The sequence below is a fragment of the Pongo abelii genome, chromosome 9 (genome assembly GCF_028885655.2).
Source record: "Pongo abelii isolate AG06213 chromosome 9, NHGRI_mPonAbe1-v2.0_pri, whole genome shotgun sequence".
NCBI lineage: Eukaryota > Metazoa > Chordata > Mammalia > Primates > Hominidae > Pongo > Pongo abelii.
Window position 1 is genome coordinate 32,547,355 of NC_071994.2, and position 72,089 is coordinate 32,619,443.

The following is a 72,089-nucleotide window of genomic DNA, read 5'->3' on the forward strand; positions in this document are numbered from 1 at the left end:
ATAGTCTATTTGGCTTTAATGTTTGAGAAATATTTTTTCTGGATATAGAATCTTAAGTTGGACTTTTTTCAGCAGTTCAAAGAAGTTATTCGATTATTTCCTGGATTCTGTTGCTTCATAAGAAAATTTATATTATTATCTTTTTTTCCTCTGCCTATTTTAAAGATGTTCTCTTTGTCTTTGCTTTTCAGCAGTTTTACAAGGAAAGCCTGAGTATGGTTTTCTTCTGATGTTTTCTTCTCAGAGTTTGCAACAATGATTAAACCTGTGGGATTTATTCATTTTGGAACATTGTATCCCATCAGCTCTTCAAATTTTGCTTCATCACATTCTCTCTTCTCATACTGGAACTCAAATTATACCATTTTTAGAAATATTTACTGTGCCTCATATATCTATTATATTCTTCAGTGCTTTTTTAAATTCTTTTTTTAATCCTTTGTTTCATAGGCGTTCTATTGGCCTATTTTTTCAGATTATTACTTCTGCTTTCTTTTGTATCTAATCTTCTGTCAAATCCATCTATTGAGCTTTTCATTTTAGTTATTACATTTTTAGTTCTAAAATTTTAATTTGATTGTTGCTTTTAAAATCTAAGTAACTGCTAAAATTCTGTATCTTTTAATACATTTTCTTTTTTTTTTTTGTATTTTTCTCAAACATGTTAATCCTAACTATTTTAAAGTTCACATCTGATCAATTCAACACTTGGCTCTCCCATGGGTCTTTCTATCGGCTAATTTTTCTCTTGAATTTGATCACTTGGTCCTAGTAATTTTTGATTGAATTGTGTATGAGAAAGACTCTGAATAATGTTATCTTCCTCCTGAAATGGTTCACCCTTTCCTTTGCCGAACAGATAGATTGGGGACTATCAACTTTCACCAATCAAGGACAAAGCTGATTTGAACTAGATTTTCAATTACAACTAGGATAATCTTTGATTTATCTCCTCTTCCTGGAATTCTCAATAAGAGCTTGAGGTGTTAACTGGAGATTTTTCTGCACAGTTGGTCCTGAATTCTAATCCTCATCCCTTTGGTATTCTGAGACTACCAAAATTTCATTCTGTTTTTCAGAGTCTAAGTTTGTTCGTCCCCTGCCCCAGGAAATTTCAAATTGACAAATATTAATGGTAGGGAAGCCGATATGATGTTGGAATCAGTTATCCAGCCCTTTCTTCTCACTGACATTCTGACCCTTCAAATTTTTTTTTGTCTCTTCAGCCTTACGAGACTATCAAAATCTCAGTGGGTTTCTCTGCCCTCTTAGTAGCTACCCCTTGCTTGGGCCCTCTTTCCAAATCCCAAACTAAAAAATTCCCAGAGACAAAAAGTCACAATGTCCTTTCACATTTCTGCATGACTCCCTCTTCTTTGGAATTTTGTCCCCTTGAATCCTGGTTGCCATAGTAGCTGTCAATGCCTTCTTGGCTTCCTTAAGTTTTTCCAGCTCCAGATAAAAGTTCCTATAAGGAAATAGCTTATGCTCTAAGAGGCAAGCCATCACAATTATGTTCTATTCCTCCTTAACAAGAATAAGTCCCCTTGTAGCAGCATTAGAAAAAGCTAAACTCACAAATATTGGGCCATATGCCCTCTGTTCTTTGACCTCTGAAGCTTTGTTGCTGTCATTTTCTCTACAGAACTGTTTTCCATAAGTCTGTCACCAGCTACCTTCACAATTTTATGAACTAGAGCTCTTCATTTTGTAATCAACAGAAAACTTACACTATCTAAAATAAGAACTTATTGGCTGCTGTAACTGAAAAGTTCAAAAATAGGGGTTACTTCAGGTCTAACCTGATCCAGGAGTTCATGATATCATCAGGGACCCAGCAAAAGTCCTCTGAAATTTGGTTTGTTCTAACCCTTCTCAATGTATTGACTTCATCCTCAGGCTAACTTCTTTCATGGAAGTAAGCAAACAGATAGTTGCAGCAGTTCTGGGATTCGCATCCTCATATTATTCGGTCTTGAAGAAGAGAGTTCTATGTTCCAACATTTCCAGCCAAAAGTCCTGAGATTCACTCTAATTGTTCCATCTGAGGTCACACCATCTGAGGTCACATAGATAACCCTCACCAAGGATGCAGAATGCTGTGATTTGCTCAGCCTGGGTAATGGTTCCATGTCTGGAGTTGAAGAAAGAGCTAGTTTCCTCAGAATCACATAGTTCCCCATATAAACTGAGAACTCGCAGAAAGAGAGAAGAGAAGAATGTAAACTCAGGAGGAACCAAGAAGAATTCATTACATTATGAAATCTGGCCAACCAAGAGGTGAATCCAAATAAAGAAGTACAAGATGAGTAATAAATGTGAAAGAACAGGTAGCAAATATTTGACACACCTAGATTTAGATCTAACAATAAACAACTTTGGGATTTTGGTCCTGATTTTGTCAAAAAGAATAAAAGTATTTAAACCTCAGTAACGTAAAAATAAAAATAGACTAACCCAAATCAGTAAGTAGGGAAAGGAAAATATGAAAAACAACACAAGAGTTAATTTTATCATCTTTTACAGCAAGGAGCTACACAATCCTATCTAAAAAGAATGGATTTTGTAAAAGCATAATTACTCCAATGTCCATCTTTTCATAATTTTATTTTTATAAACATACACATATCTTTTGAAGATACCGTATATTAAAAGAACATTTATTTGAATTGACTCCATCTCTTTTTCTTCAAGTTGAGTTCAAGTCAAATTGGCTAATTTTTAATTCTTAAATAGCATGTCAGGTTGTATTATTATAAAATTATTTGTCTGTACAATTATTCTTTTTAATGAATAACTAATGTATTAATATGACTCAGATACAAAATTTTGCAAATCTTGATTCACTGCACCCTCTCAGTTTCCACCCCTCAATCATCTATCTTTTTATTATTCTAGAAGCCTGGGAAGGTGTCTACCAAATGTATACAATGATTCTTTTAGTTGTGAGATTTGTAGTATATATTTTTTAACTTCCTTTGTATTTTCTATATTTCTTCATTTTTTATAATGATCAGACATCAGGTTTTTTTAAGTTATAATATTAGAAATGAAAATGATTACTGCCTTTTAATGGAAATTAAATTCCATGCTTTGGGGGAGGATTTCCTGGCTGCCAGAACCAGAGATCGCCTTTCTTTTTTCTGCCATCCTGTATCCTAATTTTGCATCACTCACACACCAAACATACTCCCTGAGACCAACACTCTTAATAGACATGTAGCGTATTCCTGTTGCAGGAGATCCCTGAGAGTCCAATCTGTGATTCCATCATTAGCATTGCTGGGACCAACCAGACTCAAGAAAAGGCAACATCTCTCAAGAGTTTTGAATTTCAAATTACACGTGGTGCCCCAGGGACCTGTTTATTTTTGTGTTTTTGGCAAAAGTCTACTTCCTGTTTCTAAGAAAGCAGACTCAAAGAAAGAAGGGACTTCACTTAGCTGTTCAAACCTCAGGCAGTTCTTCCTTTAGCAGTTTAGGAGTTTCACTGAAAGAAATGCCATTGCTTGGGAGCTGGGTTCAAATCCTAATTCTGCCACTTGGGAAATTTACATAATCATTCTGAATCTCAGTATCTTCCTCCCAAGGAAAAGATGATAATAATGACAGCACCTCGCTCATAGAGTTAAGTGAAATCATACAGGTAAAGTGCAATACTTTGTCTGACACAGAGTAAACACTTAATCAGTATCAGCCTTCACTGTTACCTGTGAGCCATGTCCCCAAGAAGCAGTGTTAGCAGATGGGGATACAATTCTTAGATCCAAAAGGACAGCATCCTTCGGAATTGGCTAAGTATGTCCAGGGATCCAGGCTCTGCTGATTTTTTCTCCCCTCCCCTCCCACCTACTCAACCCTAAAACTTCACTAGAGATGGCTCAGCATTCACTTTAGCTCCCAACCCATTCTAGGGGGATAAGGGAAGCCATTTTTAAATAGTGTGGCTGAGACACAAACATTTAAAGAACTGTTGGACTTGATTCAAACTTATTTTCATAAATCCCTGGAACTTTCTGTTTGGAATGGCCTGAGATGATCTAGTCCAATCTATTGATTTACAGTGATTTACAGGCAAAGAAACTAAGGCAATAGAGTTTTTAAAACTTGCATAAGGTCCATGGCTACTTAGAGTTACAGCCGTGCCTGGAAACCAGGCATCCTGTCTCCCTGCAGTTCCCTGTTATTGATCATACTGCAATGTAATACCCTGGTTATTTGGTTCTCTTCCCCATAAGTATAAGCTCCCACTTAGAACCTCTGCTTTTTCATGAGGAAGCTGAGGCTTAGAGAGGTTAAGCCACTTGTCCAAGGTCACCCACCTTGTAAGTGAAGGTATGTGAATTAAAACAAGAGTTGTTCCAACTCAAAAGCCTGTGCTTTTTACTCTGTTAGCCTGTATTCCAGTTTCCTTACTAAAGAAAGAATGGAGCCAGGCACAGTGGCTCATGACTGTAATCCCAGCACTTTAGAGGCCAAGGTGGGAGGGTTGCTTGAGTCCAAGAGTTCAAGACTAGCCTGGGCAACATAGCAAGCCCTTGTCTCTAAAAAAGAATTTTTAAAATTAGCCAGTCGTGGTGATGTGTACCTGTAGTCCCAGCCACTTGGGAAGCTGAGGATGGAGAGCTGCTTGAATCCAGGAGGTGCAGTGAGTCCTGATTATGCCACTGCCTTCCAGCCTGGGTGACAAAGTGAGATCCTGTCTTTAAAAAAAAAAAAAGAGAGAGAGAGAAGAATGTGCATCAATGGAGGCAGCGTGGTGAAGTAAAACTGGAAGTAAGATGGGCTCTCATGCTGACCTACTGTGTGAACTTGGACCACTCACAACCTTGTCTTCAGTCTGTCTGGTACAATATGGCAGCACCTAGTGCAGTGAACCTTGACTGGCATCAATTCATAGTTGAAAGTGTGGAATAAGTAAAGCACTTATTTCTTGCACCATGAAGCCATGTCCTTCACTTCTCCTTGCTTTCTCTCTCATAGGAAACCTTCGTGGAGAGTCCAGCATAGGCCCAGAATCTTGCAATCCACATCCAGGTGAGACGTGTCCTCAGGTCAAACCTAAGAGATGCCCTCTGTTTTCACAGCTTCAGCAGGGATCACCGATTCTATCTAGTGTGAATACACTGTTTGTTTTCCTTCTTCTCTTTCTGTTTGCCATTGGAAAAGTCCATTAGTGCTGAGTGACATGACTAAACAGTAAAGGAGAGAACAGTTGATGTGTTAATAACTCTTAGGTAAATACCATTTGTTATTGTCACCGCTGAGGCTTTCAGAGAGATGGCACCATTCCTGGTCCTGGACTGTCCTCTTGTTGGCTCTGTCTTTCAGCAACCTGGAAAGACAGGTTTGGAGAGGGAAGGAGTCTGAAAGGGATTGGTGAGCAAGAGGAAGGAAGGGTATGGGAAACGAACAAGGACTCTGAAAGAGACACAGAGAGCAAGAGAGAGAAGGGCAGGCAGACATACAAACATACAACACATACACACACACACACATACACACAGTGAAGCCGAGGAGAGAAGACAGAAGTGATGATTAATGGATCTTTTACCAGATTCCAGGAGCACTCTGTGTCCCTTCCTCAGAAGTGCTGGGACTTTTGCATCCATCATTTCTTAGCAGCGCTGACATGGTCCCTCCGGTTCCATACATCTGCCCTTCCACCAATGTCTAGGATGTGCAGTTCTTCCTGCCTGACTTGGCTGTGGCCCAGAGGGAAGATGATGTTGGCTGGATTTGAGGAATCAGCACAAGAAAGTTGGGTGGTATCACCATGGAGGCCAGGAGGAAAAAGGAGCTTCCCTGAAGATGTCTCTGCTTTGAGGATGGAAGAGCCCTGTGAATATGGGAGGACCATGGCCAAGAAGATTCACATTGGGTGGGATTTTTGAAGAGGAAGGTGGGAAGCTCCCCTTCTAGCCAAGAGCCTGGGTGACCTTGAGTTTGCTCTTTAAGCTCTCTAAACTCTTATGAGAAGAGTTTGTACCAAATAATCTTCCAGCTCTGGGACTATGATTTTAAGGCAGATCAGATATCAAATCCTCTTTGAATCTTAGTCCTTACCCAGGGATGGTCAGGTATGCCATTTAACACAGGGTAAAATGACTTGAAGACACCATGTTGACTAGTTATCATTGCATTCCCATGCTAGACACTCTAAATATTAATACCTCTCTTTGGGTCATCATAAATTCAAAAATAAGTTTCTTACTTGATTTAGTGCTTAATTATTTTCGTAATGCTTTCAAAGGAAGACAATACAGCATTATGTTTAAGACCTAAATTCTGGTTTCAGCCAGGCAGAGGTTCAAATATCAGCTCTTCCACATCAGCAGAATGAACTCAGGTACAATTCTTCACCTCTCTGAACCTCAATTTCCCAAACTTGTCTCGTGAGGTTAGAGTGAGGTTACAAGAAAAAATAAAATCAAAGTGCTTTGCACAATGCCTGAACATATAAACCCTTTAAAGTTATGAAATGGGCTGGGTGTGGTGGCTCACACCTGTAATCCCAGCACTTTGGGAAGCTGAGGTGGGCGGATCACCTGAGGTCGAGAGTTTGAGACCAGCCTGACCAACATGGAGAAACCTCGTCTCTACTAAAAAAAAAAAATACAAAATTAGCAGGGCGTGGTGGTGCATGCCTGTAATCCCAGCTACTCAGGGGACTTAGGGAGGAAAATCGCTCCAACCCGGGAGGCGGAGGTTGCGGTGAGCCGAGATTGCACCATTGCACTCCAGCCTGAGCAACAAGAACGAAACTCCATCTCAAAAAAAAAAAATTATGAAATGAACAGGGGCTAGAATCTGTTTGCTTGATTCCCATAACAACACTGGGAAGAAGGTATGTCCCCATTTCATAGAAGAAACTAAGGAATGGAGAAGTGACAGGTTCATAGTCTCCAGCCAGTTAGAGTTGAAGTCAGGACCAGGAAGAAAACAGCCTGTACCTCCCTTATATCATTATGAAGTTTCTTGAGGCTGACCTTTCAAGAGGCTAAACTTTGAGGCAAAGAATGGGAAGAAAGAAGGGGGCTGAGGATTTAATATTGGGGAACACAGACAGTTAGAAGAATGGGAAGAAAAAGAACCGAAGAACGAATACTCAGGAAAGCAGAGGGCAAGAATTTCACTGGTGCAGAAAACAAGGGCTTAGATTATTTTCCAAAATTAAAGGGAGTAGGATGTCACCAGTGTCAAAAATCATAAAGTCAAGAGAAAGGACTTGGAATTTGAAAATAAGCATGTCCTTTATTTATTTATTTATTTATTTATTCCACAAATATTGATGGGGTCAGGGGGACATGTCAGGCACATTCTCACTCTAGGAACACATTGGCCAACATGGAAGTTTCTGGCTCCTGCTCTCCGAGAGCTTATGTTCTAGCAGGGATAAGAAATACTATAAAAGTAATGAATTTTGGGGGGTGGGAGACCAGAGTTTTATTATTACTCAAATCAGATTCCCCAAGCATTCAGTGAGCAGAGTTTTTAAGGATAACTTGGTGGGTGGAGGGAAGCCAGTGAGCCAGGAATGCTGATTGGTCAGAGATAAAATCATAAGGACATGGTAAACTAATGAATTTTTAAAAATAATTTCAGATACTGTAAGTTCTGTGAAGATTAAATGTGGACAACATAATAGGAAGCAACGCAAGGTAGGTGGGCAGCTAAAGCAAGTACAATCAGGAAAGCAACATTTTGAACTGAGACTGCATGACTAGAAGGAACCAGCCACATGAAGATCGAAAGTGCATTGGGGGGAGGGGGGAGGGATAGCATTGGGAGATATACCTAATGCTAGATGACGAGTTGGTGGGTGCAGCGCACCAGCATGGCACATGTATACATATGTAACTTACCTGCACATTGCGCACATGTACCATAAAACCTAAAGTATAATAATAATAATAATAATAATAATAAAAGAAAAAAAAAAAAAGAAAGTGCATTGTCAATAGAGGGAACGGCTACAGCAAAGTTTCTGAGGCAGGAATGAGTTTGACTATGACCTCCAGTAGAGCATTGTCAGTGACTTGACGTGAATAGAGGCCAGATCATGATAGTAATGAAGGAGAATTGATTTATAAGGAAACAGCGCCTAAGGGCAGATGACTTACGCAAGAAGTTGTTCTTCAAAAGAAGGAAGAAAGTGGTATTAGTGCCATTTATAGCGGAGTGGGCAGTGGCAACCATTTCTGCTTAGGGACCTTTCATTTCACTTCCCATTTTGGTCATCTCCCCTTAATGCCAATATTCTCCACCAAAAAGCCACATCCTTGGAACATTCATGTTAATGACTGTAGGGTATTTTTGGGGTTTGGAGATAAGAATAATCAAATCCTCCCACACCAAGGCTCCACTGACAACATCAAACCTGTTTGTACTGGCAGATACTGTCATCACTCCAGCAAACACAGTTATTTGCTTTGGATCTTTATTTTTTGTTCTCTACAATTCAGGGTCACCTTTGGTTTCTAAGACTCCCGGGAATCTTATTTCACTGTTGGTTAGCTTTGATCACTATCCTTTCCACCCTTACCCGACCCTCCCAGGTCAGATTTTAGAGCAGTATTATCCTATAGAATTTTCTCTGATGATGGAAATGTTCTGTATCTGCACTGTCCAGTAAAGTAACCATTAGCCATATGCGACTATTCAGCACTGGAAAAGTGGATAGTGTGATTAGAAACTTTAATTTTAATTTATATAATTGTAAGTAATTTAAACTTAAATTGTCACCTGGGGCTACAGCCTATAGTTTTGAGTAGATAATTCTAATGAGTTAAAATTGAGGAGGGTTCATAGTTTTCAAAGAGTCACTTTGCAAGATCTTTGTGATTACTAAGAAATGCATCAATGCAAATAAATAATGCCCAGGTCAGTAAGTGAGGGATTTCTTCTCAAGGAGGAAAAAATGGAATATATTCAAAGCTGGCCAAGTTTGATGTGCAGAAATATTATCAGAAAACTTATTTGGCCCAAACATGAAAAATATTGCCTCTTATGAGAAGTAATTTTTAAAGATTAGGAGTGTCCTAAGGGTTGCTGGTTTCATGAGGTCTCCTTTGATGAAAGGTGTCCATTGTCAAATAGGCTTAGGGAAGTGGGCACACTTTTTCCCTCTCTTGTAGATTCACAATGCACATTATCATAGTAAAAACTCTGAGAAGTCTTACAGTAACTAGCTCTGTTTAACTATAGAAACATCTGTGTGTGTGCATGTGTGTGTGTGTGTGCGTGCTTGTGTGTGTGTGTAAAACATTAGCATCCTGAGAAACTAGAGAAATATTATTGGTAGAACATGGACTTGGGTTGGGGGTGGTAGGGAGGAAAGAGGGACTTGTATAAACAATGCCAGATCTACCCCTTATTACCAGCTGTGTGACCTTCAGAAAGTCACTTAACTTTTCTGATCTTCATTTCCCTCATTTGAAAATTGGAGATAATATCTATAAATCCAGGCTTATATGAGAAATGAATATAATAATATATGTAAATAACATTATCATAATTCCTGGGACAAGTGAATCTTCCCAGAGTAGTTAGCTATTACTAATTTCATGATCATTTATGAATTTATGTGACTAAATAGCTGAGGCTTTCTGGACCCAGGGAGAAACATGCTATGAACTACTGGAGCTCACTTACTGCCTGGAGACATTTTTAAGTATTGTATTGGAGACCTGGATATGAGGGTCATCTTTTCTACCTTTCTTTATATCCAGCATTGAATGCCTTCCCGCAATCCATTCTCAAAACAACAGCCAGAAGAATCCTTTTAAACCAGAAGTTAGATCATGTCACTCCTCTAGTATCTCCATCACACGCATGCAAAGGAAAAACTAGAGCCTTCATAATGGCCTCCAAGCTCTATGTGATCTGGTCCACCAGTATCTCTGTTTCACCATTTCTTACTATTGCTGATCTACTCTGGCAAACAGACCTCCTCGCTGTTCCCTGGGCATGATAAGGAACACACCCACCTTAGGACCCTCTCACATCACTTCAGTATGGATCACTCCCCCAGTTGTCTGTATATCTGTGTGGCTCCTTCCTTTAGATCCTTCAGTTCTTTACTGAAATGTTTCCTTCTTAACACTGCCTAAATTTACAGCATGCCCCTATTGTATTAAGTGCTCTAGCACTCTCTGCTCCTCTATATTTCTTTACTACACATCCAATATGCTATGCTTTATTTATTTATTTGTGTTTTTTCTTGACTGTTTCTACTCAATACAACGTAAATTTTATGAGAGCAGAGATTTTTGTCTCTTTCATCCTCTACTATAATTTCGTGCCTAGAACAATATCTGGCACATAGCAGATGCTCGATAAATGCTTTTTGAGTAAAGTAACGCAGAAGCTGTTATGTGTTCTGTTGCTAGAGACTAAGTGCATTTTCTCTAAGCCCAGCATTGAATGGCTGATTGAAGAACGAAACACACATTTCCAGGCTGGTCTCTGGTTTTTATTAGCGTTTCCTGGGACCCATCAAACAAATAAACATATTTTGAAAAATATAATTCTTTCATAAAACAGGAATAGTCTGAATTTAACATAGCTTAAAGGGAAAGATTTCTGATTTTTTTTTATAGTAGCAATAGAGTTGTTTCCCACAAATTGTCAACCCAGGAGCCGGGTGGGAAGAAAAACAAGAATTATGCAGATAGCTACAGAAAGATTAATCCCAATTTAGTTAACCTTGTGAAGGCTTGTACATTTCAGAGGTTCATAAGACACAGTCTCAACAGGAGTTTTTTTTAATAAATGCTCTATGTCTAGTTCCAGAAACTGAATTCCAAGGAGCAACACTGAGGATAATTCAGCTCTGATATTGTGATTACTGTGATGTTCTTTCATTCATACAGTAAGTATCTGCCCAATACGTAACTACCGAGATCTATTGCATCCTACATAATCAGACAAACTCTCACACATATGGGCCCATGCCGTGCACATAGTAGGCACTCAACAAATGTTTGCTTAACTACAGAAGAATAATATAATTGCCTTCCTTCTTAACTGTTTTACCTTTTTCTATACTTGATATATTTGAAAAACAACATGCTTGCAAAACTAAAATCTAACATGCATTACTAACTTTATCAAAAGATCCCTCAGTATTTTTCAAAAAGGAAAAAAAATAATAAAAACCAATCCCCAAATACTAAAACTTAGAACTGCTTTACACTTAAATAGCAATTTACATCATATTAACACATTCATAATCTTCATTGGTTAAAACAGGTCAAAGGTTCATTACTGGCTTCTCATACCAGATAAGTCTCACAGTTCCCAATAAGGCAACAGAATCCTCATCCAACATATATTGACTTGTGGAACTCAATGGCCTGTTTTGGTTTCATTTCAGCGCAAGTAGAAGGCAAAATAAAGAGTCTCACAGTAAAATGTTCATGGTAGATAATATGTCCTTGAAGGTTGTGCCGTTGTGCTCTTATTCCACTGAAGAAATGATTCACATCCCAATTATAGATATGGTCTCCCAATCAGAGGAGTCTTTTAGAAGACATTCATTCATTCATTGAACAAATATGTGTTGTGTACTTGTCTCATGCTAGGTAACAGGAAAATAATAGTGATTGATAAGACATAGTCCCTGTCCTCAAAGAGCTAACAGTCTAGCAAGGCAGGAACTTTGAGAAAAGACCAATGTGTTCAAAGGAAAACTCATAACCTGGGTCTCCCTTCTCAGATGGCACATTCAAGAAACTGTTTCTTATGCCCCTGGGAGTCAGAGCCTTGCTTAAGTCTTACCAACTCAAATATCTAGCAGCCTCAGATGATTTGAGCCTGGTAAAGTCTTAGCAATAGATTTGCTGCCTCATGTTCCCATGAAAACCTAATAAGAGAGAGCCCTTTCAACTCAGGCATACAGGGGGTTTAAGGATAACATGCTTGGTGACCATGTGGACGTTCAGCACAGGTGAGCTTCTCAAGTGAGAGCCATGTGTCCCCAAAAGAAAGGAGGGCTTATCCATAAGACTTTGCTCTCCCTTTAAACACTGTGGTGGGAAGTACTCTGTTACCACTCCAAGTTGGCATAGCTCGATTACTTTAAGTTGTCCAAGTCACGAACAGCACATAGAAAATGCAGCAAACTCAAGTCAAGACAATAGAGATATGCTGAGAACTTAATACTCAAGCCTTAATCAGGCACCAGATGCCAAGAAACCTTCACTCTCAACAAACAACACAATCCACTTATTATCTGTAGAATTGTTGTAGTTGGTACTCTTCACATTCACTTACTCCTTAGCAAAGATTGCTCTTGAATGGAAAGGTTGCAGAAAGAGCCAAAGCCAATTTGGAGGAAGTGAGAAACTTACAGTTTTGAGGAAGGGTGAACTCAGAGAAGGATCTAGCCTCCTTAGATGATGAACAGGCAAAGTCAGAGAAGGAACCGCAGTGAGAGAATTGGCAGATGCCCCTAATAAAATCACACAACTCAGACACACACAGACGCACAAATATTCATGCGTTATACCCATTCAAGTAACTGGATATTTAATTCATTCTATGCAATGAACAGTCAAATGCTGGGAAGGCCCCATAGTTCTTTGGCCTTGCTTGTAAAGCAACATATGTCTTTTCTGCAGGAATGTCTGAGTTGCATAGTCAAGATCTTCGCTGTTCATTGTTCTTTTTCTCAGCTCTTTCAGTAACTGTTACTTGACAACACTAAGTTAAACCTTTACAGAGGTGACCAAGCCAGGCAGAAATAAAAATGGATTTGATTGCACCTTCAGAAAGTTATTCATGGGTGCTCCAAGATTACTACCTAGAATGGTTCTCATTGTAATTAGGACAAATTTTTAATTCTTCTTACTTCTAGCCTCATGAATATACTACAAACACTTTGCAACCTTTGAATATGAATTGCTCACCTCTACCAGGTAAGACACTGTGGTAGGTGGTCTATTAGTTGATGAAGAGCACTCCCTCTTATTGATACATGTCTTCATTTGCATATTATTGCTGGAGAAAGAGAGGTAGTATGGAGGAGCAAGCCAAGGACATGAGAGAGCCAAAAAGAAAAGCTGCAAAAGGGATGAGAACATTCAAATCCATTTTCAAAGTGTCTACTGAATCCTGTGCTTCCCAGATTGCATGGCTCAATGATAAGTCTCCAGGACCCCCAGAACAATTCCTCTATTGAAGAAGAAGCTTTTAACTCCTTGGTGACAATTGTGCCTGAGCTGAGTTTTCTGTTTATTTTTTTCATCCTTTCTTTCTTTTCTTAAAAGACAAAACAAAAAAATTCCTCTGAGTACAAATCTAGGCAATAAACCATTCACCTGGGATCAGTTCAGATGAGACAGTAAACAGATAATCCAAAAGACAACAAATTATAAGAATTAATACCGGCAAAGAGGATTTTCCCTGGAAATTCTTTTCTTGGTGTTTCCTTCTACAATATAATTTTAATTCTGCTTTGTAATTCCAGTGAAAATGTCTTCTATTGTAGTTCCTGCTACATTACTATGCTTACTTTATCTGACATAGGCTCTCATCTGGGGTTCTGAAAAGAAGCTCCTCTAGCTATTTCAACTTATTGTCCCTAACATTTAAAACATAAAGATAGGTTGAGGTTGAAGTCTTGCTTTTGCTTCACTCTAAGGAACTAAAAGACCTTACATATCTTTTTCTTCTGAGAATAAACCACCATCTTCATATTGACTAGCTAAACTGGTGGTTCTCAATCAAGGGCAATTTTGCCCCCCCAGGGAACATTTGGTGATGTCTAGAGACATTTTGCGTTGTCACAGCTGGGGGGTTTCTGGTGTCAAGTGGTTAGAGATCATGAGTGGATACTGCTGAACATCTTACAATGCACAGGAAAGCCCTCACCACAAAGAACACTCCTGCCAAAAATGTCAATTGTGCAGATTGAGAAACCTTGGACTATAGGGATACAAGAGCAAACTCTTCAGCCATTTCCACACCACCGTCTCCTTTTTCCAACTTATTTTTAAGCACTTGGAGCAAAAAAGAACCAAGCTGGGTTCTCTCTTAAATAGCTAGAAGTGAGCAGACAGGGCAATTAAAGTATTTCACCAACCATCCAAAGGGGAGGAAGGAAGACAGCCCTGGCATTAGATAAACCATTCCTGAATGAGTATAAAGACCCCACCATTATTCTTCTTGCTGACTTAAGCATTCCAAGTCATGTGATTATGCAGAGATTATAGCCAACCTTGGGTGTTGGAAGTCCCCATTCTCCACTCACTGGATCCTAAGGCTCAGGTTAAACTTCCCGGCATCCATCCACTTTGTCCTAACCATCTGAGACCCTGGAATTCAACCCAGCAACCGTGTTCACCTCCCTTGACGAAGCCATATGGATGCTTTGTGGAGGATGCATCACCTTTTTCTAAATCATGTCACATACAAAACATTTAATGCCCTCTGATTTTTTTTCTTTCTCTTAGCAAGAAGCACGAGGCTACAAACCCTGTTACTCTTGCAGTGAAAAAGAAGAATTCACAATAGAGGCGAAAACAAATCACAACCACATACAGCATCATATTTCACAGAAAACTGTGTACGTTTTTTCCCCATATAGGACATACTTCAAAGTAACAAAATAATTTTTTTAATCAACTGTAGTGTTTCTTCTTCCCGTTAGAAGTAGTTTCTTTTTCCCCTCATGGTACATAAATATCAGAGAAAAGTAGTCTTTGAAATATTTACGTCCAGGAGTTCTTTGTTTGTGATTATTTGGTGTGTGTTTTGGTTTGTGTCCAAAGTATTGGCAGCTTCAGTTTTCATTTTCTCTCCATCCTCGGGCATTCTTCCCAAATTTATATACCAGTCTTCGTCCATCCACACGCTCCAGAATTTCTCTTTTGTAGTAATATCTGTAACAAAGGACATTGCATAAGGTGACTGATCAGATGAAGGTTGCTAGGTAAATAATGGGTCGTACACCTTATTGTTTTCAGAGACATGAAACTCCTCACCTCATAGCTCGGCTGAGCTTTTCATAGGTCATGCTGCTGTTGTTCTTCTTTTTACCCCATAGCTGAGCCACTGCCTCTGATTTCAAGAACCTGAAGATGCCCTCAGATCGGTCTTCCCATTTTATTAATCCTGGGTTCTTGTCTGGGTTCAAGAGGATGTCGCGGATGAATTCCCATAAGTGAGTCCCTCTCGGGTCTGATGAAAAGCAGAAAGGGAGGTTATTAATGATCTAAGTTACAGCAAAGATAGGGCAGAGAGCATTCAGTTAGGTCATCTTCCTCCAAGTAGGAGATACTCATTTCTCCCCTACTTCTCAGGGAAGATGAATCACAGAATCACCAGATGTTGGACATTAAAAAGGTATTTAAGAATAAACTAGCACACTATTTTATTTTACAAATCAGGAAACTGAGGCACAGAGAACTTAAGTGACTTGATCAGGGTCACACAGCTAACTAGTGACACAGCCAAGACTAAGGAATAGGTCTTAGGTCTCCTAAGCCAGGGGGAAGTTTCTTCTAGTTATTATTCACAAACTATTTGGGGTTCATTTCATCCTGTTACTTCCCCAGAGAGCAATTCTCAACCACTTTTATCTAGTACCTCAACCAATTAAATTGCTTTGACCCAGCAACTGTGTTTCAGCCAAATGCAAATCAGTAAGGCTCTAGAATGTTTACTCCCAGAATAGATGAGGGTGGTAGGGAAGGGGGTGGTCACGCAGGGACTGGAGGACCCAATTTGAAAATGAAGCCACTACTGCAATAAGATTATCAACCAAATTCAACTTTACTCCCACTGAATTTTTGATGCCCCACCCCCACCCCACCCACCATTCGAGGGGTTGCATTAATACAGTTTTGTGGGATTATGTGGAAGAGCAGATAAAGACATTCTAATTCCTTATAATTTCTGTATTACATCTTTTTTTTTTTTTTTTTTTTTTTTTTTTGGGACAGGGTTTCACTCTGTGGCCCAAGCTGGAGTACAGTGGTGCAATTACAGTTCATTACATCCTAGACCTCCCTGGCTCAAGCAATCCTCCTGCCTCAGTCTCCCAAGTAGATGGGACTACAGGCACGTGCCACCATGCCCAGCTAATTTTTGTATTTTTTGTAGAGATGGGGTCTCGTCATGTTTCCCAAGCTGGTCTTGAACTCCTGAGCTCAAGTGATCTACCCACCTCGGTCTCCCAAAGTGCTGGGATTACAGACCTAGATTATACCGTCTTGATTTCTTTCTGTGTTCCACCCACAATTCCATGTCTCTGATATTTCGTATATGTTCATAAGATTTTATTACTGAAGGAGACCCAACTCCCAAAGAACAGTGTTGAATCTTAAGAAAAAACAGTCATTTCTTGGAATGGTAACTCCACAAATGTAGGAGGCCAACATTTAGCAAAAGAAAGGATGATACATCTCAGCTGTTTCTTCTTATCTCGCTCCTCTCCCTACCCTTTTCTTCTGGGAGAGACAGAAATTGCTAACCCCATGCCTGCAAGCAGTTCTTAGGCACTGGGTGTCTCAGTTTTAGAGCACATATGACAGAACAAGGAGGAAAAGTCCAATGGGGCTCCACTTTGAGAAACAGCTGCAGAGGGGGGTTACTTTGATAGCAAGTGATGCCTCTATTTTCTCACTCCACCCTGTTTGGGATGAAGACATGAAGGCAGCAGACAGAGGCGATATTTGCCAGAAAACTAGTGGCCTCCAGATGTGCCCGATGTGATGGGAAGGACCAAAGGCCATCTGAAAGCCAGCCAACTTACTGTGCTTTTTGGTGTGGCACTTGGCAGGGGGGTCTTGCTCCTTTTTCATATCAGGTGACTCTGCTAAGGAGAAAAATGAGAGCCGTTTAATTGACCTATCTCCTATAATTCTCTTTTTCATTCATGCATCCACTCATTTAAGCAATATTTACTGAGCACCTACTGCATGCCTGGCACTCTTTGAGTATGTGCTAGTGAACCAAACAAAACAGAGATGATAAATGCTATGGAGAAAAATGATGCAGGTTAAGAAATGGAGATAGATGTATGGACTTGGGAATAATTTGCAATTTGATACAAGGTGGTCATAGAAGACCTCTCTGATTCCATGACCTAAAGGATATGAGGGAGATGGTCATGTGGAGAGCTTGTGCAACAGCCTTCCATGTGTAAGATAGAAGTGCAAAAGCCCTGAGGTTGATGTGTGTTTGGTATATGCATGCTGTAAGAGGCAGAGAGGGAGGAGCTGAGGTTCTGATCATTAATGCCTTATGGGACTTTTAAGGACATGACTCTGAGAAAGATGGAAGCCACTGAAAGATTTAGATCATTGAAAAATTTGTGGTTTGTTTTTTTTTTTACATAATACAAAAATGTAAACATTTATAACAAAGGAAGATGGCCTTTAAGCCAGAGGAGTGCCCTTTTTTTGGCATGCAAAGTTACATTTTAATCAGCCTGACAAAGGGGCCATTGAGTGGCCCAAGCTCAATACAGAGGGCCACAGTGGACTATGGAAACACAGATTAGTTTAACAAATGACTCATTATGGCAACCCTGCGACTATTACCAAAGAGGAGATGATGGAGGAGGACCTAGGAAATAAAAATTCTTCTCAGAAAGAAAACCAAATGATCTAGCCGTGTGTGTGTGAGTGTGAGTGTGTGTGTGTGTATGTGTGTGTGTGTGTGTATTGGGAGGACCAAAGTAGATCTTACAAAGACTCTCACACTCAAAAACCAGCCAATTTTAATACAAAGTGGTCCCTAAATACAAGCCAATTATTTTAAGAAATCGGGCCAGTAAAACTGATCTCTTCCATGTGCCCTTCCTAACCTAGGGTCCACTGACCCAGTGTGGCCTTCAAGGGCCCCTGGACTGACTGAAACCATATATGAAGGGAGAGGGTTCACAGCATCCATTCGATTATCAAGAGAGGCCTATTATTCAAAAAAGCTATGAACTGCCAGCCATTAGATACTAATTAAATTGGTTAAGAAAAAAAGCTACTGTTTATTGAGCACTTACTATGTACCAGGCACTGTACTAAGCACTTTAAATGAATCACTTTATTTAATTCACACAATAACTCTATGACGCAGGTACTAATATGATCCATAGTTTTCAGCTGTGGAGGATCTGAGAAACAGAGGGGTCAAATGACTTGTCTAGAGTCACACAGCTGGAATGTGGAGCCAGGATATGAACACAAACAGTTTGAATCCAGAAGCTTTACTCATAACCATGATTCTATGTAATTTCCAGAAATGGTGGCCGGCATATAATCTTCCTTTGCACATAACAGATTTCACACAAGCCTTTCCTGCCAAGAATCAGGTTCACTTCTATAATGTTCTTGTTAGTAGAAAAGATAATTTCAATCTGACGATTCCATATTTCCCAACGTTCATGGACCCTTTCAACCATCTTATCACCCAGCTAATCAAGACTCAATGTTCCCAGCAATTTCTCGAAACGTCACGGCAGGATGGAGAGAGCGATTTAATAAGACCTAGGTAAACAAGAAACCTCTCATCCTGGTTAAGAATTTCTCTCCTGGCATTGTCACTAGCAGGGCCTGCACCTGACTTGGGTTTCTCTGAAATCTGAGAGGACAAATTCACAGGAAATGCAAGGAGACTTCACTCTCTCTCCCTGTAGGTTGCAGGGTGAGGTTGCAACATCCCATCAGGATGTGACAATATTGCGACAGGTCTGGCATCCACCCCGGTTTCCAAGTGATACATCACTCTGACAGGGCCACGTTGTACTGCAGACAAAGAGTGGCATTTACCCAGCAGGCCACAAGCAAAGCTCGTTTTCAAATGACATCCAGGAGAGATGCAGGGCCATTATTTCAGAGGCAGGAGTTGAATTCAGAAAAATACAAGAGTCTCTCAGTATATTGGCCTCAATTATTGTTTGTAGGTTCCTAATTGATCTAGAATCAGTTACTTTAGAGTTCAGGTGCCTTTGTGAATAAGATGAAAACATTGGACCCTCTCCTCAGGAAAAAAATGCACATATATGTACACATGAAATTTTATCAACAATTTCAGGGGGCTGTGGCCCATGTAACTGTCCATGGACTCTAAAACCCTTAGACTAGATAAACCATGAGGAAATATTCTTTGAGTTGTCAGCTGTTTACCCAAGCTAGGCTCCATCCAGCTAGGAACGTTCTTTTTTTAATCCCCAAATAAAAATCTTTCCGTCATCATAAAGGGGAATAAGCAGTCAAAGGCAAAAGAAGAACCTAATTTCTTCCAGCCCCTCTCTGCCTGTTGCCGTGTGCAGGGGTAAGCCGTGGAATCACTGGCCTGCCTTACCACTGATATCTTTTGATCTTTAACCTCGCTTTAATATGTGTCCTCCTTCTGCCCTAGAATAGAAGTCAAGACCTTTGAAGTTAGCCATGTGGTTAAGTGATTCATTCTTATAAAATAATGGCTTGCCCTGGAGAAGTTGTCCAGCCTGGCTTTCTCTTGCTTGACTCCCAGGCACTCCAGGCCAAGGTCCTACCCAGTCCAGGCAGGGGCAGCAACAAGCCACAGGTTTGTGATGCAAGTGCGAGAGCGTGACTTCAGCTAAGCTGCTTCACAAGAAGCAAAGATTAGAAGCATTTGCATATGATTCAGCTGTGAGCCATCTCTTTACGGGATATACAAATTTCAGTGTTCTAATAGACCGTGCCACCCTAGCTTTAGGCTCAACAAGTCAGTGGATAAACACATCAAGCCCCAGCTGGCATGACAGGCTGGAGGACTGTTGAGCAGAACAGGACTCTGGCAGCGGGCATTTTATGAAACGGGCAGATGACAGAGAAATCAAAACAAAGCCTGTTTCCCCACCTGCATTTATCACAGAGGGCATCAGTTTTTGCTGAGCCTCGCCTTAGCTCAGCTGGTAACTAGCATTAAAACATAGAAAGATATTTCACTGCATTCAATTACATGGGAGCTTGAAATATAAAGACTCAGGCAAAAGACCAAGGTTTTTCCGGGGGGTTCTGGTTCCATGCAGTAGAGACTATAAACTTCTGAAAGAAACTGACCCATATAAGGCTGTAATTAACTATCCTACTGAAGGGCTATTACCCCAATGGATACACCAACCCTAGAGACCGCATTGATTCTTTAGGGCCTGGGTGGTTGATCTCATTTTCCAGCCTGGGTTGCAATCACAGGATAGGAATGGGGAGCTGCAGCAAACAAGGATCAGAAGGGTAAGGAGAGAAGATTCCTGAGCCCATCTTAAGAAGGACTATTGAAAAATACAATCGGTGGACTCGGGAGAGAGCGAGTTCCTTGCTACTGCAAATGCGAAAGCAGAAACTGGCCTCTAAGGCCCCTATTGATTTTGAGATTCTAGAAGGTGTAAGTCAAGATATAGAAAAGAGGATGGCCTGAATGTCAGGGTAGCAGAGCTGTAACTATGATGTTTTGGTTTCCCGGGTGCCTCAAGACCTACTAGCCCCTGAGGCTCAGGAAGTGGTTGGTTCAGCTTTATTCTTAGTTGGAATTTTCTGCCTTAAGTCAAAGACCCAACTGGAAAGATGGAAGGATGTGGGAGAGGACACTGTAGGAAGTCGCAGAGGAACTCAGAGTATGACTCGGGAGGTTTCCTCAGCCCTGAACCCCATGGTCTTGACTGAGTGGCAATGATTGCCACAGAAATTTTACCCCGGTTGGCTCAGTTCCCCCAGAATAGCAAATACACAGCCAAGCCTTGCCAGTGTTTGATCTATTTCCTAATTTTAACAAATACTTCAAGTGACACATAATGCTAAGGACTACTGGGGGAAGGAGAAGTCAAGAGCTATGCTGGCCTCAGCTCTTGACATCAATTCCAGAAGCATTTACACTGGCTCCCAGCCCCATCTCATTTAAGGGGCTTGACCCAAACAAAACCTCAAACCAAAATCTTTCATTATTTCAGTTCTCAAAAGCAAAAACAAAAACAGAAAAAAAAGGAAGGAAGGGTTGCAGACTAATTTCTTTCACAAAGACCCAATTAAATCCCAGTTCTGAAGTTGCTCCAAATTTAATTCCAGGAGAGAGGCACTATCACTTGTGACTGATGTCTAAGTGCCATTTCATAGACCCAAAGAGATCCACAAGTTCGTACTCAGATCACGGGAAACCATAAGATCCTCTTTCAACCATTTCCCACACTGTACACGCCAATGCACCTATCTGTAGGTGGGGGTGGTAATCTGAAATCCCCTCTCCCAGACTCCCAACATCCCAACCTTCTCACCCAGTGTAACCTTGGTTAAGAAGCATGGATAGCCCCAGTTGCATCCAAGCTTAACCAAATGCAGCTAATGTGAACGTAACTCATAAAATGCAGGTGTTCTGACTGATTAGAGAGCACTGATGAGTCATCAGAATTAGACTTAAAAACTGACAAAATAGTGTAACTGTGGGGATTCTGGAAGTTTCCAATGGCTACCCCTTCACCCAGAAACCATCACTACAGGTTCACGGACCTTTGAATTTCACTTTGAGGTATTCTTTCTCTAAGGCCAAATGTAGTTTGTTGAAAATTAAATATAGCCTTATTTCCCATAAGTATACCCAAATATGAATAATTTTAGCAACTATATTGCAAGAGTATGTTTTCATTGAAAATAAAGAAAAGCCTAAACAACTTTTATTGTCACAACAGAGTGACTAGTTTCACAGGAGACCAACATTTTGCCTAGAGGATCCCTACGGGTCATCTTCAATGTACAAATATTGCCTCAAAAGCAAACCTCGTCTAATGGTAACCCCATCCCTTTCCTATCCCTTTAATTAGAAAGACTCCAGCAAGGCAGAAGTGTAGAGTGTTGGTAATTCCCACCGATTCTCCCTAAGCATTAGGCATACCCAGCCTCAGATGTGATGACAGCTTACCAACAGGAAGGTGACTGGTGGTTGTCATGGAGATCTGAGCCCGGCAGAAAGTTTTGCTGTCCAACAAATCTGTGGCCATGAAAAGATAAAGGACATTTAGAGCACCCCCTCCCCCCACCTCACAATAGAGCGCTGTGGCTCTTAGACAAACCGAATAAGAATGTAAAGGGCCTTAAGTGTCAGGGAGTTAGTTACCTACTGTGCTACCATAGTTGGTGTCATATAAATAGTTCTCGTCTTTCCAGGTGTTCATGATGGAAGGGTCTACAAAAAATAGAGAAGGAGAATAGTCAGCGATCATTTTCCCCAGGGAGAAGAGGCTGCGTTTTCTAACTCATTGTTCATCAACAAAGTATGAGGGGTGAGGAGTGGTCCTCAGAGACAAGGGATACGATTCTGCTTCAGCTGCGTTACTTTATAATAATGTTGTTAATTTTCCTTTCAGCATCCTCGGGGAAATGGCCTCATCCATGTGTTCCATACCTATTGCATTTTTAGGGAAGTGAGAGAAGTTGCAAGAATGGGAACCTGTCCTAGACCAAGTGGTTCCTAGGAATTTTCCTAACCTGGCTTGGCATTGTTTTGCATTCTACTGCATAATCACCAGAATATTTTTACCCTGGAGTGTGGTGGGGGGAAGGCCTTGTTAGGGATCAATTTATTTAAATATATAATAAATAATTAATGAGCCCTTGGGGGGTTAATGATATTTCTTTCAGGAAGAGTCTAGTCAATCTTATCACAGTTTCTTCGTTGCTGAAATCCAGAGATTTGTCATCCAAGTTGGGTGACAGCCCCCTCCCTCTAGGATTTTTCCAATTAGCTTAAAGGATGACATAAAATTCTCAAAACAAAACCAAGGAGAAGGGGTGGACTGTGTTACTAAATCAAATAAACACCTTTTAAGAGTGAAGCCCCATTGCCCCATCGCAGAAAAGAAGTGCTCTTGTACTCTGTCTCTCTCTCTCTTTCTTCTGTGTGCTGTGGTAAGCACGTCTCACTTTGATTGACTCTTCAGATTTCAGATTCAAAGGGAACTCCCCTCCACCTACCCCAAATGGAGCTCAACTCCCGCACAACCCCCAGATCTGGGCTGGTCTCCAACAGAAGCATTTTGTTTCTTGGCTAGCCAAAAGCTGTAAGATCTCCCACCTCGTCCTCACCAGAAACTTCCTGCTTTCTCCTCACCGCAGACCTAGGTTACCCTCAGCTCCCCTCCTTGCTGGGTTCTGAGTTTTAGGGCCGGGGTGTAAGCCACTGGCTGAGTTTCATTTTGTTTTTATAGCACAAATGATACAAAACCTGACTTACTGGCTAAGTCCTCGTGTTTACGACATAGGGATTTAGCCGGTATTTTAGCTAATAGCTACATGTTTGGACACCCCAAGCCCAATCTCTTGGGGTTACACCCTCTCTCGTTGGGTCACCTTGTACACCTGTTGTTGTCTCTGAAAACAAACTGAACCAAAGAGGTTTGGGGGTGTTGGCCCCTCTATGAGCTTCTTCTCCCCTCCTCCTAGGGTGGACCTTCTTCTCCACCCTTCCACTCAGCTTTTCTGAACTGGCAACACAAGAATGTCTGGATGGCCAAGAAGGAATTATCAAGTTATTTGGGATCTCTCCAGTATTACCCTGGCTCCTTCAGTGGGGCTATCTGTCAGGTCAAGCAGGGGAGGGGGTGCCATCCTCCTGACCAAGTCCTGCGTCCATCTCTAGGGCAAGACCAGGCCTGTAAAGCACAGAACATCCAGATGGCCCATCCCCTGGCCTCTGAAGAGAAGGGCAGGGCTAGCAAAGCCTAATTCGCATGCTTAGCAACTATTGCTTTTTTCTTTAATAATGGTAGGCCAGCCCACTTATGAAAGGGTAAATAACTGCATGGGCCAATTTTGGCCCCAAGTGACTCACAAATCACCTGCAGGTCAAATTCTGTCCTTGGTGACTGGGACACATCCTCAGGGAGACCTGTGGAAAGCTTGGTTGGCCCACATGGCTCCCAGGCTCCCAGGCATGAACATGGGGAGTGACTTAGGAGCAATAGTTGCTGCACAGTTTTATGATGGCTCATGGACTTTGGAGGACAGTCTCCAGGAGAGAGATTTAGGACAGGGGAAAGGAAACGAAAATGAATGTAGATGCTATGGGACTGTAGACTCTGCTCAGAGCCCAGAATTGTGTCCTTCATATAAAAACACACCTAAGGCAGGAGCTGGGTTGCAGGTACCTTTGTACATCTCTGCAGAAGCTCCCCAGGGCCCCTAAAAATTTGTTAACTACAACACCAAGTCAGCATATTCCCCCTTTTTGTGAAACACACTCCCATCAAGGGAGGAGGGAGAGAAGAGGAGACATTGCCCCTTCCTCTTCTCTTTCCAAACTTGGCCAAGTCCAGTCCCCTGACACTTTTTAAGGTGAGGAGGCCCACAATATATTCTGCATTTCCTTGGCTACTGGCCTGAGGTCTCGATGATGCCACAACCAGGAGTAGGGGGCAGAGAAGTGTGGCTTCCCATAAGTCTATAAATCGGAAATAGGTGGCAGTCACTGGTCGCAAGGGCAAGAATGAGGTTCATGGTGGGGGTGGCCCATCAGAGACAGCCAGGGAAAAGGCCTCCCTGCATTTCCTGCAAAAACTTACTCCCACATTCTCTCTTGCCGTCTCCCAACTGTCCTCCCCGGAGCTTTGCCAGGCTAGGTTGGCTCCCTTTGTCCACTACTACTCACCAGTTTGTTCAGTCTTGACAATGACATTGTGTGTGGACTGGAACAAGTCACTACTGCACTGGCCTGTGAAGGACAGATTGGGATAGTCAAAGAGGGCCCAGATGGAGCCAGAACTGGATGCTTAAATAAGGACAGAACTGGCTTCTTTGCAGAGCTTCTGCCATCCTACTGCCTGGTCACCTATGTTTGTTTATGGGAGGGGGTTTCTCTGTCAGCCTCTACAAACTCAAGCCTGCAGTCTCTGACCCCAGAAAATCAGGAATCTAAGGCACTACATTAGAAGCAATTATTTGATGTGGTAAAGTAAAGGCATCCAGTATGGTGAAATAGAACTTCAGAAGCCCAGTTTTTCCACTACTAGCTATGAGGAAGGTGTGTGTCCTTTACCTTTCTGGGTCTCAGTTTCCCCATCTGTAACAAGATTAAACTAGATCAGGTCACTAGACGACTTCTAAGGTGCTTTCCCATATTAAGATACGATATGAAAATGAAAATGTAGGGAAAACCATTTTAACTAGCTTGAGCCTTCTTTGATTTAAAATCTAATCAAAGCCATCATGATTACATCCAATCTGTGAGATATATCTGGATAAAATGTGGTGATTCTTTCCTTATTTATGCCTCAGCACATGTACAAGCAGTACACATCACATGACCTTGTTTGCTTGCAACTCCTCTCCCATTATCATATATAAAAGCCTATATATGTATGCTTTTATATATATATGTAAATGCACAAATGAATCTAGTATGTTCTTCTTCCCCAGACAGATTATAAACATCTCAAGAGCAGAAGCCACGCCTTTAACCTCTCTGACATTCAGTCTTCCCACCTGTGAAATGTGCACAATATTTACTTTGTCGTAAAGTTATTAAATGAATTAATTCACTTACAGTGCCTAGTATAAATAAATACTCAATAAATGTTAGTTAATAGAATGTCTACACAAAAGCAAACAACAAAAGAGTGAGAAATCTGGCTGGACGTTAGGAACTCAGAGGCTACAGCAGCATGCGGTGAGACCAAACAAGTTATGGGAGGTCAGAGATGGAAGGTCTAAGATGGCCACAGCACCTCCCAGGCCTCCCTGCCTCAGACCTCAATCAGGGCAAAGCTTTAAAGGAGTGGATTTAATTGGGGGGTGGAGGTAAATATTTTTAATTCTTCAAGTGTAAGTCTGATCTTTCTGAAGATCCCTGAGGGTTATTTATAGAGCCTTCTTTGGTTTGATTCTAGTCAAAGAAAAAAGATCAGCCACCAATGTGAGGTGGGTGGGAAGCAGGGCGTGGCCAGGGAGCTGAATGACATCATCTAAAATGGCCACCGCAGCCACAAGCTCTGCTGCAAGGCCCCAGGTCCTCTTCAGTGTTGATGGCTGTTGCCAGGGTATGACTCCGGTTCACAGCCCTGGAGCTCATGCTGCCCAAGTCCCGGTTACTTGCCCAAACATGGGTTCTACCAAGACATAAATGCCTTTTCCAGTGCAGACAGGCCAACTCCCTGTTTTTAAATATTGCTACTTTTCAGGATGCCCATAGTTCTCAGAAGAGCTAGATTTTTACAGCCACTATCAGGGGAACCTTATGCCAGTGTCAAAACTGTTCTGCAAGGTCAGTTGTCCATCCTACTAGGTCTTACATGTCAGTATAGGATGTGTTCATGTGTGAATAATCTACCACTCAAGGACAACATCTGGAGTGGTGGCCCAACCTTGTGCTAGGGGAAGCCTCAGAGAGACATCTGGGGCATTAGGGCAACAGAAATTCCAGAAACCACCACAGAAACATTCCCCATACACGTGTCTAGACCATATGTTCTAACCCTTTTTTTAAGTTACAGACCTTTCAAGAATCTGCTGAGGTATTGTGAATCTTTTCCCCTCCCAAAACACAAACATAGTTCTAATTTTATATATCTTCTTACCACCCTTAGGACCCTATCTTAAGAACCCAGGTCTAGAAGGTTGTGTGTGTGTATGTGTGTGTGTGTGTGTGGTTGTTTTTTTTGTTGTTGTTTGTTTGTTTGTTTTTTGTAACTATGATGATCTTTAACAAGCAAGTGACTGGATGTTAAACTATTGAACCCTGTTTGCAAAGGAAAGAAGAAAACATTTTCTAAGGGTAGTAAGTATTCTAAGAATTCCTAGCCCGCTTTTGTCTTCTTGAAAATTATCACCATAAGGAAAGAATTAAATTACACCGGCGTTTATAAGGGATTAGACACACCAGGTACCCTAGGCTTCAATCCTGTCCTCTCATCTTCCTTCCATTTCCCTGTCTTGGGACATGGTAATTTGGAGGTGAGACCACTCTTTCTTGTCCCTGACAAAGAATCCTGTCATCGGCAGAATCTCTGTTCTTCCGGCTGGCTTCTAGCAGGGTAGGGAGAGACACAGAAAGAGAGAGTCACCGTTCCACTTCAGATGCTGCAAGTTGCTGTAGAGGAGCTGCCCCGCCGTCCCTGCTGCCCTGGTGAACTCCTGCAAACTCATGCTGCAGAGGTGCTCGCCGTTGATGTCGAACTCTTGGAAAGGGATACAACTGGCATCCAGCTGGTTGGTGTCCAGGAGGTGCTGGAGCCATTCCCACACCTGGTACTTGGTCCAGTACTGAGGATGAATTTCATGCCACTGGCCTCCAAAAAACCCGCTGGAAACTGCAAAACAGGAGGCAGCCTCATGAGTGACCCCAGCTGTTCCTGGCTATAGTATCTGACACAGGGATGCACTGTTGGCTGCCAGATATCTCCGAGACACAACCACAGTCCGTGTATGTGCCAGCATGGGGGATGGAGCAGAAATGCATCTTCATGTCCTCTCTAGCCTGCTACCTATCCCTGGGCGCTGGATGAGGACAAGAGAGCTGAAGTGCTCAGAGCTCATTCCCCCACCTCACCCAAAGTAAAATATCATGAAAGCTAGAGCGTTGCTATCATTTCAGCAATGTATTAGCTTATTGTCCATACCCAAATAGTTCTCTTCCTCTTTTCTCTCACTCTCTCTCATTTTTTCTCTCTTATACACACACACACACACACACACACACACACACACACACACACACCAAACTCAGACCATTTTCAACTAAAACTAAGGCCTGAAATTAAGGTTCTTTTCTCTACAATGCCTTTGCTTTTCCTCAAAGTGGTCCAGATTATTGATCTGCTAACTGGACTGATATCCCACTGCCCCAGCCTAGTCATTATAGCTATCATGATGTCACTTCCCTACTCAGTTACCTTTAGTAGTTCTCATCACCCACTGAAATTAGGTATAAAACTGCCTAGCTAGGCACTGAGGCTCTTCACTGACTCTTCTTCAAGTAACCAATAACTCTTGTCTTTTTTCTGTGCTGTTCTTTCAGCTCAGCTTGTGTTCTACCTCTCACTCCTGTTGAATTCCTACCCATCTTTCGAACTCTGACCACCCTGTAAAGTCATCCCCAATCCCGCCAACTTGCCTCAAGGGCTCACTGTCCTCTTACTCTCCAGGAGACATGCTTGGTATTTCTAATGGCTTTGTCATGTTCTGCTTTTCTCTACAAGTCTCTAAGTGCCATCTTATTATCCTTTGTAAATTGTATGCTTGAGATCACAGACTGTTTTACTTGTCTTTGTATCACCTAAAAAATGACCTCAGAGACTTTGTCATGGTAGATGCTCACCGTATATTTATTTAATGGAATATATTTTTGAAGAAGAAATAAGGTAGGCATCTGAGGAGTTGGGAGGTGCGTTTACAAGATGGTACATTCAGATACCAATGAAGAAGTGCAGTTCATTAAACTGGATAAATATTGCTGAGCCTAATATGTGCTAACCATCTATATATGTGACTCATGCTCACTTAAAAAAACATTCCATAGTCTGCCCGAAGTTCTGGGGCAATGGAAAAGACAAAGCCAGCATCTGAGGGCATGTAACAGGGCTGAGAGAGCTTACAGTTCCCTTGGAAATAGATGTTGGGAAGGAACTCTCTTTCAGGAAAGATGAGTGAAAGGGGCAAGGGGCAAAGACTATTGCATCCCACCAAGCTGAAGCAGGGGAAATCCAACTGAACGTCACACATGGATATTCCAACAAACTCAAGGGTGGACCAGAAGAAGAAAATGTAGTGCAAGAAAACTGTCTCTAACTTTTTCTTCAAGGTCACGCCAGATCAGTTCTTCTCAAACTTTAGTATGATCGTGAATCACCAGGGAATACTGTTCAAATGCATATTCTGATTCAACAGGTCTGGGGCAAGGCCTGAGTTTCTGCATTCCTAGCAAGCTTCCATGTGATGCTGATGTTGCTGGTCTATTGAATTACAAGGAGCTAAAGGCCTCAGAAAGGTCTAACTCCCATAATGCCCATGGTCCAGCCCAAAACACCCTCAGAGGAGAGACTGAAGGGGAAATGTTTCTGACCCAATCCCTCTTCTTCCTCATTCATTCAGAATCCATCCACGGCTTCCAGACCTCAGAAGCACTAAGAGCAGGAGGTCAAGTTTATCTAGCACACAAAGGTGACTGCCATTAGTAATACCCACCACTCACAGTATGCACTTAGCTCCTCGTACCTCATGGCCAAACAAAAGCAGCCCCCGGCCCACAACGTGGGCTCTAAAGAGGAAGCCAATAGTCAGGGGTTGGGGGAGGAATGGAACAATCTAATGTAAAAATCTGATTATACGGAAATAGTCCCAAATACACAGACTTTGGGCCGGATCTTTCCATTTCCCCCAAATTTTGGTGCCTCACAAATAAAGCTGTTTAAGGATGGGATATATATTTTGTGGCTCCCCAAGTCTTTCGTCTTTCTTTTTCTAAAATAATTGTGTTGCTATGACAGTACAGCTCTGGTTTTGACAACAAGAGGCACCAACTTTTAATAACCTAACAGCACATGTAGAATAATCTCATCTGCAAACTTGATATGGTCTAGATTAAAAGATAGTCCCTGCTAGTGTATCTTGTTCAAACTTGGGAGAATCAGGAATTTTTGTCTGAAGCTGACTGGGGAGATTTCGCATCAGACAGAGAACACACCAAATTCCTGAAGTTTCAGGAGAAACAATAAAAATTCCTATGAGTTCACATCCTCTCTGCCATTCAACTGATCTCCTTTTCCTCTTCAGTCTCAATCAAGGCTGAGCTTTCTTTGAGGTCTCTGGAATTTAAGAAATAAAAGTGGCACCCCAGTTCTACTTCCTGCTGAACACATTTTCCCAGCTTTCTCCAGAGCAAGCAGGAGAAATGCTGCCTTCATCGAGAGGCCAGGGTCCTGGGGATGCCAAAGACTTCCAGTTTTATTTGGAATCCACTTTCTGGGTCCTCACAGGGTATTTGAGGCCCACAAAAGAAAATGCAACTGCCCAGAAAGTGCAGCAGTTTGGGGGGACAGGTGACCGAGTAAGGGAAGCTCACCTGCTCACCCTTTCAACCATGTTTGACTAGGATTCCAAATTAAAAGAGGTGGAGCTCCACATGGATTAGCACTCGCTGCAGAATAACTCTCCCATTATCCTCCCACTTCTGCCTCCTCCCAAGCTCTGGTCACCAACAAACCATCTCCATATTTCAAAGCAAACTCGAACAGCAGAGCCTCTGGCAGGCAGATTAGCAGTGGGTGTGGATTGGGAAGAGGCCCAGAGCTCCCTAAACTCACTGCTGTTGGATGCACAGCTGAATGCCTAAACTGGAGGGCTTCACAATGGGGTATGGAGTTCCCGATTCAGCAACAACTTGATTCAGAGATTCAACTTGATTCAGGGATTCAACTTGATTCAGGAAGCCACAAGCTTGATCACTAAACCCTCTATACACCCCACCACCAGGTCCCCTCTTCTTCTAATAGAGGTGTTCTAGATTAAAGCTCTAGGGAGAACACCTGCTCTCCTTACAAATCTCCTCTCCCCTTGCAAAGAGAGGCCGCTGGAAGATGAAAAAAGAAAGACCGAACTGCTATAACCCTCTCCTTCCTAACCTCCATGCATGCGCACATACACACACACACACACACACACACACACACACACACACACCCTTTCTCTCCTAGCCTATCTTGATATCCCAGCAAAACACTATTAAAAGCTTCAACAGAGAGTCTTTCCTTTAGGCATCTCCTCTACTCCCCTCACTGCCAGGCTGTCAATCTGGAACCTTGAATTTTGGGAGGAGGCAATAGAATATCTCAAACGAGCTTTTGTCTGGAACCCTGGGGGCTGGTAGGGAACTCCAAAATTGAGTTTTCTCCATTCCTTCTTGTCCCACATCTTCTGCTGAAAAGCCTATATTATTCAAACATTAGGTTGTGAGAGGAATTAAAGCAAAGAGCCCCCACAGCACAGCAGTGACTCCAACACCCACGGGCCCTCTTACCATTGCACGTGGAGTAGCTGTCTGTCCAGGCTGGCGGCTGGTGAAGGAGGTTGTTGCCAGGGTTGAGATTCATTACACCACCTCCTTCCAGAATCATGATCTGTTAGGAGATCAGACAGCCTGTTCAGTCAGTGCCTCTTGGACAAATGTCATTTGAAAGTGCAGATCACAGAGTAAATTTAGGAAGAAAATAAAGAGAATTTGTCCTTCCACCCATTGCCTGCCACCCATTGCCAAAGCGTTTTTTGTAAAAGCAAAACTCACAGCAATTAAAAATTTCCAGGTTCAATTTTCATATGCATGAGGCAAGTTTTTACAGCCACCCATTCATAAATGAATAATCTCTGATCAGGAATGAAGCGGGAGGAAAATGCAATACCTGCTCCCAGGGCGAGGCTGGCTGGCATCCAAGTAGTGTTTTTTTTTTTTTTTTTTTTTTTTTTACAAAAGTGAAAATGCCAAAGAGATTTTATTTAAAGTGCAATTTCAATCAATGAAAATCCAAGCTGGTGGCAGCACAGCCCCAGCACCTGTGTGGGAGCTCGGCCTGCAACCGCACCTGCACACCCAGTAACAACTTTCCTCAGTGCGGGTATCTGCCACGGGCTGGGCTGGTCGTCAGAGGGCCTCAGTCATATTTTAATAGAGCTCTTCAAGTATATGGCTTTGTGATAATATCAGGAATCAGTTGGTTTCTGTGACAGACACTGCCCATTTCTGGTAAAGAAAAACATTTTCCTTTCTGGTAACAATTATAACCAGTTTTTTTTTCTCCTGTTAGAGACCTGGAGAATTTAGTGGGTTTCCAAGCTGACCTAAGTAAAAGTGGCTTCCGCAGTCTGTGGGATCATTTTTGCAGTAAAGGACTTGGGAGAAGAGATTTGTTCCGTGGGCTTGTTTGGGTTTATTTTATAACAATACAAACATTTTACACTTCAGAAATATTGTCTTCAATTGTCCAGTATTTATAATGTCCCTACTCCAAAGCAGGCACCCTCCACCTTTCAGACCAGATCCCCAACCGTGTGTTCAGTCATTTAAACGAAGAGCAGCCTGTTTCCAGATCGCTATTGGGCAATACCCAGAGGCTGTAAAAGTCACTTGCTGTTTATAAAATGGGGTGGGGAGAGGAATTCAGCTTTATAGCTGCAATTCATGGAAAATTTTCTGCTTGTTTTGGGGAAATTTTGCATCCTCGGGTATTACCAATGTCCGCAGGATTAAAATTGCCAACCCAGAGGATTTTCAGCCCTTGGCATTCCTTCCCCTAATTTAGCTACCGCTCCTCTTGTTCTGTGTAGGGCCTGTTGGGGGAGAAGAGGGGTCTGCAAAAGGCATACTAATATATTCATGTGTTCATTTATTCAACAAATATTTATCAGCCCAATAATGGGCTGGGCACTATTCTAGGTGATGGGGAGAGAGCAGTAATTAAAGGTTGAACTAGGCTACACACAGATATGTATGATGATTATTAGCATCATCATCACTGTTGCTTGGTAAATAATTCTGACTGAATCCAGCCTAAGTAGAAGGTGGAGAAGGAAAGACAGGGTAGGGATGATGGACATTATAACAGCAAAGAGCCACTGGGGGGGAAGATAGGAGAACTGGATTCTATGTCCTGGCACCATGTATAGGAGCTTTGAAGCCAGAAGAGCTGGGGTCGATTCCAAGCCTTCCTACTTACTAGCTAAGGTTAGTACTCACCCAGACAAGTTACCTAACCTCTCTGAACCCCAGTCTTCTCATATGCAAAATGCAGCTAATCATACCTCGTCTGTACATTGATTGGAGATTAAATGAGTTTCTGTACCTCGAGCACCTGGCACAAAGTAGGGCACGAATACGCGTCAGGTGTTATGATGAGGAGCGTCACTAGCTCTGTGGATAGCCTGAACCAGAAATGATGCTGGGCCTCAGTTTCCCCACTTGAAAATTTAAAGATGGTGACTATACTGATCATAAGTTCCCTTTCTGAAAACCTCTTTGATTCTCACCCTCAGAGAAAGAAAACAACCTCAAGTCAAACCTTCTTTCCTTTTTCATAATAACTGGGTATTTTCCCATCCAACTTTGTAGAGCAATTGCCCTAAAGCTAAGAAATCAGATTGGGAACTTCAAGGCGAAAGAAAATCTCTAAGTCCCCAGACCGGGTGGCTCAGGGAAGGAGGGGGGCCCGGGGCCCAGTGTCTTGTTTGCTCAAGGCTGGGCTTGTTCCTTGCTAGCATTTGCTCAACCACAAGCAGTGGAAAGGTTACTGTTTAACCCTGAAAGGGCTGAAGCTCAGAGCCCAGCCCATTTGCATGGAGGGATTGGCCTTCCAGGCTCAGGGAGGACAGGTAGGGAAAGGCTTCTCTAAAATTCTTTCACAAGGATTTGCCTGCAGGGTTGTTTCAAAGTGGTCATTTCAGTGGCAGCACCTGCCTGGGCCAGCTATGCTTCCTGACAAACAGAAAGCAGGGTGGTGTGGAGGCTGTGCACCCAGGCTTTGGAGCTGGAGAGATGCAGGCTCAGATTCCAGTTCCCCTGCTTACTGTGGGTGACCCTGAGCCAGTGCCAAGTCTGTCTAGCCAAAAACATTCTGTTCCTCACTTTCTGTACCTGATAAATGGGAACAATACCAAACTCAAAGGGCTGTAAGAATCAAATGAGGTCATGCACATAGAGAGCTTGGCAAGTAGTAAAAAAAAAAAAAAAAAAAAGAATTTAATAAATGTTGCAGAACAATATGGGGCAGTTCTCCACCTGTGGCCAAATGCCCACAAGCCCCTCTCCTCAGGGCCAACGTCATTTTCCACCATGACCTTCTGGAAGCATCCAGAACTTCTCCCAACCCCCAGAGATGCCTTTAAGACTGCAGGGTGGCAGCTGCCGCATCACCATCCTCCTGCAAAAAGATGGCCTGTGCATAGCCCTGCTCCCTGCTGGCACTCCTTTTCCAAAGGAAAGCAGCCAGCATGGTGAGGGGCCCTTTTTTGCAGGGCACATTAAGTGGTTTCCACTCATAAAAGAGTTTGTGTGGCTTAACCCTTAGTGAGTCAGAGTTCACTTGAGCTCACCTGGGCTTGTAAGCAAAGAAGGTCAGCATTTCCAACTGGGCACGGAGCTGCAGGGAAAGACGTCCTCAGGGTGGGCACATGAGGCCCAGGGCCAGTGTAGCAGAAGGCCTTTGGCCGAGTCCTACCCTCCTCTGAGGCACAGTTTTTCAGGCGTAGAGTGAAGACACTTGCCCCAACACCCTCACAGGACTGTTGAGATGGAATGAGATCATGGATAACAAATGTGACTTGAGAATTGTAAAAAAACCTTGTTATAACGAACTCACCCACACCCCCATATGCTAATGTAGACTTTCTGTGGTATATAGTAATTGCTTTATGGGGTATAAAAAGCAATCCTTTTAATTAGAAAGCAGGGGAATTATTGAATGCTCTTATTTCAGCTCCCTACTTTACTTTCAGCATAGCTTTCATTATTTTCCTTAAAAAAAAAATACCATCAAATATGTGGAAGTAGAGACTTCAGAATCTGAGATTCCTGGGTTAGACTCTAGGTCCCATCTTTCAGCCCTGTGATCTTGAGCACATTAACCTTTCTGAGCCTCCATTTCTCACACTGGTTTAGAAATGGGAGAGCTGGAGGGGGTTGCAGGGGAGTATTTGTTTCTCCTAAGCCTAAGGGCTGTTTTGAAAGATAAATAATTATAATGGGTCTAAAAGTGTCTTGTCTAGCCCCTGGCAAACATGGGCCCCATCAAAATCATTTTCCTTTCCCTTCTTTAAACATTCATTCTCAAGGTGTTCCTCTAACACATTTTATTTCTTCGAGGACTGAATCCCCAGTTCAGAGCCTAAGTGAGAATGACTCCACCCTGGGAGTCAAAAGGAAGCTGGGAAAAGAACTTACTTCTCCCCATCTTCTGCTGGAGGCAGGAACCTTGGATTGGGAGGCAGAGGAGGAATCCTCAGCCACCCTAGGTAGTGGTTAAAAGCAGAGTTTCTCAACCTCTCCACCACTGAAATGTGGACAATCCCTTCTGTGGGGGCTGGCCTGTGGATTGTAGGATGTTTAGCAGCGCCCCTGGCCCCTACCCTCTAGATGCCAGCAGCACCCCCTCCACACACACCATGTCCCCGAGGCAAAAACCACCCCCAGTGGAGAATACTGGTTAAAAGCTTGTGGAGGCAGACAACTCAGGCTTTGCTCTTACTGACGTGACAAACTTAGGCTGTCCCTTAGCCTTCCTGGGTGCCATTTCCTCTCCCGGGGAATAGGCATAGGCTTGCTGGAGGGTTAAATGAGACAAGGCACCTCAAAGCCCACAGCAGAGTGCCTGGTACCTACAGAGTAATTGCTTGATCTGTGAAGGTTTAAGAGAATACATTGGGTATCCGAGCCACCTTTGTCTGTTCCCAGGTGGTATGTATTCCGGGGAGATAGTATAAATTATTACCTGAGCTATTAAAAACTGCACACACACAAAGAAAAACTATACCTCTTATTTCAAACTCAAAGAGTGAAGTGTGACCTGGTGTGGTGGCCCACACCTGTAATCCCAGCACTTTGGGAGGCCAAGGCGGGTGGATCACTTGAGGTCAGGAGTTTGAGACCAGCCTGACCAACATGGTGAAACCCCATCTCTACTAAAAATACAAACATTAGCTGGGTGTGGTGGTGCACACCTGTAATCCCAGCTACTCAGGAGGCTGAGGCAGGAGAATCTCTTGAATCCAGGAGGCAGAGGTTGCAGCGAGCCGAGCTCGAGCCACTGCACTCCAGCCTGGGCGACAGAGTGAGACTGTCTCAAAAAGAAAAAAGAAAAAAAGGAGTGAAATGAAATGTAGATTATCCTGAGATTTTTTCATGTGTATTCCCCCATCCTTTTTCATAGGTAGGAACAATTGGAGGGAACTCTGTATTTGATTTTGAGACACTGATTGTCCAGAGGTTGACATTTGTCCCAAACTTCACCTCTTTGTGCAGAAGTTTGTAAGACTCACAGTTGTGGGGCAGAATTGTACTCTTTATTTGAAGAGAAGGAGCCCTATGTGCTACCCAATAGACTGAAGAACTAGCAAGTACATCATGCCAGGCTTCTTGACAGGACCTATTTAACCTTAGGCAGCAAGTCCCCTACAATGTGCCATCAGCTCCCCTAAAATTATGGGCCACTGGGGCTTGGCCAATCTGAAATTCTTTTTGCAGCAAGAAAGCACTCTTCTGTGCTAAACGACCACAGCCTGAGACATGGCGGGAGATAGGCCAGCCTCCGCATCTCACTTCTTTTAAGGGCAGTTTCAGGTAAACACAAACTCCCGCAGTGCCCTGAGTTGCCAAGGACTTGGACTGCTTCTGTGTCAGCCACACAGAGACACATCCCAGCCCCATGCGCCTGCTTCTCCAGGCTTGCTTCGTCAAGGGCTTATTTCCAGAAAAGCACCACCATGACCACCATACACAGCCTGGACCAATGAAGGGGAGCAGGGGGAACAGAGCACTTAGTCTAACCCTGAAGTTTCAGAGTCTCCCATTTTGGCTGCTGGTTGGTGGCAAATACGGGCATAGCAGAAGGTAAAGCCTAGCCACAGAGACTGAATCCCATTAAAAGCTGAGTTGAGAGGACACATTCAAGAGTGTGAGGAGCTTGAAAAGCAGCCTAGTGGTGCCGCATGTCTTTTTTTTTTTTTTTTTTTTTTTTGAGATGGAGTTTCGCTCTTGTTGCCCAGAATGGAGTGCAATGGCAAGATCTCGGCTCACCGCAACCTCCGCCTTCCAGGTTCAAGCGATTCTCCTGCCTCAGCCTCCCGAGTAGCTGGGATTACAGGCATGCACCACCACCCTGGCTGATTTTGTATTTTTAGTAGAGATAGGGTTTCTCTATGTTGAGGCTGGTCTCAAACTCCTGACCTCAGGTGATCCACCTGCCTTGGCCTCCCAAAGCGCTGGGATTACAGGCGTGAGCCACCGGGCCCAGCCGTGGTGCCGCATGTCTTGAGGGAAGCTCTTAAGAGAATAAGGATTCATGATTCAAACGGCCAGGGTTGAAATCTTGGTACTATGGCTTGGTGGGCTGTGTTAACCTTGGAGAATTTCTATCCTCTCTACCGCCTCAGTCTCCCCACATAACAAAATTCCACTTTGGAAGGTGGAGCTGATATGAGGATTAAATGAGATTGTTTGTAAAGTCCCCAGCATAATGTCTCATATGTAGCAAGTGTCTAGTCAATGTCTATGCTTATTAGAGGGTCTGCCCATGAGTCTCTGTTTAAACTGTGTTGGCTGGCACTGGGGACATCCTTGTGGTAGGGGTAGACTCCTCAGAAGCAGGATCATGGTTGGGAGCCCCAGGCTCTGGAGTTACATGGCCACAGTTCAAATCCTGGCTTTGCCAATTTCCTAATGGGGCAAGCTTGGACAAGTTATTTAACTTCTCAGGACCTCAGTTTCCTCATCTATAAAGTAGAGATAACATGAAAAGGGTTGTCGAAAGACAACAATGAAATGATACCTGTAAAATGCTTGGAAAAGCATGACACATAGTAAATATTTGATAAATGTTTGCTGGTTTTTATAATAATAATCATAATCATACTTGTAGTTTTTATTTTATTGAACTCTCAAGGAGGAAATTGAGAGCCAAGTTCATTTCAAGCAAGGCTTCAAAGCTCTCTTATCTGTACAGTCTTCTCCAGTTCTGGCTGGCTGGCACAGTGGAGCCTAGGACTAGATCTCACGCCTCCCCACTCCCTATTCTGAGAGCTGCTGTGTAGACGCACCATTATGGCTGAGCTGTAAACAGCGGGGCTTGGACCCTGCTTGCAGAAGCCATGATGTTCCCCTCCGGCTGGGCACAGTTCTTACCCAAAGGACGAAAGCCATCCCTCCTGTCCCCCTTCCTCTCACTAGACACACTGCCAAGGCTGCCAAGAGCAGTGGTAAAGCATATGCTCCTAAGCTCTGTGTTGTCAAAGGCTTTGCATTCCCACATACCATAGCTGGTTTGCAGGTGCAAAAAAAAAAAAGACCAGGAAGAGTAGCATGTCTAAAACGCAAGCTCCTGGTAGAGAACAGCTGAAGGTTTCTCTTTCCTCCGAGTCCCTTAGCACAGAGAATGCGCAAATACTGCAAAGAATAAGGTTTGCTACTTGGAAGGCTGAGGCAGGAGAATCACTTGAACTCGGGAGGTAGAGGTTGCAGTGAGCTGAGATCGCGCCATTGTACTCCAGCCTGGGCAAAAAGAGTGAAACTCCATCTCAAAAAAAAAAAAAAAAAGAATAAGGTTTCGGATTGGGGCTGGGGCTGATAGGGACAGAAAAGCAAGAAGAACCCCTGGGCCACTGGCAGGGAACTGGAACCACACATCCCAAGACCCAGGAGGCTCTGCTCAGCCTTGGGATTCCTAACAAGCCCAAGGACTGCTCCACTGGCCTCCCTTCTTAAATATACAGAGCGAACCTCCCAGAAGAGACCAACGCAGGCCAGCTTGGGCCTGCTCAGCTGGAGGGAGGTCTTTCTTTTGCTCAGTGATGTGGCTACTGAGACTCAGGATTAAACACTTTAAAAATAATAGTAATAACTATATTATAGTAATTAGGACTTACTGAATACTTAAAACGTGCCAGCTCTGCACTGCTGGTTTAAACATATTATCTCAATCAATGCTCACAACAACTCTAGAAGGCATTATGTCATTTAACAGATGGCCTCTCTGAGGCACAGAGGAGTTAGGTGACTTGTTCAAGGTCACATAGTTTAGCAAGAATTGGAATTGGAAGAGAATTCAAACCCAGACTGTCCTGCAATAAAACCTGGGAACTTGGCCACTCTCTGCTGAGAAGAGGGTGCTTTGCCAGAGAAAACTCATTCTCACTTTGACTCCCATTCTAGACACGGTCACAGCATTCTCCCTGTGCCGTCTGCTGCCTTACACCTTTATCAAGCTTATATACAAATATATGTATACATATTCGTATGCATGCATATATACATACATGCATATATAATGTAAATTATCCCCCTATGACTCAATAAAGTTATTTTAATTTTGTATTTGGGAAATTGACTGGTCCATAATTGTTTATGCTTTACCTGAATCAGACCTCAGGCCAGAGAGCATGGTTTGCTCCTGCTGCAAGGGTGAAGGTACACTGAGAGCCACCAGGGCCACAGAGCAGAACTTAACCAGGGCTTGCACCTGCATTCCCTATCCCCAGCCCCAGGGGATTGAGAGTCAAGGCCACCGTCAGCCTTCTTCCTAGCTCCCTTATTCATCCAACCACATTATCCCCAAACTGCCGCAGAGCTGGCTGCCATGTGGGTATTTTTACTCCTGAAGCCAAAGGAGCAATTAGTCCTTTTAAATAATTACTTTTGTGATGACAGCAATACCCACACCATTCTCAGTCCTTCATCAAAGTTACCAGCAGGTGAATTCACAGCATTTGCCCTAAGGATGTTGCAACAGCTTACTGACTTCCTGTTTCAATATGACTGTCGTTTCAAAAGACTACTCCCATATAAGAGAAAAAAAAATTCATGTACATGTGAAAGTCAACTGAATATAATACATACAATCATTTGTGTTTTTACAAATGAATTGAATTGTGAATCAAGCTTGGGGAATGTATTTGATTCTCTTGGGATTACATCACAGATAATTTCATAGCCTTATAATGTGTTTTGAAACAGACATTTTTCATGTTCCCAGGGGCAACATCCGAAGTATTATTGCTGGGGTTTCAAGGGTTTTCATGACCAATAATGCAGCACTGGGAGGCCAAGTCTGGATCCATTATAGGTACACTTTATTGATTGTAAGCCATTTGGAAATATACATAGTATGCTGATCTTTATCAGTCTTGGTGTCAGACCCAGGCTAGGCAGCACATACTGACAGTGGCAGGCACCCAAGTTGATCAAAAGACAAGCTTGCCTAAGATGACCCCCAGGGCCTTTATCAAACCCATTCAGATATGATAAAGTAAGAATAGGGCAAGCTTCGGATTGTAAAAGGTCACAGAGGCCTTCGAGGCCTCAAAAGAAGCTTTGACTCTCCTCTTCTTCCAAACATTTACATCCTCCTGGTTTTATTTGTTTTCTGTGGGCCTCTGTGGACAACTTATCACTATATTATTTGCCAACTTGAAATAAAATAGGTCCTAATGCTCAGTACCCCCTTATTGTTAGATTCAACAATGTTTGGCTACTGAAACCCCAGATCTCTAAACTAAAATCTGCATTTCTGAGAACCTCCCTTAACGAAGTCTTGAACACTCTCACCATTGAGATTTTCTGGTCTATATATAGACTCACCCACTTGCCTCCCTTCCCTTTCCCACCACAAGATGACTAACTCCAGGAGATATCAGCCTTGAAAGAAATGTCCATAAATGCAAGCAAGTCCTTATAAAGCTAGAGACAAAAGATTCAATGTAGAGAATTCAACCTCTAATTCATCTGCAGATAACCTACTATTATATTATTTGCCAACTTGAAATAAAACAGGTAACTGCTTAGTTCTATTAATATGAAATGGTCAAATTCAACAATAATTGGATACTCAAAAGTATGAGTTCTGAAGGCCAAACAGACAAATCTGGCCCCAGAATATAGCGCTTGCAGAGGATCTCTCTGATGGTTACTTCCATCAGGAGGATCTCAAGGCTGGCCAAGCCACCCCTTACCCCATCCCACTCCCATCTCAGTCCTTCAAAAGATTACTTAATTAACCTGGACTTAAGCCCTCGTACCGAAGACAATTAGTCTCTCAGCCTTCAGCAGAAAGAAACTATTACCAAGAAATGCTTATCCAGCCATTACAATATTGTCTCAGACCCTCTGTAATTCATACATATTTACCAAGTGTCTACTAGATGCCGGGCACTTTGCTAGGTGCTGGGGATACAATAGTTAACAAAATATAGATGCTGCCCTACTCTGATGGACTATTCACAAGCACAGGGCTTCCAAAACAATAGTGGCTCCTTCCAAAGTCATCTGAGCTCATTCCCCACCTCCTGTTGTGAATGGAATGGGGCAAGAGCAGAGAGAGCCGGGCAACCCTCTCTGGCATTTGAGAATGACCAACCTTGAAAAGAATTTCAACTAGGCTTAAAAGCAGGACCAATCCTCTTCTCTCCGGCAACCCCATGCCCTTGCCTTCACAGAAAACTCTGACTAGGACGTGGAGTTGGCAGAGAGGATAATGCTTCTGAGTTTCACAAAGCAGCCTGAGCCAAAACCAATCTCCACTCAGGGCAGAATAAAGCAGTGGGTTGTCTGGATGGCTGAATGTCTCTCTCCGAGACAATGGTGTGTTTATGTGTAGGAGGGTCGGGAGCAGGTTGTTAACATAAAACCCACCGTAAACAGAGCTGTTAATTCAGTTGCTGGCAGGGGCTTCTGTTATCTTCTGAATACCTCCCAGAGGGTATAAGCCCTACCTTTTCATTTGAGTTGGCAGCAGAGTTATTTTTTTGCACCTGTTGCTCTGCTCTGATAACAACGCAGTTAAGCATTGATTTGTAGGAAAATAAACAGAAAAAAGCAAAGAAAGGCATCTGCCCAAACAGCCTGAGCTGGTTTGACTGAGTGTTCATGCCAATTTGTTTTTCCTATAAAAACCAAAGAAAAACCTGCGTTTTCAGTTTGGATGCTACATTTCCACTCCCTCAATATAAAAGGGGGTATCAAATAGGCCAGAGGGAGCCAGCAAGGCTGAGAAGCCAGAAGACATTGTACTTTTCCATTGGCTGGTTCTGTGAGGGCACTCAGGGGTGTCCAAGGTCTGCAAAGTGACATGGCCAGCCTCCAGCCAGTCCAGGTTCAGATCATGAATCAGATTAACAAGGGCAGAGAAAAGACTACTGGGATACGATCGAAACCAAAACCACACTCTTCCAAATGGTTGACTTCCAAAAGTCAATACGGTTTAGGGAGTAGGTGTAGTCTCTAGGTTACCTCCTAAAGTAGAGGCTCAGTGTACCCAGATCTCAGTCTAGCCTCTCCCCCAGACATCCTACATCCAGCCCTGGGCAAAGAGCATAATTTGAAAACCCCTGGTTCCCGGACCACAGTTTTCCCATGGCATAAATGAGGCTAGCCACACCTACCTCAAAAGCAGGCTGTGTAGACCCACTCATCTCCTGCCAAGAGATTTGAAGTCTCAGGTCCCAGGTGGAAAGGGCCTGAGATGTCCTAGATGTGATTTCTGTCCTAATCCAAGCATCATCACATGCTCACTTCTCATTAATTTATCAATGTCACATGATAAGCTAAGTCCAAAAAGGGCCACAAGGAGCTAAACAAATTGCCCAAATGGAGATCATGAACAACATTAATTAAGCAATGGCATCAGCACTCAGCCTTCAGCACACACAGAGGGAGCTTTTGAATATCTCTGTTTGGCCGGGCGCAGTGGCTCATGCCTGTAATCCCAACACTTTGGGAGTCCGAGGCGGGCATATCACTTGAGGTCAGGAGTTCAAGACCAATCTAGTTAATATGGCAAAACCCCATCTCTACTAAAAATACACAAATTAGCCAGGCATGGTGGCATGTGCCTGTAGTCCCAGCTACTTGGGAGGCTGAGGCAGGAGAATCACTTGAACCCAGGAGGTGGAGGTTGCAGTGAGCCAAGATTGTGCCACTGCACTCCCAGCTTGGGCAACCAAGTGAGACTCCATCTCAAAAATAAAAATAAAAATAAAATAATATAATATATCTTTTTAAGCTTTGTAGAAGGAAGCACAGTCAAGGCAACATGCAACATTTCCCCAGACAAACACCTTGCTCCAGTTTTCTCCGGGCCGTCGGGGGTTCATTACTACCAGACCACTGGCTTCATGGGGGAGGGGGGCTTACAGCAGTGGGGAATGGCCTCAGAAATGTTGCCTCTCCAGGAGCATTAAGAACTGCGTGTTCCGACAGGGGAGGGATATGGCTGGCTGAGCGTTCCCAGGCATTCTTGTTATGAGCAGCATAGGGAGTGGAGTTCTTAGAACCAAATCGGGCAGCAGAAAAATAAAAGATTTAACAACACCCTTAGTTGACTGAAAAATAAATAAGACCAACTGTGCAGGAATGTAGGAAGGGTGGAGGACAGTAAGGGGTGGGGATTGGAGACAGGGAGGGGTCAGGATGAACTAGGACAATGGATTTGACCATTTCAAGAGTCAAGTTTCCTCCTAGGAAAAGACCAAGATGTTCAAGTCAAGGAAAGAGCCACAGCCCCCAGCTCAGACTCTTGAAGATTATATAATTACAAAACAACAACAAAAACTATGACAGTGATAATAGTTCATATTTGTTGAGGGTTTAAAATGTGCTAGAAATAGAACTAGTCATTACATGAATTACCTCATTTAATCCTCACAATAACCCTGAATGTTAGTACTAATATTAGCACCATTTTACGGAGAGAGGTTAAGCAACTTTTCTAAAGACATAAAGCTAGCAAATGGACTGGATATATTATAATAAGTGTACTTGGGAAGAGGTGGGGAAAGCAACATAATTCTTTTGAAATTACTTGAAAATGGATCCTTATGTTTCTAAAGAGAAGGAGGATGTCTGTTAGGACCTTATACTTTTCATTTCAAAGTTGAGATCCTTTAAGCACGATTCCCACAACTTTTTCCCCCAAATGTAAACAGGAGACATATTGATCATCCTTGTGCCCTAATATGGAAGCTCCATTTCAGTGCAAATCAGTCTGGATGCTACAGAAACACCAGTTCACAGCCACTCAAACCCATCTATCAGAACTTCAGTCTGGCTTCCCGTTGGAGGCCCCAGGTTGACTCAGGGGTTAGAATTGGCTGCCTGAAGCTACTTCAGACTTATTAGCCATGATAAAAGAGCAGTAATACCAGCAAGAAAAAAAAAACTTGGAAAATGAAGGGTGAATTATGGCTTTTTTGGAAGAGCAGCTGATGTCTTAGCCATCACAGATTGGTCCTGATGACAGGCTTGCTTGTGTTATGAACATCACTGACTGACCAGAGAAAGACCATGAATATGTTATTGGGGGAGCCTGAATTCCATCCCTCAAACAAAGAAATCGAGGAAAAGTCTTCCCCTCTTCCACCATCACTATGTCCACATGCCTGTTTTGAACTTTGGAACAGTCTGTAAAAACTTAGCCCTAAAACACCAACAGAACTTCATGAGAGTTATTTCATTAGCATCCTTGCAGCTTAAGAAGCAAATAACATCTGAATTTCCTCACAAATTAGATGACTTCTTCTTCAGACTAAGTAAAGTTTCCTTTTATAGAGATAATCATTCAATAGCAGGAAAGCTGAGTTTGTTTTTAGAGACTTCCTATGAGAACACTAGACTCGTGGCACACCAGGTCTCATTTTTACTTCCAGAACAGACTTTATTCTGTTTCTCCTGGCTCACTGGTTTATGTAGCAAGCCCTCTGTAAAATAAAATAATGAAAAACCCACCAGTATTGCCAGCAACTCCCTACCAGAAAGGTTTTTCAAGGGATTAAATCCCTTTCAGCCAATTATTCAGTCATCCTTCCAGTCGTTTGGAGGAAACCTTTGGAGCTCAAACAAAACTGGAAAACTCACTAACTCAAAAACGACATCCTCCCTCCTCAACAGGCCATAGCTTTCCACCAGAGGTTGCGTAGCTGAGCCTGATGAAAATGAGGAGGGGGCTGTCCGCAGCAGCTTCCCAGACTCCCAGTCTCAGGAGTTGTCATACATTCCATTTCACCATAATCAGAGGTAGGACCAGCTACATCATTTGCAGAGCTCAGTGTAGAAGGAATATGCAGGGCCCTTTATTCAAAACTTACGAAGAATTTCAAGATGGCAACAGCAGAGCCTTAAACCAAACATGGAACCTTTCTAAGCATGGAGCCCTGTGGAACTGCACAAGTTGCACACTCGTGACATCAGCCATCTCCAAGGGGTCAGTCTCCACTTTTGCCTTCACCTGTACCCATGTTTCATTACCGTGGGTGGGCAGGGGATCTCTTCTGTCTTTGTTCCGTGCACTACCTCCTGACATCATTGGGAGGATTAAACTAAACATGACATTGAACAGGACTGTAACCACCTGGCTTACAGCAGGCACTCAACAAATTACCATTATCATTCTTATTATCATCTTCATTATGCCAAAGTCACTTCACAACTCCAAGGCTACCCATAGGCAAGAACATATGGGAAGATCAGATTCCCCTTTTGGCAGAGAACATCTATCAACTGGTGCTGTTCAGAAGTCATTTCGTTAGTCATGTGTGAGAGAATGCTGTAAATGAGGTGTTCTTAACCTTTCATCTGTACGATGGATCTGTTTTGTAATCTAGTGAGGCCTACAGGCCTCTTCTCAAAATAATATTTTTACATGACAAAGTAAAATATTATAAGATTAAAAAAATTTATATTAAAAGACAATGTCAAAATACTTTCTAAAATAAATGCGTGCTATCATATTATGTTGGTGCAAAAGTAATTGCAGAGTTTTTTTATTTTTTTATTTTTTTGATACAGTCTCACTCTGTTGCCCAGGCTAGATTGCAGTGGTGTGATCTCGGCTCACTGCAGCCTCTGCCTCCCGGGTTCAAATGATTCTCCTGCCTCAGCCTCCCGAGTAGCTGGGATTACAGGTGTGTGCTACCATACCTGTATTTTTAGTAGAGATGGAGTTTCGCCATGTTGGCCAGACTGGCTTTTTGTAATTACTTTTAATGGCAAGAACCACAACTACTTTTGCACCAACCTGATAACAATATATGTGCTTCTTTGTTAATACATTAAATAAGAATATCTACACAGTGCAGATCTAACTTGATATCAAATACCCACATTTTGTGATACATGTAATAGGTGTAATAAGATATGAAAATGTGATTTATCCTGGTGATAGTCACAGTTGCAGCTAATACTATCATGGAGTTTTGCCTACATTCATATTGAAAGAAAATGTTAAATTCTAGTTAGAGATTATTGAAAATAAAGACAATTTTTTTTTACATCCAAGTTCACAGAAACCCTGAATTTATCCTTGGACCCCAGGTTAGGGATCCTTGCTGTTTTACTAATAACAAGAACTACTTGTTCAATTCAAATAGCCTCTAGAAACCACATTTGCATGACCAGAAACCTCATTTGAATAATTTACCAAGAGGTAGACCCCAGAGTGTCTGGGCAAAAGAAGTAGAATTTTTTTCCCCAAAGCCTCTAGAATGCCCAAGATTCATGACCTCAGCATCAGTGGTCAGTAGACATCTGGAGACATGATCAAGAATTTCAGGAGTGGGCAATGGTATACTCACTCCTAAAAGCTAGTCATGTGAACTGCCTGGAGGAGAATTAGTATTTTTTGAGGTCCCTACTTGCCAGGCATCAGGACACAAGAACAGGAATGTGCTGCATACCCAATCACCCCAGGTCACCCCAGGTCTCCCAGGACCTCCTTGGTTGTGGTTTGCAGCTGACTCAAAACAAGGTTCAATTTGGAGGTCCCCCCTTAATATGGTTCATGCAACTCCCTGCTACCCACCTTCCCAGTAAAAACCCTATTGCATTTCTTTCCCAAGGTCACAGTGAAGAACCAATGTTGATCGCCACACACACATACACACACACACACAAAAACCCCAAATCCCAGAATTTAATACACATTCACTCTGACCCAACAGAAACTCACTGAAAACACCCAAATTGAAGATTTCCCTTGATGTTCATTCCACAAATTACTAATTATTTACTCACAAGCTTTTGTTCAGGTGTTTTCACATTCTTTGTTAATTTAATCCTTACAATAGCCCAATGCAGTAGATGTTATTAACTCCATTTTCCAGATGAGAAAACTTAGATGCTAGAGCTTATATAACTCACTCAAAGTCATTCAACTACCCAGTGGTAGAGTCCAACTTGAACTCAGGTGTCTGGACTCTAAGTCCAGTGTTCTTCACACCACATCTCAGCAGCTTCCAAGCCATAAAATCTCTTAGCCTCCTACTCCTTCAGATACACATGCAGTCAAATTTTACTCCATCAACATTCCTTGACCCACAGCTTTCTGCCTAGTGGAATTAAGATGACTAAAAAGTGAGCTAGCTGCACTCTAATTTTCTAAGTGGGCATGATCAAGACAGAGGCTGAATTTAGAGTCAAATCTAGAGTACACTGCAAAGACAAAGCAAGTCTTATCATTAGTCAGCCTCATGACAAGATTGAAAATTGCTCTCATCTTTCAGACTCTGCTCACCTTATTTTCCAGAATATATCATCAGCCCTACTGAGGAGATTTTTTTTAAGGTTCCTAAGAAGAAACCTGGAATAACCTCCACAAGATGACCATATTCTCCAATCTCCATTGCTCTATTCAAAAAGTAGAAGACCCTCTTCTTATTCCAGGAAAAGCTCAACAGACTTTTGGGGAACGTTGTATCAGGCTGAGACAGGGCTGGACGGGCAACTGAAATGTTTTGAAGCCACAGTTGGGCCAACAAGAGTCCAGGCCCCAAGATTATTTATTGTGCTTCTGTGATAGAAAGTGGGGTGGAAAAGCAGCTATGAAATTTTGTGTTCATAATTCCAACAACATCAAAGAAAAAGGACATTGAGACACGGTCATACAAAGGTAAAAATAAGTTGTTATGATAAAATGACAGGGTTAATGAGGTGGTCTATTAGTCTAAAAATCCAACTATTATAATAGGCGTTTTGGTTTCTTTTTATTTTTGGCTTTGTTTTCATCAGAAAGCACATTTTGTATGCACCTATACTGGCCATATTTTAAATAAGTAGGCAAGTACCACTAATAACAACTAAGATGCTAAAAAAACAAAACAAAAAAAAAAAAAGAAGGGAGGAAGCCTCCCAGAGGCCAGGGTGTGTGGTGAGATTGGAGGAGGAGAGATAATGCAGACCAATTGACCAGAACAAGGGGCCCGGCCCCATAAAATAAACCAAACAGAGAATGTGGTTAGGTGCTTGTGAAATAAGTTTTCATAGGAGTATTTTACAGGGTGTCTCTTTTAAAACAAGGTCAATTAAAACCCTAGGAGCCTCTTTAAATGGGCCACCCTGCTTGGCCCTGTTGCAAGTTCTGGTTTCTCCAGATACAAGGTTGAGGATTTCTGGGCGCATCAGGGTCTCCAGGTTAGGCTGCTCAGTGGTTGGGGCAGCCACAGGGTCTTCCTCTAGGAGAAGTGAGTTCACATACGTTCGATCTACTCAGTAAGTCATGGATAATCAGTCAAGCAAGCTCATCAGTACCATACAAACTCAGTAGACACCACGAGTGCCTAAATGTCCATTTTCTGGCAGGCTGCTTTGGCGTTTTATAGAAGACACCAGTAGAGCACCTGCCCCTATGCATAGACTGTTCCCTGCCATCACAAAACAGTCTGTTTCATCCACTTCTACATTCCCACCAGCTTGAGACACATGAGGCAAATTGACAAAGCTGGGATGTTGTCATGGGAGTAGATTCTAACATCCTTAATAAAGGCTCCAGGTGTCAGGTCTTAGTACCTCCACTAGGTATAGCCTTTAGCCAAAATTCTGAAGGCCCTAAAGAATCCATTTAAGGGCTCTTGCTAATCTTTCCTGCCTCATCCTTAGAAGGCTTCTCCCACCTGTTCTCAGCTCTCACAGATTTGTGCTCATCCTGCTGACCCCCAGGTACTCCCACCACCCCCAATCACCACAGCCACAGAATCTGAGGGTTAAAAATGGATCTTAAAGATGGTCAGGTTCAAAACCTTTTGTCTAGAGGAGGAAACTAAAGCCTGGCAAAGGGGAATGTGTGCTCTGGGCCACACAGCTCTGCCAGTGCTAGAAGACCAGGTACCTAGACTGCAGTCCAGCGCACCACCTCACATCCCGCCTTCCCTGCACTGTGCTCCCATCACTCCAAAGCTGGAGTTCAAAATTCTTCAGGGAAGACTCTTAAAGAAATATTTCCACCCCCCTCTGAAGAATAATAAAGATTTTAGCAAATATCTCTGAGGGATCCCTGGAAATTTCTACTTCAGCACATCCTGGTTTCCGGACATCAATGCCATTTGGCTTGAAACTATGTCCCACCCTAAGAATAGCTGTGGTGAGGAGCCATTCTCCTCACTGCACTGTTTGTTTCCTGCATAGCTTAGTAGCTTGGCCCTTTGAAACCCCGTTCAATTTAAGTAAACACGTTTTTAATAACAGCACGATTGTTTGCTCTTTAGAACAAATCTATTATTTTAAAAACATATTCTTAAAAATTAGATATGAAAAACGTCAAATAAAGTTAATTATCTATGCCTTCCTTTCAGTTATACAGCAAGAGATTTAAGAGAACCTGGGCAAGGTGTGACTGCCCTCCTGCCTCTGTCTTCAGATGGCAATCCCCACCACAGACCCGGCTTACCCAAGCTGAAAGCCACAGCGCCGCGTTTGGTTTCCCAGTAACAAAGGCAGGGTGAGAATGTGGTCTCTAGACACCCAGGCTGCAGTGGAGCCAATGCCTCCCAACCAGGGCCCCACCCACAACAGAAATGACTGTCACGTCAACTCTACCAGAGAGCGATCTTAACAAGAGAAATGGGCTGAAATGGCAGCAAAATCGTATCCCTGAAAATCAGGTTCAAGCTTTAGATTGAGTTCCTTAAAACCATGACATTGCTTCTCAAGTGTGTTAGCAGATTCTGCCAGGGGATTCTTGCTCACCACCCCACCCCTAACCCAGAGGTCTTCGTAAATCACATCTGTATGAAAGGGCATAGAGATGACTCCATCTGGAGGAAGGGAGAAAAGACAATAACTTCTCAATAATTTGTATAAGCTTCTATGTCTGTGTTTGATACTGTGACATGAAGCAGGGGTCTTGCCCTGGGCTTTCAGAAAAGCAAGATGGTTTAACGATCACAACCCAGTGCTCAAATCCCCAAATTTGTGGAGATTGGGTGGGGCGGGGGCATGGGAAAGATATAGAGGAAATAAAATATCGCAAGATTCCAGAAAGCGAAATTCTACTTCCTCAGAAGTGAACTTTGGCCAAAAGCACTCACGTTCTGACCCGAGACCCGATAGGAGTTCCTTCCAGTTTCCAATTCGCTAATTGAATGCAACCTAGTAAACCTTTTAACCTCTCAGTTTCCATTTTGTCTCATACCTTCAAGGAGTCAGAAAGATATTGAAAGAAGATCAGGGTGAAGTTGGTCAATTAATGGGAGCATTTAGGGTACCCATAAACATGGAATCATGAGTGGGAATGTCGGGCTTTCCTGATGTCCACAAAGGCCAAAGATACTTCCATTGGGAGATCACGATAGACTAACAGATTAAAAATGAAACCAATACGGCTAGGCACAGTGGCTGAAGCCTATAATCCCCGCACTTTGGGAGGCTGAGGCAGGTGGATCACCTGAGATCAGGAGTTCAAAACCAGCCTGGCTGACATGGTAAAACCCCATCTCTACTAAAAATACAAAACTTAACTGGGCATAGTGGCGAGCACATGTAATCCCAGCTACTCAGGAGGCTGAGTTGGGAGAATCACTTGAACCTGGGAGGCGGAGGTTGCAGTGAGCCAAGATCATGCCACTGCACTCCAGGCTGGGCAACGGAGAGAGACTCTGTCTCAAAAAAAAAAAAAACCAAAAAGGATTGTTTGAATTTAACAAATAGGTGCTTTTTAACCAAAAAAATGACAAATACAATTGAATTTGAGCTTTTTCATAACAAACGAGGCCTGAATCAAACACGTCACCCTACCCACACTACCTTGAAGGATCTTCATGAAGGCTACCATCTTGCGCGGTCATGCAAGAGAACTTAAAGCACAGCTATTCCCTCAAAGTGACTTTCATTTTAAATGCCTCTGTAAAATATTTTGGAAACATGGTGAAGTATTGTCTTCATTATATTTATTATTTTTTAAAGTTCAACTACAGACCTCCAAATGAATCCCAATTCACATTCCACCATGGTTTTTAAATACCATTAGCCATTTGTGTGAAAATGGTGTTGTCTACATGACTCCATATTATAAGAAGATGGAATTGGTGAGTTATTGAATCGTCCCAGAATTTTAGGTCACAAAAAGAGGAAAAGTGGATCCTCTGCAAACTCCAAATGCAGCTATTAAAGTCATCCTTAAAATCTCTTAAGAGCCTTTTCTGATAGTATCTCCTAGCCATGAAATTCTTCCTAATAACATATGTTCTTCTCTTCTGTTAGAAATAAATTTTTCCCCCGACCCCAGTGGAATTAACACACAGCCACACAGAATCTCTAATTGCCCTTTTACACATTGAAAGACTATCTGAACACATCTTTACCTCCATGGCTGCAGAACCAACTCCTGAATTAGACTTCCATCAGTAAGTTCTTGGAATCCATTCACTCACTTTCTCCCTGTTACCAAGGTGAGTGCAGATAACCAGCAGAGACATCTGTGAACTTGAACTCAGAAGCATACACTCTCCATCTTAAAAACACACACTCCCACCATTCTGGGAGCATGGTAAATCAGCAAAGATGGATGGTGAAAATGTCGCTTTCTCACCTCAGTACTGATATTTACCAACAAGAAGTTAATTTCCAACTGTTCCCAGATCAGTCCACACTGGGGCTAACACTTCTCCACAATGTCCAGCAAAATCAAAAGAAGCCCTGTCTCAGAAGGCATTTGTTGCTGCTGAGTCACAACTGCCTGTCTGATCATAGTCTCCCAAAATGGAGTAAACAAAGGGTTAGTTTGTCCCCTTGTTATACAGTGAAGCCCTTTGCCAAAACTGATTTTTGTATTTTCTGGACAAAATGGAGTAAACAAAGGGTTAGTTTGTAAACAAAGGGTTAGTTTGTCCCCTTGTTATACAGTGAAGCCCTTTGCCAAATTGATTTTTGTTTTTTCTGAATTTTTGTTTTTGTAGATATTCAGCTCTCCCCAATACCTCTGCCTGCCTTGGCTGCCTGGCCACTTTTTCCAGTGTGATTGTGTATGTTCTTGCCTATTTCTAGCCATTTTCCAGTCCTGGAACATATTAAAAACAAATTGGCCTTTCCATGTAGCTCATGAGTCAGAAAAATTACCAGCAGAAGACATCTCTAGAAAGCGAGACCGTGTACTCTGAGCCCTAACAGCTACTTAGCCAACCAGTTCTTCTCTGAGCTATATCAGAGCCACCTATCTCTAGCTGCCTATTTGTTCCAGAAGAATTCAACCCAGGGGAATGGTTTTGCCACCCAGGCATAGGGAAATGAGGGGGCTTTTAAATTCATGAGATTAAAAGTCCAGACAATGCAGGAAATTCACAGATAATATCCAAAGTAGCCAACCTGCCCTCCAAAATAAAATTCTGATTTGACCCAGTGAGGTAAGCCCAGGTAAGGTGAGCTTCACTTCCTGCCAGCCGTCTCCAAGAGTCTGTTCTAGCTTCATCTGTCCGGTTTAAAGCAGGCTTCTCTTTCCACTCAGGTGTTTGGAATCCAGATTCAAAAGAAGTTTTAAAAATCAGGACTTACCTCATTTACCTAAAGATTCTGGGTTGGAAATCCAATAGCTGTGGCTGATGGAGGGGAGGCAGCAGGCCGCAATCTCACCAGCTCCTATAGGGATGGGGCACCACGGGCGTTATCAAGTCTGAGCCCTCATCAGAGTGAAGATAAATGCATATAACAATAATTTTAAATCATTTTGTAGGATGTTAAGCAATAAGCCACCAACCGGGAATTCCCTAAGTCACTTCCCCCTCTTCTGATTGGCTACCCAGCCCTTTAAAAAAATAAAATAAAGGATTACAAACATTGGCTCATTTGCATTTGGCCAACTCACACGTTAGTGTTCAAACAAAACAGGTCTAACCAGGTAATGCCTGTGTCTCAAGAACAGAGAGACAACCTGTTAATGGATGAGGAATTGATTTGGTGGTGACTGTTCTTTTCAGCTCAGAGGCTGTTTCAGGTGAAAAGCACCCTGCTCACCAAAGACACCATCAGGAAGAGGGAATGTAAAAGCAAAGTGAGTAGAAGTCCAAATCTGGAGGAGATGATGGTATAGGGGGGCCCTCTTGAGCACCTGTCTCATTTATTAGTTCTGTATTTAGTCCACCCTGCCTTGGCATCAAGATCTTTGCCCTAGCTGTATAAGTACCAGGCTCTGAAGGGGCTCCCAGCAAGTTCCCTCTCCAGGCACCATGACTGCCTTCTTGACAGAGACTCTTGGCAATTCAATGGACTTTGAAAAGCCTATCGCCCCTGGCCCCAGGTAAGAGCCTTGAGAGGTTTGAAAGGGAAGGTCCTGGGAGGGAGGGTCCCTTATGAGGAGATGCTCAGGTCAAGCAGTCAATTCTCAAATATGCAAGAGCTGATTATCCAGTTGGTGGATTATCTAGGTTCTTCACTTCCTCTTGACTCTTACATGATCTTTTTTTAAAAGGTTTATTGACACTCCCTATAGGAGTTAGAGATGAGAAGACCAAAATGCTGAAACTGGAAATAAAAAAGCACAGTTTGGACAAGAAGAAGGTGGAATATTAGGGAGGATCTACGGATTCAAATACCATGCAACTTCTATTCCCTTGGGCCAAGGGACATATGGGGAGTTACCTGTACCTGCCTCACTGGGTCACAAATGTACCTTCTCCCATACGGGTGAATGACTGCTCCTAGCAAAGAAAAATACCATTCCCCAACCATTAACTTTCTCTGTTGAACCTTCCAGGACACTGGCCTGGCATGAGCAAAGTGTCTAAGCAGATTTCTTTGACTCAACGGGCCTCCCTTTTGTGGGAAAGGGAAGGGAAGTTGAGATTTGGCAGAGATAAAGATTTTGTGATCAAAACTAAGAAGTTCCTTGTGTTAAAAAGAAAAGAAAAAAAAGGTCTGCTTATGGTCAAAGGCTGACTGAATAGAATAAAAACTGGTTATTATATTAAGGGGGAACAGTGAGTGTGCAGTAGTATTAGTCTTTTCTTACTTATTTTTCTAGTTTCTACATGAATTCGGAGGTTTCTGAAAGTGTAAAAGACTCAGTGGAAGAACAAGGGTGGACTTGGGAAGGTCTTGGAAGCTGGGCAGGTCTTGAAGAAGGGCTTGAGGCTTTGGGAAGTGCAGTTTAGGGGAGTTCTAACAAACCCCTCTGCCTCCCTAACCTGCCCCAGACATTTCCACCCTTCCCTACTGCTCAACCCTGTGAACTTGCCAAGGGCCCTATGAAAATGCAAATGTAAACCCCGCCCCATATACACACTGATAAAAACAACAAATGTCATTATTGCCCGTTATCACATTAGCCCCAATTAGTCTATCAGTTCCAGATCTGAGAGCAGGGCCCAGAGGGAATGGCCTGCTGGAGTTTTGCTTGAGAGACAAATCAGGCACAACCTGAAGTAACTACATTCCACCCACTGCAGGGCATTTGTGTGTGGTGATGGTGAAGGGTGGGTGAGGGGGCACACTTGAGGAAAGGGAAGTATTATTGCTAGAGCCCGTGGGACTCCAGGGAAACAAACTTGGCCTTCTTTACACCATTGCCTGAGATTAACCTGAGACAGCAGTGTGGGAGTAAAGGGGTAGGGTTGTGTGGTCAAGAGGTAGTGAACTTCAAATGCAACCCCAAAAGTGATGTGGCTCTCTGACCCAGTCCCAATCACCTTTAATTATAGGCCCTTTAATTTATAGCTGAAGAATTCTAGTTAAATCTCCATTTCTTTATCCACTTGTATTAGTCCATTTTAGATTGGAGGACTATTGAGAAGAGTCATATTGGGGTAGTAATGGTGGGAGGGGAGGGAAAGATGTCACCTCATACTCACAAACCACTTTATTTGTGGAGGGTTTTTGTAAATAAAGTACCTAAAAGTGTGCCTGCTACTTACTGGGTACTTATTAAGTATTGATTCTTCTTTTTACTTGGATCTTAGTTGAACCTTCCAGAAGAAAAACAAAAATGAAAACAATACCCCTCACCCCCAACCTAAAAAAAAAAAACACAAAAAAGTTAGAACTGCAGGTATATTGCGTCCGTAGGGAAAGTCCTTTGGAGTTTGAGGTCTTTCACCCTACTGCCAACTTCAGCAAGACAGTACTGGCGATGGATAGATAGATGGATAGATAGATAGATAGATAGATAGATAGATAGATAGATAGATATGATGGGATGAGGTGGATGTCTCAAGGCCTTCTACTACAAGTCTCAGATATATCAAGTATGTCCTTTAAGGATAAGAAGTTTAAAGTGTAATCACAAAATCATCAAACACAGCAGATCCTTTATGTGGACACATTGTAAGTTCTGAAGGAGGACTCTGGCAAGAAAGACCTCCAACACTTGTTCTGTGCTCCTGAATTCTCTGGGGGGCTGATAAAAACATAACAAAATTAATGGAGTGATAAACAAAGCTTATTGTCTTTATTCTGTGGATGGGAAGAATCAAGAGAGACAGGCCAAGCAGCTTGCCCTCAAATCAACTGAAACAAACTCTAGAAACCCAATTACTCTGCATAGAAATCTTCCTGGTCGTCCCTACAGGTCAAGGCCCTATCACCATCTCCAACCTGTGCACAGACACAGAGCCTTTGAGTCGAGTCCTGTGCTGGTCCCCACAGAGGAAAAGGAGAACAGAGCAAAGCAAACCAGGTTGTGTGTGGTGGCCTGGAGACCGGGAGGTCAGTCGGGTTGTCTCCTAGAAGATCCACACTGTAAAACCAAAAAACCCTAGGGATCTTAATTCCCAAATCAAGGCCAGGACAAATAATCTCTTTAAGCCAAGTATCAAGCCTTAAGGAATCTGAGTCTTAACACCAACACAGGCTGTGGCTACAAGATTAATGGGAGCTGTGTGCTTGCTTTGCAAGAAAGAGGATGCTCACATACTTTACACAATACCTTTTAACTAGAGGGCCTATATTTATTTTTGAAAGCAAGTGTGTGTTTGTATATATTTCTGTCTATCATCTCCTCCTAATGACGTGGTGTTACCTCCAGGGCAGAACATGGCACCTATTTAGTGAAAGCCATACAAGAATATTAATGTAAGACCAACGGGAAGAAGAAACTCCTTCTGGTCTTGTGAAACTTATGGGGAGGGGAAATTAAATCGAGCAGAATATGATCATTTATTATACTGGTTACAGTCAAATAAACAACAGAATTAATAAGTATCATTTTACCTCTTAATGCTACTCCCCTCTAAAGGCCACATTTCCCAAATCTTTTGGTTTTGGATTAGATGATATTCCCGGGGATCTTCATTATCCTCTAAGGACAAGCTTCACGGTCTCTGAAGGGGGCACCTGAGTTCTGTTTGGGAGGTCACACGTTGACAGTTGTTCTAACAGGTTGATGTGAAACACACCAGTCATGCCTCCTGCCATTATGTCTATGTGCCTGCATTCTGAACAAATCCTAGCCCAATGGCATGAGCCGCTGGCGTGCCAAGGTGGGGGCCACTTTGGTGCTGGAGGAGGGGAGAGTGGCTCACTCATCCTGAGAAGAATGACCCACTGCGTACACACACACATGCATGCCCACACACATACACACACAAAACTCAGGCATCTGAACATGTTGCTAAACTTACCCAAGCACCAAGGATGAATTTTCTGGACTCCTCCTTCATATTTTAATTATTCTCAAGACACCTCCATTCTTGCCTAAACTAATTTGCCCCTGCCCTGTTCCTTTGGCCTCGCCTGTATTTTATTAATCTCTTTCTGGCCTTATCTTTCCCCACAAATAGCTTTACACCATTCCCTGACTTAAAGCCAACCTCACTGCTACGATAAGCATTTTGGTTCTTGAATCCAACTGTCTTAGTTTCTTCACAGTACTTCCATCAGGGTCTTCAAGAAGGCTCATTTCTCAGTCTCAGAAAGGGAGGGAAGATCATGAAAAAGGTGGCCATTTTCAGGCATCCTTCCTGTGGCCAGTCTTTTTTGTATGAGGAAGATTTCTTTATAAGTATAGCACTCAGGATGTTTTGTTTGTTTTTTCAGGTATTATTCTTTTTATATTGACAAATAAAATTTGTATATATTTATGGAGTAAAACATGACATTCCGACATGTCATATATATGTGTGTATATATATATACATATACATATATATATACACACACACATTGTGGAATGGCTGAACTGAGCTAATTAATATGGGCATTACCTTACATACTTGCCATTTTTGTGGGTGCTGAAAACACAATCTACTCTCTTAGCAATTTGCAGGCACATGATACATTGTTATTGACTATATTCACCATGCTGTACAATTAGATAGCAATTGTTTTAACATAAGAACTCTTTTTCTACTACCATGGAATCCCAAAAGATAAAAGAGATTAAAGAAATGCAACCATATATGGACCGGAGGTAGGGCAGCTACAGCCCCACCCCCTTGTTTTCCCTTCCCTACCCTCATAGGCATCCAGCCTTCTCTGCTATATAGTTCTCCCTGCTGTGTCCTTTCTAAGCTAATGGAGCATCCAAATTACCTTTACAAATTCAGACTCCTGAGTTCCTCCACACATCTACCAAATCAGCAAACACCTCCAAGGGTGAGGTGATAGTGGAGAAAACCATCCATTTTGCATTCCTCATTTTCCATTCATATTTAGGAGGCTCCCACATTGTTCCACAGATGATCAACCAGAGAACTCGCTCAAGAAGATATTTTGGTGAGCCAACCTTGGGTAAAGGTCTCAGGGCCTGGCCCCTTTCACCCAGGAACCATGAGAGACAGCAAACTCTCAGGCCCAAGTAGAAAATGTGTAAAATCTCCATCCAGATGCCTAATTATTTGGGATAACCTGTGGCATCTCAGAGCCTATTCCAACAGACTTAGAAAAGCAAGGTGGCTCTGCTCCTCAGAAGCAACCTTTTATGGTGAAAAGGACATCGTTTTTAAAGCTAGACAGCCTAGGACAACTTTGCCATATTTGCTTAAACTTTAGGTCTCAGTTTCCCTATCTGTTTACTGGGGATATTAACATACTCAGTGAGCTTTTTGGGGGGTTAAATGAGAAATAGTACAAAGCATTAGGAGATTGCATGGCACTTGGTGGGCTCTCTGGAAATGCTTATTTACTCCCTCCACTAAGTGTAGAGCTTGAACTCCAATACCTCCACCTTAGCAAGGAATGAAATTTCATATGAGTGGCCAGAGAACTAACCCTCCATGTTTCTAAGAAAAAGTAGAAGAGGCCAGGCACAGTGGCGCGGCATCCTGTTACCCCAGCACTTTGGGAGGCTGAGGTGGGTGGATCACCTGAGGTCAGAAGTTCAAGACCAGCCTGGCCAACATGGTGAAACCCCATCTCTACTAAAAATACAAAAATTAGCTGGGCATGGTGGCGGGAGCCTGCAATCCCAGGTACTCAAGAGGCTGAGGCAGGAGAATCGCTTGAACCTGGGAGGTGGAGGTTGCAGCGAGCAAAGATCATGCCATTGTATTCCAGTCTGGGCAACAAGAGTGAAACTCCATCTCAAAAAAGAAAAAAAAAAGAAAAAGAAAAAAAGAAAATGAAAGAAAAAAGAAAAGGAAAAAGTAAGAGAAGGAGGTGAAGCTGGAATGGCATAGAAAAAAAGAAACAGAATAGCGACTATTCATATTCGTTAAGTTTTAATCTTGTCCCAGTGACTAGACTAAGAATTTAATTTGCATTACTTCATTTAAGCCTTACAAAAACTCCATCAGACAGGTACTATTCATTTTCTCACTTTACAGATGAGAAAACTGAGCCTCATGAGCCTGATAAGTTAACATGGCCAAGGTTGCACAGTAAATAAGACAAGCAGCTGGAGCTCAGACCAGACAGCGTCATTGCAAAACAAGATCTTTTAACCACAATCCCCTCCAGAAAAGAGAAGCTTAGCAGCTGGCTGAAATTTGAATTACAAGATCTTACATAGACATGGAAAGTCAAGCTCAGTTCTGGAATGCAATTGGAAATGTGAATGTTTCTCAGAAGAGCGAGATCGGAAAGTTGAAATGAAAAAAAAAAGTATAAAATATACAAACAGGTTTGGATCTTACAGAACAATGTTTAGCCCCTGCCCTTCAGAACCAAATATTTAAAAAGCTAAATGCTCAGAATAAGAATTGAGGGGAAATCCATTGGAAAAGTTGTGACTTGGTCTTGCCTGGGAAGTCATGAGGCTCTTGTGATACAAAGGTCACTCTGCCACCCACCAGGTTTAATAGAACTGAGCAAGCTTAACAACCCTGGGAGATCCTTAGGCATTTGGATCCAGAAATAGAGCAAAGAGTTGCCGTGATAACAAAGGCATTAAATATGAACGTCAAGGGCAGTAGTGAAACCTAATTGGAGTGAGGGTCACTATCAGTTTCTCTATCCTCATTCTTCATATGCAATTGAGAGTGTATCAAAGTAGTATAAAATCAACCAGACTGCTGCCCATAATGTCTTTCAGATAGAAAGCAGGAGATCCAGACCCGCTCATGCCCATGGAAAGAATGCATCTACAAACCTCCTGGAAGTGATATTGGAGAGTTGACAGCACATCCATTGCAACTATGCAAAAAGATTCATTTGTATAAATAAATTATCCATTCAGTTCATTCAAAACATATGCACCTGCACACTGGTGGAATGTCAGAAAAGAAGCCCTTGGAATTATTTCTGAATAATTTCATACTCGGGGGAAATTCAGATGAAATCTCCCAATGTGTGTCATGGCATGTCTATGACTTTTGTCCCCTCTCTCTCCCCCACCCCTATTCTTAGCAATCACATGTGAGTCCAGGGTTTGAAATTAGTCAATCAGTCTTCCTGGACAAGGAAAGTGTGCCAAAAAGTCCTATTTTGAGACTTAGTTTCTTTTATGACAAGGCCCTAGGAAAGTTTGATGAGAATTTTGATTTAAGTTTAGAGGTTAATAGCTCTGAAATTCTGAGAACCAAAAAGTATTATGTAGGTGGGTGTACAGTAAAATTGAAATAAGGAAGTCTTCTGCAAACTGAGCCAAAAATCTGCATAGTCAGTGCATCTGAAAACTTTTCGTGTGAGGATAGCCCTGCTGTGAAACAGACCAACCACACTCGGCTCACTTCCTTACAGTGGAAACATGGAGGCTATTAAGCTTGGTTATGCTGGAAAGAACAGGGTAAGGAGAGCAAGGGGAAAGAGACATCTCTGACAAGGGCAGTGGGAGAGAAGGGCATGTCTGGCTTGCTGTGGACTTTGTCGATTAATGCCAAAAATACTTTAAAGTCTTCTTAAGGTTTATGATCCTCAAATTCATCAGTCTGTGGCTCTCCAGGAGTTGCCAGAACCGCCAGGGCAGAAAACCTCAGGGAGTCCAACTTTAGATCTCACAATTGTGTATGGTTGTGGTGGGGGATGGTGCTCTTGGCAAACATCTGATTTTTGCAAATCCATTTTCTTTCCAGCTTGGCAGGTCACCTTAACTTGGAAGTTCAATGTCCAGCTGGGAATAATATGCTAGTTAGGGGATGGGCCAGTGGTCTGTGAACTTGAGCCTTGGCTGGGGGTAACATTCTTTGCACAACCAGGTAAAACAAGCCTGGAAAGCCACAGCATCATGCCAGTGCAGGCATCATTGCCAGGCACCCAGACCCACTGGGGGTCACTGCAGGGCCCACGGCCTTACTCAGAGTAGACCTGTTTACTCTTTGAACTGCAATCCCTCCCATTCCTCAGAGCTGTTGGCAGCAAAGCATGGGGGAGAAGGCAGAGCTGCTGGGAAAGAGGGCAAAGTGAGACCAAGAAGAGAAAAGACAGAGAGAGAGAGACAGAGAGCAGTTCTTGCATATTTCATCCTGATTACCATCGAGAGACTTTGAAATGCCCCCCTAAATTTGAGTTGATAATATTTCTTACCATGTTAGTCACAATTGTGCCAAAATTTTATGCACATATCTTCCACTCGGTACTTCCTCACGTTTGTAGTCTTCTTAAAAAGCAACTGAATCATTTCTTCTTTCAAAAATCTTTGTCGGTTCCCCAGTTGCTGGAGCTGTGGTCCTCAGAGGGAAGTACACCTACCTCATGTGGTAGGCAAGATGATTCTAAGCTCAAATCATAATTTTTATTTTAACAGCCATGTGTGTTTGATATGAAAACAAATGTAAAGTTAAAAAGTAAGTCACTTGAAGGAAAAGTATTAAATAAGTAATATAGGTAGGTACACAGACATGGCAAATATGGTGACAATGGAATGAGGGGGATTGAAATTTGGAGAAAACAATGGCTTAACGACAGGCAGTCCAAACTCCCTAAGGGCATGGCATTCTCCATCCTCCAGCACCTGGTCTCCACCGACATGTCCAGTCCTCAAGCCCTTGGTCTCCAACTCTACCTCACAGGGTCCACCCCAGGTGCAGTGGGCCCATGTCACTTCCGCACAAGCATTCTGTGCTCCTCTGCTTCCTGATCCCCACACGTGGTATCCAAATTGTTTCCAATCTATTTCTCCATTCAGTCTTCCCCAGATTGCCTTCATCAGAATTTAAATCTCCCTGGACCATTGGTTTGTACTTTTCAATAGTCTACATTGTACTGATATTGGTTCGTACTATTCAATAGTCTACATTCCACCAACATTTCTGGAGTTTCTGCCATATTCTGGGCACTGGGGCTTCAGCTATAGAAGTAAAAACGAAAAGAATTCCTGCCCTCATGGAATGGAGATTCAGATGAAGCAAGATGACAGCATGTTTCCTATTCTGCCATGTGGGGCTGGTTTGGGGCACCATTTTTCCACATCCAGCCTGGTGAACCCTGGCAGACAGCGCTCTTCATCATGGTCAAATACCCAGAAAGTCCTGACATGACTCCCTCCAAGGACGAGGGCATTCAAACCTGCTTATTGAACTGAACAAGCAGGTTGAATTGAAAAGACGTCTTTGCAGAAAGAAACAGTGCAGAGTTGCTTCTGCCATTCTCTCTGCGTCCTCCTCTTCTCTCTCTTATCCCCATCCCTTTTCCAGGCCCACCAACCAACCCTCCACGGAGAGGCCGCATATACAGTGACCAACTCATCTTAGATTTTCCTGATTTTAGCACTGAATGACCCACATCCTAGAAAACCCCATATTCCCAGGCAAACCAGGAAGGTTGGTCAATCTAGATGCACACACATAGATTTTGCTCCAATACTACTTACTCCAACAGCTATGTGTCCTTGGGCAATTACCTACCATCTCTGAGCCCCTATTGTCTCATCTACAGATGGAAATAATACCATCCCCCAAGGCTGCTGTGAGGATTAAAGATATAATGTAAGTTTAGGGAGATCACCTTGCACCATGAATGGTTGCTGTGATTAATACTGTTGGTGGACTGAGAGCAGTGCAAAAAGAGAGCACTGTGCTGAATCAAAGAACCTCTGATCTGGTTAATGCCTGCTGAGCAGCCATCTCTCTTTTGGAGGCTGACATGGCAATGGTCATGTGGCCACAATGGATGTAGTTTGGCCAGGGTCTCTGAATGGCAGGAAACAAGAGACTTGCTGCCAAAGTGCTGTAAATGAAACCCTCAATCTACCCAGCTCTGCCTTATTATTTTTATTAAGCACTTACTATGTGCCAGATACTAAGATATCATTTAATCCTCACAAAGTCCCCACAAAGTAGCATGATAATCCCCCATCTTAAGGATGAGGACATTGAAGCTGAGAGACATTAAGTAACTTACCCAAGGTCACACTGCTGGGAAGGACAGATAGAAACCAGGTCTGCCTGATCTCAGAGCCTCTACCCCTAAGCACCACCTACCCATCCATAAGAAACATCCTCTCCCTGTGCCCCAGCAGGAGCTGACGGCTTTGCTCCCCTCCACATAGAAGGAAACTGGCATTTTACTAGGCACTGGGCAATCTGATCTGTCTTGGAAGAAAGGGGAATTAGCAGGCAAGCCCTTGCTTGCTGGGAGATGGTTTACCCTGAAACCCTTCTGGGTTTCCCAGAACCCTGAGTAAATATTAACATAATCTCATTACATTGCTCATTATATTGCTTCAGATTGAGGATAAAACATAGAAGCAACCTGGGCCAATGTACCCTTGTGGTTTGAATGGATTGTTTTTTAGTCCAACAGTCTAATTTATGCAGATGGCATTATGGAGGAAAGTGTTCCTGACTTGGAAACAGACTGGGGTTTTCATCCCAAGTCTACCACTTACTAGCTATGCCACTTTGGACAACTTGAGGCTCAGTTCTCCCATCTGTAAAATGGGTATAAGTTTGTCCCAGCATCAGCATTAGCATCCGCATCACCACCCCTCGTGGAGTGCTTGCAGTTTGCTAGGCACTATACTTGCATCCTTGCATCAATTCCTCTCAAAAGCTCTTAGATGCAGTTACCATTTTTATCTCTATTTTATAGTTGAGAAAATCAAGGCACAGACAAGTTAGGAAGGTTGGGCCAAGGTCATACCTCTAGATAAGTGGCAGAGCCGGGTCTGAAACCCACCTAAGAACCTTGCTGTTTATCCCTGTGTACTACTTGTATAACCGGTGCTGTAAAGCTTTCATTGAGATGACACGTATGAACGTGCCTGGCTCATAGGTCACCTATGATAGCATCCTGTGTTCCGTAATTCTCTGCCACTGCTCCTTACGCATGCCTGGAAAGAAGAGAGAAGGGATCACCCTCTCCTTGGGAGCACCCACGCCTTCCCAAACTGCACTGCTCTCCAGGGTGACAGCGAATGATTCACCAGTTTGGATAAGCACAAGTGAGCCTGCTAGTGACTCAGGGACATGCAGGGACCAACGAAAGAGCCTCTACCTACAGAACAAAGCCAGACAGCAACTTGTGATGAAGATAATTACAGGCTGGAATGGCAACACCAAGGCCAAGGACTGTCTAGTTTATATGGTAATTAATCACAACCTCAAAGACTTTGAGGAGGTCTGGAGGCTCCACTGGGGACCAACTAGGATTTTCAAAACAAAAACAAAAAAACTTCCCCCAGTCCCTACTACCACACTGCACAATCTCCTTGCCTTTCCTCCCAGCATACACCCAGGCCCAAGTCCCCCAACACTGCCCCCAACTAGCCCAGTATTCTCAGAAAGGGTGATAGGAGGGCATAGGGTTGGGAATGTGGTAGAGCTGTCAAATATACACAAATCTACAATGTCAGTTCAAAAATGGAAGTCATGATCCTTCGCGTTGTCCTGCAACAGGATAAAAATAGCTCATCTTTTATCAAGACAGAAGAAGAAAACCTACCACTATCATATCTTGTAATCTACAACACCACCCTCTACCTCCAAGTTGAACTCTGCCATGCTGAAATCGAAGCTATATGCAGCATTTTGGTTTAAAGTCAGATAGACCTAAGTTTGTATTCCAGATTTGCCACGTGTGGCTGTGTGACCTTGACCTCGGCCAAGTAATTTGACTTCTCTGAGCTTCTGCTTCGTCTTTTTTTTTTTTTTTTTTAATATGGATCCTGACAGTGCTAACTCTATAAGGTTAAGAGGATTAAATTAGATAACACACGTAAAAGGCTACTTTTGTCAGTCATTTCATGTATTATTCCTATAATTCTGAATCCTCTCTCCTCCTTCCCCAGCAAATAGCCATCTACCTTACACAATTTCCATTCATCACCATCTCCCTAGTGCTCTTGACTTGATCCTCTGTCCCTGCTTATGAGAATTTTAAAATGGGCCAGTTGAATTGGAGACCAACTCCAATCTCAGGTTCCTAATTCTTTGGTCATCCCACGCATGCCAGCAGTGGGGCCTGTCTTCTTAGTGATCCAGTTCCAGAACTTTTCATTGGCCCCTTGTTTTAGGTTGCAGAGGCTGGAGAGGCCCCTTTCGCCCTCCCCACCCAGGCCATCCCTTTCTGAGTGCTCACTTTCTCACCTGTACACAGCACCAGAGGTCACGGGATACTTCCATGGAAACGCTATTTGGTTGCCTGGTGTTTTGCATTTTGTAACACCAAAGGCCTGATAGAACCAGGTTGTGGGACCAGCCACAGCTCGACAATGACAAAGACACACTTTTTAAAACTAACACCTCGACCTCTTCATACCTTCCTCCTCTCTCTGACTATCCTCCTTCCAAACACAACCGAGATCTGTGGGTCAGAACTTTCAATAACAACAATAATAATAATTTCTTGTGTCAGGCGCAAAACTATCTGCTTAAAGTACGTTTCTCCATTGCTGCTAAATTTTATGTTTGGAAATGTGAATATTCCATCGAACCCTCAAAGCCAGTTTCCCAAATACCCTAGGGCTGGTTCCTACCATTTTATTGGGTAACCATGTCTCGGATGGCCCTACCTACTGGTGTTATATAAGAACAGGCTTGTCAGACAGAGGAGCAGTGTGATGAAGCAGGCAGCGGCCACATGACCAGTTGAGGGAGGAGGAGAGTTTCATGGTTTTAAAAGCCTCAGCAAGGCTGGGCGCGGTGGTTCATGCCTGTAATCCCAGCACTTTGAGAGGCCAAGGCGGGCAGATCACCTGAGGTTGGGAGTTCGAGACCAGCCTGACCAACACGGAGAAACCCCATCTCTACTAAAAATACAAAATTAGCCGGGCATGGTGGTGCATGCCTATAATCCCAACTACTTGGAATGCTGAGGCAGGAGAATCGCTTGAACCTGGGAGGCGGAGGTTGCAGTGAGCCGAGATCATGCCATTGCACTGCAGCCTGGGCTACAAGAGTGAAACTTGGTCTCAAAAAAAAAAAAAAAAAAAAAAAAAGCCTCAGCAGTCCAGTCATGGTGGCTCATGCCTGTAATCCCAGCACTTTGGGAAGCCAAGACAGTCAAATCACTTGAGGCCAGGAGTTCGAGACCAGCCTGGCCAACATGGCAAAACCCCATCTCTACCAAAAATACAAAAATTAGCCAGGTTTGGTAGCACGCACCTGTAGTCCCAGCTACTCCAGAGGCTGAGACATGACAGTCACTTGAACCTGGGAGGCAGAGGTTGAAGTGAGCAGAGATCGCGCCACTGCACTCCTGCCTGGGCAACAGAGCAAGACCTTGTCTTATAAAAAAGCTTCAGCAGAGGTGGTAATGCCTGTGGTTGGTCCAGGCATGGAAGGCAGGCACTCTGTTTGTGGGAGGGTGTATTTGTACAGTCTTTATGAAGAGCAGTTTGGTAGTACCTACCAAAATTTAAAATGCTCATATCCTTTGAGTCAGCAACCCTATTTCTAGGAATTTCTCACATAGATATATGTAGAAAAGACCAGAAAAAATATATGATGAAAAATTGCAACTAACTTTCATGTTTACCAAAAGGAAAATGCTAAATAAACCACGGTTCACCTAGACCATGAAGTAATATTAAAAAGACAGATCTATAGGCCACGATGCTGAAAGATTTCCATGTAATGTGAATAAACAAGCTAAAAAACAAAGCTTATAATATGATTATATTTTTTGTTTGAATATATATATTTTGTACGTGTCTGGGAGAATATACAACAAACAATTAATAGTTGCTGCTAGGGGCGAGAGTGGGGGCAAGTTTCATCCTTTTTTAAATTTTATGACAGATATATTTGTTCGTATTTATATCTATATTTATATAGACATATATTTGTATCTCATATGATAAAAATGTTTCAAAGAATGGATTTCTCAGTTCCTCTCCTTCCATCCCTCTGGTAGACTATTCCAGCAAAGCAGTTCCTAATAATCCCAAATAAACACTTATTCAGAGCTTTGCAGTTTACAAAGCAATTTTGCAAAAAAAAAAAAAAGACTTGTTCAAATATCACACCATCACCATAACATGTTTCCCATTTTACAGACGAGGAAACAGAGGCTCGGTGAGGAAAAGTGCTTCTGCCCCATGTCAAATGCCTGGTGGCTGTGAGAGCAAGGACTGGAAGCTCAGGTCTTCCATATCTAGCACCAGGCACCTTTTCCAGCCCTCTCCAACTGGTACCTGCTATACCTCTTCCATGGCCAAAGTCAGATAGATCTTCTCTGGCACAGATGAAAACGAGACCTGGACATGGCTTAGAAATTTGAGGGTGGAAGGGAGAAGAGCAGAGAGAGAACGGGAGGTGCAGGGCATGGTGTAGAAGAAAGGTTAAAAAGTGTTTGAGAAGGCACAAGTGGCTTGGCATTCTTTTCTATAATTAAACGCATAGGCCACCAGCAAACCAGGTAAGCAAGACCCTAACCGGGGCCTCCTTCCTATGCCTGCTCTGTTGTTTGAGGATGAGTCATTTGTCACCATCTTGCTGTGAGCTGCATGTGAGCTGAGCCTAAACACCAGTTTGGTACTGCCCAAGAGCACTATAGGAAGCTGTCCCCAGAGCCACAATTTGGAGAAGAGGAGATCCCAGAGGCCTTCCTGGCCTTTCTATAATGTGCATCTCCTTGTTCAACACTCTTTGATGGCTCCCATGCCCTTTGGAGTAAAGTCCAGCCTCCATGATACTATTCACAAGGCCCTCTGTGACCTGGCACCTACCTATTTCTGCAGCCTCATCTCCAGCTGTCTCTCACCTGACTTTTTACATACTGGCTCCTTTCATTTCCCCAGATAGGCAGGCCATTCTCCCATTCTCTTTCTCTTTCCTTCCTCCCCCAATCCCCACATTATTGCATAGACTGCCCCACATGCCTGGGTACCTTTACTCCCTGTCTTCCCTGGCTAACTGCTGCTCATCCTTCGACCCCAGCCCAAACACAGCTTCCCCGGAGGGGGCCTTTCCTGATGAGCCCACCCCGCCACCATTCAGTCCCCACCTGAGTTGTTGCCTCTCTGCTCCAGAGTCTTCATCTCTCCAGCACATACCACACTGTGTGGTAATGTCTCATGTACTTCCTCTCTCTTGAGCTGGACTATCACAGTGGCTGGGGCATTCTAGGAATCCACAAATATGTATTGAATGAATGGAGAATTACATGGTGTGGATGTCACCCCACAGCAGATGACAGGTATCAGACTTCGGCAATGGAACTTAGCCCCACCGGCTTGGCGGGTGTCACGTAAATCCCACTGCCTTGGTCCACATGGCCAGTTTCTCTCTGTCAATGCCTAGGAAATCGTAAGTCTTGAATGACAGGCATGTTGAAAAGGGCAGTGACCAATGGAAGATTGATTCATTGTGAGAAATTTCTGGCAGGTTCTAACCACAACTCCCTAGGGATAAAAACAGAACAACCTCAGGTTTACAAGGTGGTAATAGAACCAAAGGGCTGAGACCAGTGTCAAGAGGTCATTGAATTCATTCCCCTGCCTTCAGGCAAGGCTGGCTCAGTCACAGACCAGTGGGTGTTTCCTTATATTATTAGCAGGAGTAATTATTATTATTATTATTATTATTTTCATTAATAGCAGTATACCAAGGTTTTTACTAAAAATAAGCACTCACAGGGAACATGGTGGGTGCCTGCCTGCATCACCCTTCCCAATACTCAGTGGAACACAGAATCTGGTCTCAACAATGTAAGGTCTGACTCCATCTCCCTCATGTCAGCATGATTGCTCAGTGGGAGAATTGAAGCAAGCAGGTTCTCATTTAAAAGAGAGCAAAGAAAATATTCCAGAATCAGGCTTTGGGCACTCTCTCTCACAACAGCCCAAAGCATATGGAAAGTCATGGGGCCACCATCAGGTATCCCCTTTGCAATTTATAATCAGCCCAGCTGTTTCGCAGTGCAGAGGGCACGCAGTTCAGGGTCCTGCCCATCCATGACCTCGTCTGATCCTCACAGCAACACGTGCATCCAAGGAATGGGAAGAAGCTGAAGGTGGGACAGGATGTAGGTTGGGTCACCAGAGTTCTCAAAACTAAGTGGGTGAGTGGGTTTGAGTAAGGAAGGAAGACATTCGATCACCAGTCGGACCCTCCGACTTTATATTCCGCTTCTCAGTCTAAAAAGAGTCCACGTAGTCAATAAATATGTGAACACCTACTATATTCCAAGTACTGTTTCAGAGTCTAGGAATACAGCAATGAACAGATTTTTAAAAGACAAAACAAAACCAAAAACTCTGCCCTCATGGAGCTTACATTCTGGTGCTGTGGTATTTATAAGCCACTTTAAGTAACATGGTTTTACATAATAGGTGAACCTGGAATTAATCAATATTGAATCACATCATGAGAAATGTGTGCCCTTTCCAATTCTCTTAATTCAATCCTTCACAGACTTTAGAGGAGGTCTCAGTTGGCTGATATCACCCTTCAACGAAAGGAGCATAGGCTGCAGGATCCAATGAGAAGTTAATTCCAGCCTTGGGTTTCATCCTATTTATTAACAGTTACCTTCTAGGTGTAGCCAGGGTTGCTAATTTTCCATTAAAGGTAGTGATATTGTTGCTTTGTAAATAAATGCACATTCTTTAATAAGTGAGTCATTAAAAAAAAAGACCTAAGAGTCTAATAGGACAAGTGGTAAATGAATATAGCAAAACACTGGATGTTTAGAAGACTTGAACTAGGTGGGGCCCTCAGCCTAGAAATAGCCAAGGGCACTTCTGCTGCTAAAGACCCAGACAAACTAAGGTTGCCTCACTTTTAGAGCGGGATAATCTAAAGGTTCACTGCTTCTTTTCTTTGAGACAGGCTCTCTCTGTTGCCCCAGCCCGAGTGCTGTGGTGCAATCTCCGCTCACTTGCAACCTCTGCCTCCTGGGTTTGAGAAATTCTCATGCCTCAGCCTCCTGAGCAGCTGGGATTGCAGTGCACCACCACACCCAGCTAATTTTTGTATTTTTTTAGTAGAGACAGGGTTTCGTCATGTTGGCCACGCTAAACTCGAATTCCCAATCTCAGGTGATCCACCTGCCTTGGCCTCCTAAAGCGCTGGGATTACAGGTGTGAACCACTGCTCCCAGCCACACTGCCTGATATTTTAATTAATCCCACCCCTGTCACCTTCATCTCTCCACCCACTCTCCAGCAGCCATTGCACTCAGTGCATACCATCTCCACGAGGGACACCACGAGGGCTAAGCCTGGAGCCTGACAGCAAACACCCTACCCTTCCTCCTAGCCACCAAGGATTTCTCTCTCTTATCTCAATCCCCACACTTTCACTGAGGGCAAAGGTCACTCCAGGAAGCTCCCCAAAGTTAATTAGCCCTCATTCTCGGAAGCCAACAGCCTCCTACTCTAAATAAGGAAGAGCTGTCCAGTCCCTTTGAACCCGCGTTCTCCTTAGGTAAATGGGTTCTGCACAAGCTCATTATCAGAATCACCTGGGAGCTTTACCAAACTACAGGTGCCTCGCTGCCTACCACCAATTTGCTGAATCAGTCATTTCAAGATGGTGCCCGGGAAGCTGTATTTTGTGCCCCTTTGGAGAGTCCAATGTTCAGCCAGATTTAGAAGCTGATATGCTTCATTGGAAACAACTTCTCCATAGGCTCTTTATTTGGCCAAGTAACAACCACAATTATCTTATCAAGGCAGGAAGTGTCGTTTAGTACACAGGCTTTGGAGTTGAGCAAACCTGGATTCAAATCCTGGGCCCACCACAAGGAAGTGACCGAGTGGCCTCAGGTTAGCTGCTTAACAACCCTGTGCCTCAGTTGCCCCAGCTATAAAATGGGGGTATCAATGGCACCCACTCATCATCAGGTTGTTTGAAGGATTCCATAATCTAATGTAAGCAAAATGCACTATGCATTGGCTTGGAGTAAAAGCGAAAAAAATACCAGCCATAGTTAATGTGGATTGGTTTTATCTTAGTAACCAAAGGAGATTCAAAGTGGTTTGCAGGGAAGACAAGAGGAGACGGGGACAGAGAAGAGTGAGAGGGAAGGCAAGCTGAAATAATTTTTGATGTTCAGATCTTATTTGCCCCTTTCCCTTTAACAAGTGAGGCTCTTAAGGCCAGAGGCCAGGATTCTAGGTCATTCCTCACCCCTTTCTCCACCTTGTGATCTAGAGATCCCACACTGGATACATGGCCAAAGTTGCTGAGTGACACACAGATGTGGGGCAGACATTCGCCAAGAGAAATCATCTGAGTGGACCATTGAGAAGGGCAAGTTAGGACCCCTGTGTAATGTTAGTAGTAAGGGAGCTTGGGAAGGCCCTACTCTTCCCTGACACACAGCAGATAATCCCATCTCCCCTCCACTAGCATACTTCTTTTCTTCATTTGGAAATGGAGGGCTTTTTTCTTGTGGTGGATGATCGGTTCACTCACTCATTTACTGGTTCCCTCATTCAGCAGATCCCCATCGAGTGCCTGCTGGGCACCTCATCCTGTTCACATAGAATATGCTGCTGGGGCCGGACATCTCTGGCTTGCCTCCTGGTTTTACTGATTAGGAAACTGGGACCCAAGAAGGTGAAATGACTCAGCCACAGTCTCGCAGCCGGCAGGTGGTAGCACTGAATTTAGATCCAAGTGTCCTGACTTGCAGTCTACATACTGCCTGCATGAAGGGTGTGGCCAAGTTCTATAAGGAAATTTGTCTCTTCACCGCCATCATTCACCTGGTACAATGTCTGGAGCTTGGTAATTGTTGGCAGGTGGAATGAATAGTTTGAAATCTAAATCTGAGAACGATTGTGAAACTAACACAAGAACAGAAAACCAAACACTGCATTCTCACTCATAAGTGGGAGTTGAACAATGAGAACACATGGACACAGGGAGGAGAATATCACACACCGGGGCCTGTCAGGGGGTCGGGGGCTAGGGGAGAGAGCATTAGGAGAAATACCTAATGTGGGTTGATGACTGCAGCAAGCCACTATGGCACATATATACCTATGTAACAAACCTGCAGGTTCTGCGCATGTACCCCAGAACTTAAAGTATAATAAAAAAAAAAAAAGAAAACTAAATCTGTACTGAGCACAGAGCCATATAATGTGAAAAGGGCAGAGTTTCTCAAACTGTAGTGTGTACACCAATCACCTGAGATCTTGTTAAAATCATGGTGCTAATTTGGGGAGTTTGGGGTCAGCTGGGGATTCTATATTCATAGCAAGCTTCCAGGGGTGGCTGACATTGCCAGTACCAGACCAGAACCTGAACAATAGACAGCACACTTTGAAGCCAGAGCGCCCAGATTCGAAGTCCAAATTTGCTACTTATCAGCCGTGCAGCCTTGAGCCAGTTATTTAAACTGACTGTGCCTTGGTTTTCTTGCCTGTAAAAAGAAGGGTGGTGATGATAATGGAGTACCTGCTTTACAGGGCCATTGGGAGATTCAAGTCAGGTAAT

General features: G+C 43.0%; 1 protein-coding gene across 1 annotated transcript; it reads right to left on the reverse strand.

Annotated features, from left to right (window-relative positions):
• Positions 1-14,638: 14,638 nt before the first annotated feature.
• EHF (ETS homologous factor) lies at positions 14,639-41,116 on the reverse strand. The gene is made up of 9 exons (XM_002821889.3): positions 41,054-41,116; positions 30,964-31,063; positions 27,014-27,259; positions 24,604-24,666; positions 22,075-22,143; positions 21,880-21,948; positions 16,760-16,822; positions 14,988-15,183; positions 14,639-14,885 (listed from the first exon to the last, which is right to left on the reverse strand). The coding sequence occupies exons 1-9, from the start codon at positions 41,114-41,116 to the stop codon at positions 14,786-14,788; spliced, it is 969 nt and encodes a 322-aa protein (XP_002821935.1). The 3' UTR covers positions 14,639-14,785.
• Positions 41,117-72,089: the final 30,973 nt, after the last annotated feature.

Excerpts from the sequence above, each read along its gene's own strand:
- EHF (XM_002821889.3), bottom strand. The coding sequence starts at position 41,116 with ATGGGGTTGCCGGAGAGAAGAGGATTGGTCCTGCTTTTAAGCCTAGTT. Across the intron at positions 27,260-30,963 it reads CAGCTACTCCACGTGCAATG|TTTCCAGCGGGTTTTTTGGA; the intron begins GTAAGAGGGCCC and ends CCTGTTTTGCAG. Across the intron at positions 14,886-14,987 it reads AAGCTCAGCCGAGCTATGAG|ATATTACTACAAAAGAGAAA; the intron begins GTGAGGAGTTTC and ends CCTTTGTTACAG.